Source organism: Triturus cristatus, chromosome 12 (genome assembly GCF_964204655.1).
Source record: "Triturus cristatus chromosome 12, aTriCri1.1, whole genome shotgun sequence".
In the NCBI taxonomy this organism is placed as follows: domain Eukaryota; kingdom Metazoa; phylum Chordata; class Amphibia; order Caudata; family Salamandridae; genus Triturus; species Triturus cristatus.
The window spans coordinates 124,855,119-124,913,526 of NC_140595.1; the positions used below are offsets into that span (position 1 = coordinate 124,855,119).

Below are 58,408 nucleotides of genomic sequence, written 5' to 3' on the forward strand. Positions count from 1 at the left end.
GGACTCTGCACACACCCCTCCTGTGTCTGGGCACTGCTGGGAGGACTCTGCACCCACCCCTCCTGTCTCTGGGCACTGCTGGGAGGACTCTGCACCCACCCCTCCTGTCTCTGGGCACTGCTGGGAGTGATAGGCACCCACCCCTCCTGTCTCTGGGCACTGCTGGGAGGACTCTGCACACACCCCTCCTGTCTCTGGGCACTGCTGGGAGGACTCTGCACCCACCCCTCCTGACTCTGGGCACTGCTGGGAGTGATAGGCACCCACTCCTCCTGTCTCTGGGCACTGCTGGGAGTGATAGGCACCCACCCCCCCTGTCTCTGGGCACTGCTGGGAGGACTCTGCACACACCCCTCCTGTCTCTGGGCACTGCTGGGAGTGATAGGCACCCACCCCTCCTGTCTCTGGGCACTGCTGGGAGGACTCTGCACACACCCCTCCTGTGTCTGGGCACTGCTGGGAGGACTCTGCACCCACCCCTCCTGTCTCTGGGCACTGCTGGGAGGACTCTGCACACACCCCTCCTGTCTCTGGGCACTGCTGGGAGGACTCTGCACACACCCCTCCTGCCTCTGGGCACTACTGGGAGGACTCTGCACACACCCCTCCTGTCTCTGGGCACTGCTGGGAGGACTCTGCACACACCCCTCCTGCCTCTGGGCACTGCTGGGAGGACTCTGCACACACCCCTCCTGTCTCTGGCCACTGCTGGGAGTGATAGGCACCCACCCCTCATATGTCTGGGCACAGCTGGGGGGACTCTGCACACACCCCTCCTGTCTCTGGGCACTGCTGGGAGGACTCTGCACACACCCCTCCTGTCTCTGGGCACTGCTGGGAGGACTCTGCACACACCCCTCCTGTCTCTGGGCACTGCTGGGAGGACTCTGCACCCACCCCTCCTGACTCTGGGCACTGCTGGGAGTGAAAGGCACCCACCCCTCCTGTCTCTGGGCACTGCTGGGAGTGATAGGCACCCACCCCTCCTGTCTCTGGGCACTGCTGGGAGTGATAGGCACCCACCCCTCCTGTCTCTGGGCACTGCTGGGAGGACTCTGCACACACCCCTCCTGTCTCTGGGCACTGCTGGGAGTGATAGGCACGCACCCCTCCTGTCTCTGGGCACTGCTGGGAGTGATAGGCACCCACCCCTCCTGTCTCTGGGCACTGCTGGGAGGACTCTGCACACACCCCTCCTGTGTCTGGGCACTGCTGGGAGTGATAGGCACCCACCCCTCCTATGTCTGGGCACTGCTGGGAGGACTCTGCACACACCCCTCCTATTTAACAATATGTACGCTTTGTCCATACACGTGTGTGGGTTCGCTCCATGGGGGTACGGGTCGTACTTACACTGTTGGGGTGGGGGTACGCTCCATACGTACGCGGGTGAGGGTACGGGTCGTACTTACACTGTTGGGGTGGGGGGTACGCTCAATGCATACGCGGGTGGGGGGACGTGTCGTACTTACACTGTTGGCATGGGGGTACGCTCCTTGCATACGCGGGTGGGGGTACGTGTCGTACTTACACTGTTGGGGTTGGGGGTACGCTCCATGCATACGGGGTGGGGGTACGGTCCGTACATATCCGTCCCCACGCTATGTGATGCTTGTGCGGCCCGTACCCAGGCCTTTGCCACGTGGGTACGAGCCGTCCCGCCATTGTTGGGGTGACGTAGGTGTGGGCGTGGTACGACTCGTACCCACGCTCTTAAGGCGTGGGTACGGGACGTACCTGTCTGGTTGTGTTGCCGGTTCGCGTCGTCAAGAACTTCTGTTGTGGCGGTCGCTGGCTTAGCTGGACACGCCCCCACCCCCTCGTAGTGACCAGGGCCTGAGGGTCAGGTACGTCCAGGGCATGTGTGCTGTGTGACTATGGTGGGGATTTTGCTGGAGAGTAGCGTTCCTGACTTCCTGTGCCGGCGCCTACTTAAGCGTCACCCTGAAGCGACCGCGCGCAGCGGGCGCGCCGACGGCGCGCTGAAGGCGCGCCAAAGGCAAGCCTGTCTGCGCCCGTCCGTGACCTGAAGCGGCCCAGGTCCCGTCCCCCTGGCCATTCCATCTCAGACCGGTGTGGGATGATAGCTTATACAAGGCAGGCGTTACTACATCTGCGCAAGGTATTGCCATCGGAATGCGCTCATACGCTGCACATGGAGCAATGGCCTCTGAAGTGTGAGGGGTGCGGCTATACTATGCGTAGAGATCAAGAGATGAGTAAGGAAGGTAACGAGCTTTCTTCCTTTCTACTGAACTGTCGATCATTGAAACGTCATAGTTTGAACATATATGACTTGCTTATAGATGACAACCCTGACTTGGTCTTCCTGACAGAAACATGGTTGGATGAGCAATCCCTCCCTGATATCATTGAGGCCCTTCCCGCCGGCTATAACATTCTCCAAATCAATAGAGGGAGTCAGAAGGGGGGGGGGGGGATAGCTATTGTACACAAAATAGAGCTTACATGTACTCTCGAACCGACTGTCATTAGTAACTGTGAAGCTGGGCTATTTTCCATCTCGATTGGCCCTAACTGCACCATTAAGGGCTACCTTATCTATCGCCCGCCTGGTGCGGCGACCGCGTTCATTGAGAGCCTCCTTGAGGCTCTAACGCAATCGGCTTTACGCCATAATAAATTCATGATTGTAGGAGACCTCAATATACATTTGGATGATGTCAATTGCAGAGAGGCTGTATCCCTGATTAAATCGTTGAGAGCTCTTATGTTTGTGTTGGCCGATAACAGTGCCACCCACCAAGCAGGGCATTTGTTGGACCCAATCTTTGTAAATTGGGAAGATATAAGCGCATCTACCCCGATTAAGATCCTGTGGTCAGATCATTATTTGATCCCTTTCAAACTTAGACGACCGACCAACAGAGGGTCTTTACAGAAACCCCTGGCTATTAGGCGCAGAGACTGGAGGAAATTTAGTCACGATGTATTCAGTCAAGCCCTAGGACAGGAATCCCCAAAGCTCAGCAACAACCTGATTGAGGCGTGCAGGATGTATGATGAATGGGTTGAGAGTGCATTGAATAAAGTTGCCCCCTGGACTCAGAAAGCCATGGCTCGGAGCACGAAATCCGCTCCGTGGTTTACTGTTGAGCTGCGACCCGCCAAAACCAAATGTAAGACTCTTGAGCGTAGATGGAGAGTGGATTACGCCCCTTCACTACGTGAAGTCTACAAGAGTGAATTAAAGTCTTATCATAGACAGATTAGGGAATCCAAAAGAGGCTACTATAATAAGAGGATTGACTGCTCAGAGAACACCTCTAAAGAGCTATTTATGATCTTGAAGGAACTCTCCGCCCCGCTAGCAAGTTCAGGGGAAGTCCCCCCCTCGACAGAGTCGTGCAATGAGATTGCAGACTTCTTTATAGGGAAGGTAGAAAAGATCTATGACTCTTTTCAGACTATTACAGAACCTACATATTCGCCTAACCATAACTGCGAAAAACAGGTTATGAACAAACTTGGGAAGTTTGTGGTCCCCCAAACAGAGGAGCTAATTAATATCCTATCGGACATCCACTCTGGCTCTCCCTTAGATGCGGTTCCAGCGAGGATTCTTCGCAGTCATCTCCCCCAGGTAGCGGAACACATAGGTAACTTGGCCTCTCGTTCCTTTCAAGAATGTCTAGTTCCGGACGACTGGAAATTGGCCCAAGTTGTCCCGATAAAAAAGAAAGCCCATATTAGCATATCACAACTAGACAATCTGAGACCTATCTCGCTCCTCCCCTACTGTGCGAAGGTAGTTGAGAAATTGGTTAACCGACAGCTGGTGAGCTTTGTGGAGGAAAATAAGCTCCTCCACTCGTCTCAGTCGGGATTTAGAGCCAAACATTCGACGGAGACCGCTCTCCTTCTTTCTACGGGACTGTTGCGGTGTCAGGCGGATGAGGGTCACACGGCCGCACTGGTCCTATTGGACTTAAGTGCGGCGTTTGACACTGTTAGACCTGTCAGCCCTTTGGGTGGTCCCTCCTCATCATTATTTATTTTGTCCCACTTTTGCCTCAAACCCTGTGTGAATTTTTCCTTTTTGGGAACCACCAGACTTTTTCGTGTTGCTACAGATTCAGGGAACCATTTTAGCTACCCCTGAAACTTCTGTCTGAGGGCCTGAAGCACAAAATGGTGGCCACCTGTGACATCACCAGCATCCACTGGAACCTACCAGCACCTTCCAGAACATTCCAGGAGATTCCAGAACCCTGTGACCGTTGGAGGCGGTTTAGAATGTTGGGAGGATAAGAGAGGCAGTTGGCAGTTGGAGCTGGCAGTTGGCACCTGACTGGTGAAGAGAGAGGAGCACAACAGTGAAGGAGGAAGGAGTGAAGCAGCAGGGGTGGAAACTTGTGCCTGGAGTGGGGTCCATAAACCCACCCTTGATACTTGTCCCTACTGATGGATCCCAGCCTATAGCCCTGTGTGGGAAGAAGACAGAAGAAACTTATCCTAAGGACCTGGACAGCAGGAACAGGCCTTAGAACCAAGAAAGCAGCAAGATCCTGACCTGGAAACTGGTTTCCCTGGAGTCCGGCGTCGAGTAGCCTGAGACCTGGAGCCCGAGGTGGAGAAGCGGCGCTGACTGAAGTAGCAGACGTCGTACCCGGAGCCGCCTGAGGTCGTGAGAGGGCGCCGACGGAGGTCGTGAGGAATACCAGAGGTCGAGGAGGGAGTGAACCGAGGTCGAGCGAGCGGCGTCATCGGAGGAGTGAAGTCCGCCCTCCGGAGTCGTCGGAGACCGAGGTAGAGGTGAACCGGAGGTCGGGAGTGAGGATCGCACTCCGGAGTCGCCCGGAGCCTGTGAGGAGGAGCACCGGAGGTCGGGGGTGAGGATCGCACCCCGGAGTCGCCGGAAGTCGACATCGAGGCCAGGCCGGCCGACGTCATCGGAGCCAAGAGCGCCATCGGACCGGAGCCGCCCGAAGTCGACATCGTGAAGAGACTGCCCGACGCCGTCGAATCGGAGGTCGAGATCGAACCGAGGCCACCGACATCGGACCGGAACCGCCTGCCGGCGTCGTCAAAGAACTGACATTGTGCCGAGGCCGCCGAGACCGAACCGGAACCGCCTCACGGCGTCGACACGACTCCAGCGGCGTCGGAACATCAGAAAAAGGGCAGTAAGTGGAGTAGAGGGCGCCTAAGGCCCTGTGGAGACCTGAGAGACTGCTCTAAGGGGCTAGGGAGGTGCTGAAACCCACCTGACTGTGCCTGGGGTGAACTGGGACTAACCTAGAGAGGTTGTGTGGAGAGAGAAAGCCAGGGCACTGGTATTCCCCCCTTTGATCTACCTCAGCTTAGGCCTCAGCCTTGTCCCAGCCAGAGAGTAGCCCCCCCCCTCAAGCCTTCCACAACCCTACAAGCTGTGCCTGGGCCAAATCAGCCCATAAGAAGTGAAGTGTCATCTGATTATATGAGGGTTGCTGTATACTTTTAATTATTTATTGGGGGTACTGTATTTATTGAGTTTTTACCTATTTATTGCTTCACTATATTTATAGGTCCACAGGACTTGATGGTGTACAATATTTATTGGTACAGTATTTATTGCCTCAAAGTATTTAATTGTCTGTATATATTGCACTTGTATTTATGCCCTGTTATTTATGATCACCCCTATTTATTTCATCAAACAGCCAATATTTATTTGACCTGCACTAATTGAAACTTGTATATTGTGATTGACCTATTTATTTTTCCAATCAGCAACTAAGAGAAAAAGATAAAGAAAGAATATCTTCATAATTTTTACGGTGTAGAGTCGTTTTTGGAACGGATGCACGCATGGTTATTGTATGGGTATATTGTATGCTTAGCACTGTGCCTGTTTCCTGACCACTCGAGCCAAGCTACCACAGTGTGTTCGGGGAGTCCACCACCACCCTGCGGAGTGGGAGTGGGCTGTTTCCAACATAAATTGGTGTTCAGTGGTGGGATAGAGCTGTGCCTACATATACTCAACAATAACTGTGGGTAGTCCATAGGCCTACACCGGGAGTTTTCTCAAAGCGGCCTTCCTAATTGTGGGTTTTTGTTTTTTCCAAATTTACTCTGGTGGTGGGAGGAGGTATTATTAAAGGTACCCCCCTGCATTGTTACTGCACAAAACCTGTCCTCTAACCTGAGTGGGCAAGATGGAGTTTGTACTAGAGAATCTAGAAACGTACACTGTGGCCCAACTCAGGGAGTTTTGCCAGCGGGAGGGGGTGTACTGTCCCCCAGGAGCAAAGAAGGGTGCACTCCAAACCAGCTTAAGGGCTTGGGGGGAGGCACGCCGAGAAAGCAAGGCTGAGGAGGAAGACAGGGATGGAGAGCCTGACCCCGAGGGGGCTGAGATGTACCAACCTGAGGTGGGGAACCTGTCAGCAGGGCCCAGGACACTTTCTAGGAAGGGCAGTACTGTCTCTAGCGGGGGCTTATCCAGCGTGGAGTTAGCAGATCGGAGAGAGAAAAGACAGCTCACATGGGATTTAGCAAAGCTGGAGAAGGAGAAGGAGGAACAGAGGTTGGCTCATGAGACGGAGAAAGAGAGGATGGCTCATGAGATAAGACTGAAAGAGATAGAGCTTCAGATCCTAAGAATTGGAGCACCAACTGTTCCTAATGGTGGCAGCAAAGACCAAGAAATCACCAGGGAATCCAAACCTTACCTGCCAAAGGACATAGTAGCTAGCTATGGGGCGGGTGACGACATCGCCAAGTGGCTAGCAGCCTATGAGGTCTCGTTGAGGGCCCATGGGGTTCCAGTGAAGTATTGGGGAGGAGGATTGTATAGGTACATGCCTCCAGCTGGTAGGGATGCTTTATTGGCCCTCGAAGAGGATGAGCAGACCCACTACCCCACCATGAAACTGGCGCTCATCAGAAAGTTTGGACTAACACCTGAAAAGTACAGACAGAAGTTCAGGGGTAGTCACAAGCTGGGCACACAGAATTGGGTGGACTTCCTGGACTATGCAAAGAAGGCACTGGAAGGTTGGATTCAGGGCAGTGAAGTAAGGAACTACGAGGAGCTGTTTGACCTAGTACTGAAGGAACACCTACTCGAGAAATGTTTCCCTGAACTGCGGCAACACCTGGTGGATAGCAAGCTGACCAGCCCCCGGAAGCTTGCTGAGGAGGCGGACATTTGGGCTAGTACCCGGGTGTCCACAAGGGGGACTGGAGGGGATACTCAAAAGGCCGGACAGGGCGCCCCCCAGAAGAAAGAGGGAGGGGAAAAGAAAAAGGAGTTCTCCAAAGGCCCCCAAAATAACTTCCAAGGGAAGGGAACAGGATTCACCTCTAAGGCTAACCCACCCAGAAACCCTAATCCTGGCCAGAGTCAGCAGCCAAGGGTTGTCCATTGCTACGAGTGCGGTGGCGTTGGACACTATAAAGGAGATCCGAAGTGTCAGAAACGATCACCCCCTCCCACTGGAGGAAAGCCCCCCGGAGTAGCTAGTGTAGTGCTCGGGGAGGAGATGCCCTTAACTAAGGGAAGGGAGTGGGCGGGTGTCACTTTAGTGTCCCTGGGAGAACGGGAGATGGTTCCTAAGATCCAGGTGCCCGCAAATACCGCAAAGTATGGGCAGTGGATCACCATCAACGGCCAAAGAGGGGAGGCTCTGAGAGACACAGGAGCCAGTATGACTATGGTGCGTAGCCAGCTGGTGTCTCCAGAGCAGGTAATTCCCGATGTACTCCACCCAGCCGCGATGGCTGACGGCAGAACAGGCCACTATCCCGTGGCCGAGGTTCCCTTTGAATGGGGGGGGGTTGCAGGTTCACTTCGAGTTGCCGTAAGCCCTGCCGTGCCAGTCGATTGTCTGCTGGGCAATGACATGGAGCACAACGCTTGGAAGGAGGTGGAATACCGGACTCACACCGAGATGCTGGGTACACCTGACTGGGCCTGTGTTAGCACAAGGTCCGTGACTACCCGAAGAGGGAGTTCATTCCGGCTGGAGCCTGGAACAAAGGCCCAGCCAGCTGCCAGTCAAGGGAAGAACCGAGGACAGGAGGAGCCTGCCTCGGCGTCTCCACCCCGTAGGACGGATAGGCCACCGGAGGTGGTGGACCAGGAGTCTGCAGAGGGGGACGTTACCAACCTGGAGGACTTACCCATCCCGGCCGAGTGGCACGTGGAGGGAGGCCCGTCCAGGGAGGAATTCTGCCAGGGCCAGAGGGAGTGCCCTACCCTTGAGGGGCTGAGGCGACAGGCCGAAGCCCAGGCAGCAGGGAACGTTGAAGGGAACTACAGTGTTTACTGGGAGGATGGCCTCCTCTACAGTGAACCCAAGGCCCCCCTACATGGATCGTCACGAGCCTTGGTAGTTCCTCAACGTTATCGAGCCTTCCTGCTGGAGTTGGCTCACGAGATACCATTGGCAGGACACCTGGGGCAAGACAAGACCTTCGCCCGTCTTGTCCCACACTTTTATTGGCCTCAGATGAAAGTGTCGTCCGATACCTACTGCCGGACATGTGTGTCTTGCCAAGCCAGTGGGAAAACAGGGGTGAAGCTGAAAGCTCCCCTGGAACCACTTCCTGTCGTTAGCACCCCCTTTGAAAGGGTGGGCATCGACATTGTGGGTCCATTAGATCCACCGACTACAGCTGGTCACAGGTTTATCCTGGTTCTAGTGGATCATGCCACACGGTACCCAGAGGCAATACCTCTGAGGACCATAACAGCACCTGTTGTGGCTAGGGCCCTGATGGGAATCTTTACCCGAGTGGGTTTTCCCAAGGAAGTTGTGTCCGACAGGGGGACCAACTTCATGTCAGCATATATGCGGGCAATGTGGAAGGAGTGTGGAGTGACATACCGGTTCACCACTCCTTACCACCCCCAGACAAATGGTCTGGTGGAAAGGTTTAACAAAACCTTAAAAGGCATGATCAGAAGTCTGCCTGAAAGCCTGCGGAGGAAATGGGACGTCCTCCTACCCTGTTTACTCTTTTCATACAGGGAAGTGCCACAGAAGGGAGTGGGCTTCAGCCCCTTCGAGCTTCTGTATGGGCACCCTGTACGTGGACCTCTTAACCTGGTGAGAGACGGATGGGAAAGAACTCCCAGAAAGCTCCCCCAGGATGTGGTGAGCTACATGCTGGCCTTCCGGAGCCAAATGGCTAAGTTGTGGAAGCAAGCTTCTGACAACTTGGAAGCCAGCCAAGCAGTGATGAAGGCGTGGTATGACCACAACGCTCACCCGGTGGAGTTGGAGCCTGGCCAGAAGGTGTGGGTGATCGAACCAGGAGAGCTTAGCGCCCTCCAGGATCGCTGGTCAGGACCCTTTGAGGTGTTGGAGAAGAAGGGTAAGGCTACCTACTTGGTGGACCTGAAGACCCCTCGTCAGCCCCTGCGGGTGCTGCATGCCAACCGCCTCAAACCCCACCACGAGAGGCCCGAAGTCATCTTGATGATGGTGACTGACGGAGGAGAGGACGTGGAAAGCGAGCCTCTCCCTGATCTGTTTGCGTCTCAAGAAAAGGATGGGTCGGTGGAGGGAGTGATTCTCTCCCCATCTCTAACTCCTGAACAGCAGGAGGACTGTCGCCAGGCCCTGGGGCAGTACTCTGCGTTGTTCTCCCTTGTCCCGGGTAGGACTCACCTGTGCGTCCATGACGTGGACACAGGAGACAGCCCACCTGTGAAGTCCAAGATCTACCGGATGTCAGACAAGGTGAAGGCCAGCATTCATAGTGAAGTCACTAAGATGCTGGAGCTAGGAGTGATTGAACCTTCTAGCAGCCCCTGGTCCAGTCCGGTGGTGTTAGTACCGAAAGCTGCACCACCGGGTGCCCAACCAGAACTGAGGTTCTGTGTGGACTACCGGGGACTGAATTCAGTGACAAAGACTGATGCACATCCGATCCCTAGGGCGGATGAATTAATTGACCGGCTGGGAGCTGCCCAATATCTAAGTACCTTTGACCTTACTTCAGGGTACTGGCAGATCTCTTTGACTGATGGAGCAAGGGAAAGGTCAGCCTTCTCCACGCCCAATGGCCACTACCAGTTCTGTGTGATGCCCTTTGGGCTCAAGAACGCACCTGCCACGTTTCAGCGCCTGGTAAACCAGATCCTCACCGGAATGGAGAGTTTCTCTGCTGCTTATCTGGATGACATAGCCGTCTTCAGTAACAGCTGGGAGGATCACTTGCGTCACCTGCAAGCTGTTCTCCAGGCCCTGAGACAAGCTGGATTGACGATCAAGGCCAGCAAGTGCCAGATCGGGCAGGGGTCGGTAGTGTACCTTGGACACTTGGTGGGTAGGGGAGCGGTGCAACCCCTCCAGGCGAAGATCGAGGCCATCATGGCCTGGGAACCCCCCAAGACACAGACTGAGGTCCGAGCATTTTTGGGCCTCACGGGATATTACCGCCGCTTCGTGAAGGGGTACGGTACCATCGTAGCCCCCCTCACGGAGCTCACGTCCAAGAAACAACCTCGACGGGTAGTCTGGACGGAGGCTTGTCAGCAAGCCTTTGAGAGATTGAAGAAAGCCATGTGTGAGGCCCCGGTCTTAAGGGCCCCAGACTTTTCCAGGAAGTTCATTGTCCAGACAGATGCATCAGAACATGGCATTGGGGCAGTGTTATCGCAACTCAACGAAGAGGGCCTGGATCAACCCGTGGTCTTCCTATCCAGGAGACTACTTCCCAGGGAACAGAAGTGGAGTGCAATAGAGCGTGAAGCCTTTGCAGTGGTATGGGCTCTGAAGAAGTTGCGGCCATACCTGTTTGGCTCGCACTTCCTGGTTCAGACCGACCACAGACCCCTTCGTTGGCTGATGCAAATGAAGGGGGAGAATCCCAAGTTGTTGAGGTGGTCTATTTCCCTACAGGGGATGGACTTTCAGGTGGAACATCGGCCTGGAGTGGACCACGCCAATGCAGACGGTCTCTCAAGGTATTTCCGCCTTAGTGATGAGAACTCCCAAGGGGTTGGGTAGCTCTCCCCACTTTCAGCTGGGGGGGACGCGTGTTAGACCTGTCAGCCCTTTGGGTGGTCCCTCCTCATCATTATTTATTTTGTCCCACTTTTGCCTCAAACCCTGTGTGAATTTTTCCTTTTTGGGAACCACCAGACTTTTTCGTGTTGCTACAGATTCAGGGAACCATTTTAGCTACCCCTGAAACTTCTGTCTGAGGGCCTGAAGCACAAAATGGTGGCCACCTGTGACATCACCAGCATCCACTGGAACCTACCAGCACCTTCCAGAACATTCCAGGAGATTCCAGAACCCTGTGACCGTTGGAGGCGGTTTAGAATGTTGGGAGGATAAGAGAGGCAGTTGGCAGTTGGAGCTGGCAGTTGGCACCTGACTGGTGAAGAGAGAGGAGCACAACAGTGAAGGAGGAAGGAGTGAAGCAGCAGGGGTGGAAACTTGTGCCTGGAGTGGGGTCCATAAACCCACCCTTGATACTTGTCCCTACTGATGGATCCCAGCCTATAGCCCTGTGTGGGAAGAAGACAGAAGAAACTTATCCTAAGGACCTGGACAGCAGGAACAGGCCTTAGAACCAAGAAAGCAGCAAGATCCTGACCTGGAAACTGGTTTCCCTGGAGTCCGGCGTCGAGTAGCCTGAGACCTGGAGCCCGAGGTGGAGAAGCGGCGCTGACTGAAGTAGCAGACGTCGTACCCGGAGCCGCCTGAGGTCGTGAGAGGGCGCCGACGGAGGTCGTGAGGAATACCAGAGGTCGAGGAGGGAGTGAACCGAGGTCGAGCGAGCGGCGTCATCGGAGGAGTGAAGTCCGCCCTCCGGAGTCGTCGGAGACCGAGGTAGAGGTGAACCGGAGGTCGGGAGTGAGGATCGCACTCCGGAGTCGCCCGGAGCCTGTGAGGAGGAGCACCGGAGGTCGGGGGTGAGGATCGCACCCCGGAGTCGCCGGAAGTCGACATCGAGGCCAGGCCGGCCGACGTCATCGGAGCCGAGAGCGCCATCGGACCGGAGCCGCCCGAAGTCGACATCGTGAAGAGACTGCCCGACGCCGTCGAATCGGAGGTCGAGATCGAACCGAGGCCACCGACATCGGACCGGAACCGCCTGCCGGCGTCGTCAAAGAACTGACATTGTGCCGAGGCCGCCGAGACCGAACCGGAACCGCCTCACGGCGTCGACACGACTCCAGCGGCGTCGGAACATCAGAAAAAGGGCAGTAAGTGGAGTAGAGGGCGCCTAAGGCCCTGTGGAGACCTGAGAGACTGCTCTAAGGGGCTAGGGAGGTGCTGAAACCCACCTGACTGTGCCTGGGGTGAACTGGGACTAACCTAGAGAGGTTGTGTGGAGAGAGAAAGCCAGGGCACTGGTATTCCCCCCTTTGATCTACCTCAGCTTAGGCCTCAGCCTTGTCCCAGCCAGAGAGTAGCCCCCCCCTCAAGCCTTCCACAACCCTACAAGCTGTGCCTGGGCCAAATCAGCCCATAAGAAGTGAAGTGTCATCTGATTATATGAGGGTTGCTGTATACTTTTAATTATTTATTGGGGGTACTGTATTTATTGAGTTTTTACCTATTTATTGCTTCACTATATTTATAGGTCCACAGGACTTGATGGTGTACAATATTTATTGGTACAGTATTTATTGCCTCAAAGTATTTAATTGTCTGTATATATTGCACTTGTATTTATGCCCTGTTATTTATGATCACCCCTATTTATTTCATCAAACAGCCAATATTTATTTGACCTGCACTAATTGAAACTTGTATATTGTGATTGACCTATTTATTTTTCCAATCAGCAACTAAGAGAAAAAGATAAAGAAAGAATATTTTCATAATTTTTACGGTGTAGAGTCGTTTTTGGAACGGATGCACGCATGGTTATTGTATGGGTATATTGTATGCTTAGCACTGTGCCTGTTTCCTGACCACTCGAGCCAAGCTACCACAGTGTGTTCGGGGAGTCCACCACCACCCTGCGGAGTTTCGTACTCTGTGTGTTCTGTTCACCGCTCTGTGAAAGCCAGCCTTGTGTCATTCTTGAGTAGAGTTTATTGCGAAGTGTTCACACTGCTTGCAAGCTTTTTTATGGGTGCTCCAGGAAGGAGACAGCCTTGATAAGATAAGGATCAGGAATCAAATGCTAGGTCTGTTTTTGTGAAATGCGCTGCTTTTCGGTTACAATAATATGATACAGCGTGGAATTTTTGTCGAAATCCTCCATTCCTTTTTCTTTTTAAACAAACATTTACGCGATAATCCCAACCAAAACTACTAGCCTATCATTTTTTGTGATATCTTCAAAGGCTTTTTTTTTCTTTAATATGGGATTGTGTGCTGCTTTCGTAAATTGTTTCCTTTTTTAATCTCGTTATTTTCTAAAGCATCTACAATATAATTCAAAATCCATGGGGACCTCAGGGAGTGTAAACAGGGCATATTAAATGTAACCAATACATCTGGGCTATTTGTTATAAGCAGACAACCAAGACCCATATGTTTCCACAAAAGGATTCCTCCTTTACTAGAATAAAAATATTATATTTCTGCCCACCCAGGAACTGTAAACAGGGCAGCTTTCTTTCAAGAAATTGTAGGAACGTTGAGTTTTTCTAAAGCTTTTTGCGTGATGTTTTTACCATTTTTAAAGGAAATGCTTTTTTACATGTACACTGCACTTCTGTAGATAAACAAACATTCAACGCCACATAATTCAACACTGCCACACAATTCCACACCACACAACATAATTACAACCCAAATAATGCCACAACACCACATAATTCAACTTCATCTAATTGCACGCTACTCAGTACCACATAAATACACCCCACAATCCACTCTATGCCACATAACAATCCAACTACACTCCACACCATGCCACATTATTCCAGTCAACATATTTTCACTCAACACCGCATTGTTCCATACACTATTCAACTCCACACAACTCCATTCCACACATTATTCAACTCCACAACACATATGAAATTTACACCACAGAATTCATCATACCACAAAATTCAACAGCACACCATATAATTAAACTTTACTACATAATCCACAACACAAAATACCATTCCACACAATCCACTCCACATAATTCCAAGTCAAAAACAAAAAATGACTGTCCACATAATACAACTGCACACCATGCCACATAATTCCACTACACAAATCCATGCCACACAATGCCACAATTCCAATCCAATCCAACCCACATAATTCCACTACAAACCACATACATCCATAACACATAGGTAAAATATTTACATTTACAAGCCAATACCTTTAACTGTTACTTTTTTTAACACATAGAACTTGAGCTTAGCTCCTACCTATTTGTTATTTTTCATCACCAAAAACGCAAACCCGACCCCACAATTCAACTCCTTACATTTCCAATCCACACCACATAATTCAATTTCAAACACATAATACAACTCAACACAATTACACAAAACGCCACATATATCCAATCCACACCATACAAACCCAATCCACAGCACAAAATTCTGTATCATGCCACAAAAATCCAACAGCACACCACATAATTAAACTCCACTACATGCCACTGAACACAAAATAACATTCCACATAATTACTCTCCATACCACAGAATCCCACTCGTGAGTCCAGTACACTCAAAACCACATAATTACTATCCACTCAATTCCACAATACACCATGCGACATAATTCCACTACACACCACTCAATTACACAACTAACGAACATCCAAGAAAAACTGCCGCACCCTCGGAAAAGCCTGGCGCCACGACCAGACTACAGAAAACATGACAGCCCTCAAGAACGCCACCCGCATACACCACCAGCTGATCTGCACCACCAAAAGAACAACATTCAGAGAACGACTGGACAACAACACCCACAACAGCAAGGAACTCTTCAACATCGTCAAAGAGCTCTCCAACCCCAGCACCGAAAACAACGACATCACACCCTCGCAAGACCTCTGCGACTCACTCGCCTCATTCTGCGATCGCAAGATCGCTGCCAAACACAACAGCTTCGGCGCACAGACCACGCACCCAACCACCGATTCAACGCCCCCCACCACCACCCTCTGCAACTAGACCCCGGTCAGCACCGAAGACACCACCCGCACGATGAACACCATCCACTCCGGATCCCCAACCGACCCCTGCCCCCACCACGTCTTCAACAAGGCCGACTCCATCATCACACCCCAACTCCGGGACATCATCAACATCTCCTTCACCACCGCCACCTTCCCGGAGAGCTGGAAGCATGCCGAGCTCAGCGCCCTCCTGAAGAAACCGACAGCGGACCCCACCGACATCAAGAACTTCCGCCCCATCTCGCTCCTCCCTTTTCCTGCCAAAGTCATCGCGAAGACCGTCAACAAACAGCTCGCCGCCTTCCTCGAGACTAATGGATCCCTCAACCCCTCACAGTCCGGTTTCCGAGCCAACCACAGCACCGAGACCGCCCTCATCGCAGCCACCGACGACATCAGATCCCTGCTCGACAACGGGGAAACTGCCGCCCTCATCCTCCTGGACCTCTCTGCAGCATTCGACACAGTTTGCCACCGCACACTAATACAGCGTCTCAGCAACACCGGAATCCAAGAGAAGGCACTGGAGTGGATCATCTCGTTCCTCGCCGGAAGACCCCAGAGAGTCCGCCTCCCCCGTTCCGTTGCCACCGAAGTCAGCAGCGGCGTACCTCAAGGATCCTCGCTCAGCCCCACCCTCTCCAACGTCTACATGGAGGAGTGTGGCTCAATGGTTAGAGTGGCAGACCCTGAAGCAGAGTTCTGGCCAGGGACCAGGGTTCGATTCCCGCCTCGGCGGGGCTCAGGCTCAATTTCCTCGGACCTGTCTATTCTCGCCTCGGTGCCTATTCTAATCATGGGTCCCACGCTGCAACTCTGGGCAATAGCTTGCTTAGCCTCCACACCGGCCCCAACAGCGCTAAGGATGCCTGGCTTCACCCTGGGGGTGCCCAGGAGTGGACACTTCACAGGGAAAGCCAGGAGGGGTTCCACAGCGGTATGAGTATCAGCGCCAGGAAACCGCAAAGGCGACACCGCAAGGTGGCCGTCTGGTGACAGTGCGCTCTATAAGTACCTTGACATTTACATTTACATGAGCCCCCTCGCAGCCGTCGCACGCCAACACAACCTTAACATCATTTCCTTCGCCGACAACACCCAGCTGATCCTCTCCCTCACCAACGACCCCGCCACCGCCAGAGCCAGCCTACACGAAGGAATGAAAGACGTCGCCGAGTGGATGAAGAACAGCCGCCTGAAACTGAACTCAGACAAGACGGAAGTCCTCATCCTGGGATCATCCCCCTCCGCCTGGGACGACTCCTGGTGGCCCCCTGCCCTGGGCACCACCACCAAGCCAACGGACCACGCACGAATCCTGGGCTTCATCCTGGACTCCTCCCTCTCGATGACCAAATAAGTCAACGCCGTCTCGTCATCTTGTTTCAACACCCTGTGCATGCTCCGAAAGATCTTTTGATGGATCCCCACCGAAACCAGGAAGACGGTCACCCAGGCACTCGTCACCAGCCGACTGGACTACGGGAACACCCTCTACACGGGAACCACAGCCAAACTACAGAAAAGACTCCAGGGCATACAGAACGCCTCCGCACGACTCGTCCTGGACATCCCCCGCCACAACCACATCTCCGCCCACCTGAGAGACCTGCACTGGCCCCCGTCAGCAAGAGGATCACATTCAGACTCCTCACCCACGCACACAAGACTTTCCACGACCTGGGCCCCAAGTACCTCAACAAACACCTCACTCTCTACACGCCCACCCGCCAGCTGCGATCAACCAGCCTCGCCCCCGTACCACGCATTCGTAGAGCCACCGCCGGAGGAAGATCCTTCTCCTACCTGGCGGCCAAGACATGGAACTCCCTCCCCATCCACCTACGGCTGACCCAGGACCATCTCTCCTTCAGAAAGCAACTCAAGACCTGGCTTTTCGAGCAGTAACGGACCCCTCCCCCCCAGCGCCTTTAGACCCTAGCGGGTGAGTAGCGCGCTATATAAATTGTTTGATTGATTGATTGACGAATCCAATACAACCCACATAATTCTACTACACCCCACATACATACACTCCATAACATATGGGAAAAGACATTCCCATTTACAATGTCACTAGCTCTAACCCACACTAATGCGAGACCGATTGCACTTTTTGTTAACAAATATCCCAGCAGTAGCATAAGTAAGGGTGCAGTAGCTTATGTTGCTAATAGAGGTCCCTTAACAACTGCACAGGGACACCTAGTAACAGCCAGTGGCACTGCACCCTTTTCTTGCTTCGTGTATGTTATTTGATTACCTATGCTACTGCTGGGATACTTGGGAAAAAAAAAACCATCATCATTTGCAACGACAATAACTCAATCTTTCAGTAATGCAAGACTTGATGCATTGCAAATGCTTGTTCATTTATCCAAACAGGAAACAGATGTAGACAAATCAGGTTTCATTCACCGCATACATTTTATTATTCCTCCAAACATATGCTGAATTATTATGGAACATCTCTCATGTGGGAGGAAAGAAATGAAGCATATCAATCCATGCACTGAAGGCATAAGCACTGTTAAAGTTTATCCGAAGGCTCAAGTCCGGCAACGTCTGCTTTTAGTTATTTAAGGCTTGCTCAAGCACACCACCGATTTGTCTCTGGCAGCATTCCAGCCCTTTGATGCTCTTTAAAGAACTTGTGAATTCAACAACTCATTGGGAATGGCAGTCAGTAGCACCACTCCATAAATAAGCATCTAGTCACTCATTAGTTTATGCTGCAAATTCATTTGGATGCAACACAAGCCTCCTCCACACCACAGTGAGGGCTGCAATCTTATTAGAAAATGAAATGTTTTATTGAGATGAAAAGCACACATAAAAAACAAGGAGACCACATTTCAAAATAGCATCTTGGGGTTCAAGAAGAATACAGCATGTTCTCTTTCACTTTAGTCACTAAGTTCCAAGTCCAAGGACTCACGTTCCCTGGTCTCTTACTAGATGTAGGTAAAAGAGGCACTGTTCTGGAGAGGTCTCCGTCTACTTTTACCATCCCAGCACTGGTGACTGATGCAACAACGCCCGGTGCACTTGCGCTCCTTGGAGGGTCTCCCGTCTGGACCGAATGTTCTTTTGGATGACAAAACTCAGTAGGCCTCATCTCTGGAGACAATGGTGCAGATCGTGGATATGTTGGAGAGGTCATTAAATTGTTGTGAAGGAGCACAATAAAGCCACAGTTGTTCAGATTTGGTGCCAACAGGTTGTGCCCAAAGGGAGTGTTCAAACCTCTCAGGTCTACTGGACTTGAAGGGGGATTGGGGGTAGGAGAGGTATGCATCCATGTTAAATTCATTTTTGGCCAATCAGCACGCAACGGAGTGCTCTCCCTTTGAGGATCTGTGGGTTCCTGTTCGATCTCGGTTGGGGCGATGACAGTTGGGATTTTTCTGTTACTCCTTTGACTTGGGCTCAGTCTATGGGGGCTTTTCAAAGAGCGAATAAAACGTTTTGTCCGCTGTGTGGATTTGACCTTAGTCTCATTGTCGTTGCTGTTCTCAACCTGGAGAGAAAGTAAGACAAACGATTAGAACAAGATCTGAAAACAGGTGTTTCCAAGTGTCCCTCTATCCATTTTACATGCACCCAAGCAGAGTTTGGTAAATTAAATCTGCCTGCACAGGGAATGTGGAATTACATAATGTGCAAAACAGACTGGAAGCCACATAATAAATAACCATTAACAACCTTTGTTTTATTATAAATAGATTATGTTAAGCAATTGCTGTCCATAGGCCCAGCAGTAAACACACCTCCATGTTTGTATTTTAGTTGCATGTAAAATTGTGACCATAGTCCTTTTTGGAAACCGGAATATTTTATCAAGGTGAGGTATAAGTATTTTATATTTAAAAATGTTCACGTAATTAATAATTTACAAATTAACAAACCAGTCCAGATTTCACTTGCCATGTGTCATCTACAACTTACCAAAAACGTCAGCATTAAACTTAAAACCATGATACCTAGCAGAAATGTCTGTTTAGTCACATGGGCGGAGCTCACAGAAAACAGCGCAAAGGGTTCATGTGACAAGTGTTCACTTTATATCAACCGTCCCAGTAACCCCTTAACATTTTTATGTTTGGGGTTTAACCTGCATAATCAGCCAAAAGGTTGACAAAGTAAAGTTCCAAGCCTTTTCCCGCTTTTTAGTGTTCGGTATTAAATCACTTGATTGTGCCTGGGGATCTCTAACTTGGAGGCAACAATTTCAGCAATCAGGTAACTGGTTTCAGAATTTCATCAGACTGTATTAGAACGAGGACATGACGGGATATACGCAGTATGAACAATGCGTTTTGTTTCCTCTCTTTTCTGGATTCTCGGAAGTGCTGGGCATGAAAATATGTAGCTATTATGAATGATAAATGTTAATTCTGAGGATAGATGCCATCCTCTGACTTATGAGGCTTTTGATGTAAACAAGAGGAGTCCTGTGAACATACATTTTTTTTTTATAAAGGCCTGAATGACTGCTCCTATGTTGGATATGCATAAGCGATGGAGCTGGTTTACTATGAAAAGACCTCTTTTCTAGAGTCACACTTTTAAATAACTGCCATCCCCATAAACAGACAAACCAATGGCTAAATCAAAAGCAGGCAGGCGACAGAAGAAATATCAAATGTGTTTACACGGGTGTCCAGAAATAATGAATGAAAGCACAAAAATTAAACAGGTTAATAAACCAAAACATAAAATGCCATCTTACGTTTCGCAGCTTGCACTCCGGCTCTTCTTCAACGTACTCCGGGCAGGAAGGGCTCTTCATTACCACATGAGGGAACCAGACCTTGAGCATCATCTCAACCTGCAGCAGGGTTCCCAAGTACCTTTCACTGCAAACACAAGAAGCACAACAGTCATTAACAAACGTATTTTTTTAAAGAAAAATACTTCTTACGTGTAATATACATTTAGTAAAATCCCATTCATTTCGTTCAAAGGCTCTCGGGGAAAAAGGTGGGCTGGGGCATGGTAAAAGCCACTTACACAGATAACAAAATATGCACTTTTATTTGCAACCATCACAGCAACACTACTTATACTAATTTATTTTAAATAGCAGTCGCTATTAACATGAACATTGTTTTCTCATCACAACAGTTCGCAAGTGAGAAGGCCATGGTATGATTATTTAAAAAGAACAGTTTCCCTGATTTCACAAGCATCATAAATGCCTTCTTGCCTTGGAAACAAACATAACCCACATTCCATCAATGAAACTGAACGTGTTGCTTGGCATTGAGACCGAGTGTCCGGGTCTTATGCTACGATTGTGTACCCGAGGGAAGGTCGTGGGTGAGAAACCAGGGTGATTAACCCTTGCATTGATGCCAAGGCCCGCACGGTCAAGGTGCTGGCGCCTGCCTGGTGGTTGCCGTGCAAGGTCTATAGAGTACTGGCAGAGGGGCAACACTCTTGGCTCTTTTCTTCACCTGCTATGGATTTCCACGAAAGGAGCAGGAGGGTCAGGGAACAGGAAACCAAGCATGAATTATCACTTAAATAAAGCAGGTTCATCCTTCACTGCTCTGAACGATGCTTCTGAGGGAGACAAGTATTTAGGGCTGGCTTTGATGAGAGGGCTACAACCACGTGGGATTGAACGTGTGTTCCTCAGATAACAGGAACAATCACTAAATTAAATCCAAAGAGTCAAAAAGATGTTTTCGTAGCACAGTTCCCCACTATCTCCCTGCTTCGTATTGAATCTGGTCTTTGACATGCCTTTTTTCTCATGGCTAGTTTAGGTGGTCAGGTTTTGGGGCAAATGGAAGCTATAGTAGGGATTTGGGGTCACAAGAAAGGTGAATTTGGTGGGACAGAAATTTGCAATGGTTTACTAGACTCTGGGCCAGATGCATGAATCAGATCACAGCTAAACCCTATTTTCCCTAGACATTGTGATGTACCTCAGCCAATTCTCTGAGATCTGTCTGATGCACTAATACAGTATAGCACACAGGGACCCTTCACAAGGACTTATGTTCTGTTTCTTTAATATTCATGGGGCATTACTCACTAGATGATCCTTGCAAATAGATGAAAATGGAGAGCTGGAATCCTGTAATGAAGAGAAGCTCTCCATCTTTCCCTTTGAGACAGGATTGCAACCTGCATCAGCCTGCAATACTATAGAAAAAAGGAGCATGCTGCATGAAAGGCACATGAGGTGGAGCATACCTCAGCCCATCGGACTAATCTGTGCTTCCTCCAACGGTGGAAGCTGGCCCCTTGCACAGAGCATCCACTTGGCAAATAGTTACAGACTTGCAAGGACAGGCAGTAGCCTTCCAAAGCGTTGCGGCCACAGGAACAGGCACAACTAGTTATATATTTCCTCGAGGAGCAAAGCAATGGAAGGGTGCCAGTTTACAGTCCATTCCCACACGGAATTTCAATTTGATACAGTAAAAAATGGCCAGCAGCTTGCAATTTGTGCAGCAAAGGCTTTTCAATAGGAAAAAGTACTTGGACATCCGGTCTTGTATTAGTGTTTTGGCCGCTTACTAGGTTTCATGGGGCTCTATTATTATTTGCTACAATAAAGATGGTCTTAAATGGGGTAGGTTCTCGGGTGGGAATTTTAGGCTCTTTTACATATCCCTTGAAAAATAAACGTGGGGGTTGGGAGGTAGGAGGTTCACTTCTGAATGATGGATCAAAGTGGCATAGATACCAAGGCCAACTTTTTGGAACGTCTCCTCTTCAATAACCTATTAAATTGTCCGATAAATTTACAAAACCAACACAACTTTCTTTCATCATCCATAAAGTAAATGGTTTTGAGGTATTCGCTTCCCTCCTTTTCTGTTATCACAATGTTTGAAATAAAATGTTTTGAAATATCTTGTTGGCTATGATGTCAATTTAGAGCTGAAAAGGTGAGGCGGGTGAACTAAAATCCCACAGTTTAAGCAGACTCAATACTGGTGCAATGACGATGCATATTAGCCAAGTCTGGTATATTAACACTTTGCTCCTCCTTTTGACAAACAGAATCCAATCCACAAAACCCTTAACACACCCAACTTAAACTTAAATACACAAACAGTATGATATAAGAGTGAATATTCATACCAGTAAAAGAATGTTGCGATAGATGTCCCCCCTCCACCCCCAATTATATCATGGGTGCTCCATATGTCAAAAATGTTCTCCGGTACACAAGAGTCATCATTTTTCATGAATGTCCCTGTAATATAGATGCCTTCTCTTATGCAAATCATTTGACCTCCAATATATCAGCACAAGCATTGTGCCATGGATGCTACATCTAACCAGAAATACCTTCATTTTGAATGGGAAACACTACAACCCATAATCAAGAAATACCTCTAGTACACCAAGGCCGGAAGTGCTCTCACAAGTACCACACACACACACAAAAAACCAACACACAAATACATACACTTGTGCCCTCTCACATACTCATATTTAAATTGAGGGGTAACACCCAATACACCCTTGAGGGCTTGGGCAAATGGAATATAATAGTAGAAGGCCAACAAGGGATTTTGTTTCAACAAAATTCAATACAATTGTGATGTACAAAGTAACTATTACATAAGTACTAGAGGGAAATTAATCCAAACGTAATTCAGTTGGATACAACAAATGATAAAAAATAATGTAAACACACACGGGGTATTTTTTAAGTGAAAGAATCACTGATTTTTATCTAGAAACAATTCATAAAAAGGAGTACACATGACAAATAAATGCATAATGTAACATGAAGGGAAAGAAAGTTCAATATTATCCACAAATCATGACATTACAAAAAATCCAATCCAATAACTATAACAGAGATATATCTCGTGTTGAGAGAACAATCAACTGTGCAGCTATACTGTGGAAATGGACGATATAGTCGACGTTTCGGTCTGTTGAGGCGTCAGTCAGTCAGACCATCTTCAGGACAGAGGAACAGTACAAAAAGACTCTCGTAGTTTGTTGTGGTATTATAAAGGAGTAATCACTTCCTCTTTAAGCATGGATTATGCTTCATCCGATTTTATTTGGATAGGCGTATACCAAGTGAGGCCTGTAGCAGGACAACCAGTGGACTTCAGAATGTTGCCTATTCTGGTATTCTATGATTCAGAGGGCCAAGTGGTCCTTCTTGTGAGCGATTTTTCACTCCAGGAAATGGTTTTAGTTTCACAGAGCCGAGGAAAAGTTAGAGTGCCATCGATCGATGGCACTCTAACTTTTCCTCGGCTCTGTGAAACTAAAACCATTTCCTGGAGTGAAAAATCGCTCACAAGAAGGACCACTTGGCCCTCTGAATCATAGAATACCAGAATAGGCAACATTCTGAAGTCCACTGGTTGTCCTGCTACAGGCCTCACTTGGTATACGCCTATCCAAATAAAATCGGATGAAGCATAATCCATGCTTAAAGAGGAAGTGATTACTCCTTTATAATACCACAACAAACTACGAGAGTCTTTTTGTACTGTTCCTCTGTCCTGAAGATGGTCTGACTGACTGACGCCTCAACAGACCGAAACGTCGACTATATCGTCCATTTCCACAGTATAGCTGCACAGTTGATTGTTCTCTCAACACGAGATATATCTCTGTTATAGTTATTGGATTGGATTTTTTGTAATGTCATGATTTGTGGATAATATTGAACTTTCTTTCCCTTCATGTTACATTATGCATTTATTTGTCATGTGTACTCCTTTTTATGAATTGTTTCTAGATAAAAATCAGTGATTCTTTCACTTAAAAAATACCCCGTGTGTGTTTACATTATTTTTTATCATTTGTTGTATCCAACTGAATTACGTTTGGATTAATTTCCCTCTAGTACTTATGTAATAGTTACTTTGTACATCACAATTGTATTGAATTTTGTTGAAACAAAATCCCTTGTTGGCCTTCTACTATTATACTCTCACATACTCGTCATGTGCAGAAAGGTCTTCGTCAAAGTACATACATGCTGCATACAAGCCTGACATGATTGTATGTAGATAGTGTGTGTGTCAGTCAGTCTTAGAACATAGAAAAATACTATTTTAAATGATAATTCTAACAGTGTGCACAAGATTGCCACATTATTTCACACATTATTTTCAGAGCTGTAATTTGACACGAGTCGCACTAATAAAACAGAGAACTGAACTTTGCCGCTCTCTGAAAGCTGCAGGACTGCGTGCAAAGATTGCAGATGCAAGGCCATGAGACCGTACGCAAATCATTAAAGTAAACAGAAATGCAAGATTTGCCTGCCTTCCATATGCATTTGCAACAGAGGCATTGCACATGTGTTGGAGCGAGGATAACAGGAAGCTTGTGGAGCTCCCTCGCCACAGTAAACTATTGGAGAAGGTATAACGGGCATAGACTAGAAGGAGCAGATACGAGGACTGATTGTTAAGGGGATATGCTGAAGTATGCAGGACTATTTCCACAAAGGTTATACTAATTACTGTGCAGATTCTTACCCCATCTCAGGCTTTTGCAGCACTCCAACAATCCTCTGAATTCGGTCCATGGCAACACTCTGCTGAAAACTACTCAACCCTGTAAATCAGAGAGAAGGAATCATTTAATTTTTTTTAACAAAACAAGCATATTTAATGAATTAAGTAATTTAACATATTTTCAATAACAGGGACTTGGATTCAAAGTAATTAAAGAGTTAAGAGCAAATAATCAGGTCTTTCAGTCTCTCAGGATCCCAGTCAAAAATGTATTTAAGTCATTTCCTTGTCACAATATTCTCTGTAGGACTGAAAAGTATTTTTGAAAGCTTCTTCATTGATGTTTTTTGTTAGGGGAACACTCCTCACAGCAGTAGTTACATGTATTTATTGGATGTGTGTGGGCCCCCTTGGACACTGATGTCCAGAAAATATATCAATGTAAGGGGGAAGTCTGGCAGTATGAAATTCGGAAAATCACCTCAGAAAAAAGCCTTCTCGGGTCACATGTTCTGAATATTTAGATTCCCTCAGACCCCATTTTGTACTCGTTTTTTACAATACTTAGATTATAGACTGACCTTAGGTTAGGGATGACATTTCAAAACTGCGTTAAGCTCACTAGAAGAGTAAAATACACTGCCCCTTTAAAGGCGTATATATAGCTCATGATGCATTGTACTGGCAGCTGCCTCAGTCATTTCCTATTTTCAGTTCGTTTGAGTGGGACCCTGGAACAATGTAGGTGTTTTCACACCGGCTCTTCTTCCTCAATATTTCGGTCAGAATCTGCAGTTATTGACTCTACTCGACGTCTTTTATTCGGTGTTAGGAAGCATTGGAAAGGCAAAACTCACATTTTGCATTTATTTGTTTTTTCTAAGAGATACTGCAAAAAATGCACTCTACACCGTCCTTATCTCTCTATTTTTCACATAAACTGGTCTGTGACAGAATAAGACTGGAGCTCTCTTCCACTCCCCATCTCTTCTAGGAAACGTGTCTGCCAACTAATGAAATCCTGGAGTTCGAGGCCAAAAAGGACAGATTCCCTCAACTCAGTGAAGTCTCCTGACGGGAGAATGAGCACTATACTTAAAACTCGAAAATAGCACACACAAAACCAAAATGAAAGTTTTCCCTATAGGAAATCAAAACCAGGGAAGCTCCCCTGGTAATGCTCCCTTACAGTAAGTAATACATCGGTTTTACATTTCACCCAGGCTTTGTTCCGTGGACATTCAATATGTGCGAACAAACTATGTAACCTCTGAAGAAACCACCATAACTTCATAAAGCGTTGTTTTTAAGGAATGCCAACTCCTCAAAATTACTACTCAGTTCTACAGGTTCTAAAGATGTACAGATACACCACAGAATAATTCTTAGACGTGGAATGATTGCTTTCAGCAGAAAGCCTTGCAGTGCTGTGATAATAAGCTGCCGCTTGCTTGCCCAACACCGCGAGGAAGTAGGGCGGGGCAGCTCATGATGCCCGAGGACCAAGGTGTGCAGCCAACAATAATGAAACCACACCTACACATTACATAACCTATTTACAAGAGGCTGCGGCTGCACCAGCTGAGACAGTTATTGCCTTCGAACAATTTTCAGCACAAAGGCCATGTTTAATTATCTCCGCTAAACCAATAGTTTAATAAAAGGAGAGGTGGGGCTTTTTGTCTAAACAGGCCCACACACAACACGTACACAACATCACGCTGGGTGAGTCTATTTTTTTTAAGTAGTTTTTTTTTAGCTGGAATGAACGGCACAGGCAAAGGTTTTTTATACTGGAAAAAAAACTGTCCATAGTTCTAGCTTTCAGCTACTGAACAGGGACATTGCTTCCCATCACTTCAAGGGGACCGGGGTCCTCAGAAAGCTCCTTTATAAACAGGGCCTGAAGTCCTCACTCGAAGACACAGGCGTCCCCAGTGGCTGCCATGCTTCTCCAGTCTACCCATTTCCCCGCTTCATGTAGCACCACAGACTTATTATTATTTTCCTACTCTGTTAAGATGGGGTTGATGAAAATAACATTCAGGAGATTGAAGTCAAGCTAACAAAAATGGGATAAAGCAACATTCTGCAGGTATGGAACATAATTTGTAGGTACAATACATCAATGGACTGCTCCCTTTCACAAGGTGGTAACATTCAGAGCTTAGTGAATGACATTCATAGATATAGCATGTCTATAAAAGGTTACCTCGCTCAAATCGGCCTCTCTTCAGTCCATTTAAAAGTTCTGTCAGCGGTTTGATAAAGCCCTTCAGTTCTTTGCACTGTGTAGAGAAAAAAAACCACAATGAACATTGAGGTTGCTGAAGATTACACCTTTCTTCTAAAAGTCAAACCAATGAATGGATTTCTGTATTTTCTACTTAAGCGTGTTTCGAATGATGCATCGTGCAGCCACGACATAGACAAACAAAGATTCAGAGGCATTCACACTCGATCCTGAGGTTACATTCGGACTATAACGTGTTCAGAGAATTATCTCACCTTTTCAGCAAAGATTCGGTCCCCGTCTGAAATGAGGGAGTCTGCACCTCTCCTATTCAATTCAGCTCTGCCCAGCCTGTCCTCGTCGTCTTGCTCTCTTGGTCTCTTGATGCCAGGTGCTTCTGAGGGGATAGAATGATCTGGTCTGTCTTTTTCCATCAATGGGAGAACAGATAGCTTTAGTTCGCCTTCAGCTCTCTTTTGCTCATAGTTCCTCTTGTGCACATTGGCATTTCTGTTAAAGGCCCAAGAGTGATTGGAAGACGTGGTTCTATTTTGTAACAGGAAAGGGTACCGAGCGCAAGGCCTTGAAGATTGTAGGAAGCCCACAGGATGCAGCCCAGTAGTCCTTAATGCCCTGTACTTGTGGTCCAGGCATTTCATATTGGATTTCATAAAGGCAGTCCGCTGCGATTCCGGTGAAAGCGAGAGTCTCTTCATGTCTGCATCTTCTCCTTGCCTGTCGTTTACGTCATGGGCATCCTTTTCGTCCTCATCACAACCATCAGACAAGAAAACGTCAAAGTCATCATAGTCATCTTCAACGCTGCTTGTGCTCTCCAAAGAATACACAGAATCGCAGGAGGACAGGTAGTCTGAGGACTCTGTATCTTCCATTGACAATACAGTCTGTATCAGAATTAAAGAGAGAAAAAAGTTGAGCATTTCATGCACTCATGATTACATTCTTAAGTTAGCTATTTCAATTACACTTTAACTGATATAACAGAGCTATTGTAGGGCAAGTCAATATTTAAAAACACACTTTCTTCTGTGAAACAGAAGTATCAACTTGTTCCCACCCTCCAGGAACTCCTGCCAAATCCATTAACAACAAACGACTTCATAAGACAACGTCATTACAAAGGAAGTGGAAATGAGACGGTCCTATTTATTTGTAAAATGTAATTTCCCTGTGAGCTGCCATAGTAGTACAGTATTCCTGTCCTCAACACCGAGGAGATATGGTCCGGGTGTTGTAAACTCCTTAATGTGTATCGGTGGCAGAGCTCCCCGGATCATGTTCTCTTCGTTCGGAGGCAAGACGATAACTCCGAGTTAGGTTTAACATGACCTAACAAAGGCGTTTACAGTTATGCAAGGCACATGATCCGGGGAGCTCTGCCACCGATACACATTAAGGAGTTTACAACACCCGGCTGGCCTATACTGTCCTTTTATATGCTTGACGAATTATGGATATAATTAATGGACTTATCTACATGAGTTAGCCTTGAAAAAGTCCTTCTGGACGAAACACGTGTCGGCTGTTTTGTGCACATATTTGGATTTTGAAAGAAGATATAATAAAGAAACATGCAAGCAAAATTTTGAAGCGACTAATGGACTCCAATTTTGATACGTTCATACAAATTGTGAAAACCAGCTTTTCTGGTTCATTACAACTTATGTGTGCCTCGGCAAATGTGTTAAAAGTTTGTGGATTCCAGAGGGCCTTTTTGTCTCTTTTGGGGTTTTGTTTATCCTCCAAGGGCAGTGGAGGAATTGTTGTTTGAGAGCACCTCAGATACTAATTCAATGTGAATCATTAAATTGAACATATGATATAGTGGATGTGCATATAATGCTCTGGCAAGTTTCTGCTTGGTTTTTTGTGTGAAAGCTTAAACAAGAATTAAATGGTCTTCTAGGTGGACAAGAAGCAACAATGTGACAGATGAAACTTGAAGGACAACCTGCTATTACTGAACCTCGAAATTAAAATGACCACATACAGAGTAACACTATCAAATCACAATCTCTGGGAAAGTAGAATGTGCCAACAGCATCTCCTCAGACACTTCTTCGCACACTGATCCACTTACTAAGACATCCTGCTCATTGTCCAATGAAAAGTACCTATTTATTAGTGAAACAAACAAGAAAAGGTTGCTTCATCTAAAGATATCTGCTATAAAACAGTAGAGATGGGAGCAAATTACATCTACAAATGTTACCTCACAGGGCATGGTGCACAAAACATGGCCTTTGTGCTAGCATAAAAACTGAAACAAGTATTGAGGAACTTCTCTTAGAGGTATTCGTCATATTCACTTCAACAAAACTTGCCTGACTTTTCAGACCTTTTAAGTATCTTGTACTAGGTGGCGACTTGCCGCTTCTTTAAGACTACATGCTTGAGGGGGTTATTTTACTTCATAAAATATCCAGCCCGGATACTGATACAAACCCCTCTTGCCACCCAAATTCGAACCCAGTTTGTATCCCATTCGCCAACTGCCTGCGCTGGAAATGTAAGTATTTGACGGGCACAGGCACTTTGAAACCAAGGCCTTTAGCATGTACTGCAGCAGTTGGGTACAGCAGGTCAGCCGGGGCTGTTGCCTTTCAGATATTGGAGACAATTGTGACAGCTACTGTTCCTTCAAGAAATGTACAGGTTTTATGGAATTTTCGAAGACGACTCGTGCAATGTATTGAGGCACGGTAACACAATAAAAAGTCATCGGAATCGGTACGAAGAGCATCGTGCGTTGGGAAGCACTCAGCCACTTAGTGTGTATCAGGAAGGCCGGATAATAGGCGGGGATTATTCCCGGCTCTGAATAGCGGAAGTGAGCATCCGCTTCTCCCCAGAACTTGTCAATTCGGTACAAAGCCATAGAAGAGAGGTCCATTCAGAAAATGACACTTTGCTGCAGCGTGAAAGAGCTCTGACGTCAGGCAGGTCCACTTGTACCACCAATCGATGGGGTGATGGGGCTGGGAGAAAGGAGCGCTGCGCCATCCCTGGCACTGGACTCCTTACGGTACCAGCCCGGTGACTGAGCACCGCGGGGCTGGGCAGAGTCTGCGCGGATGAGACTTGCAGATTCTCTCCCGTTCCTTCTACTATTCTCCCAGGCAGGAAAGGGCCGGTCGCATCATTTTCGAATCAGAGTGCAATATAAGGCTTCTGTGCCACTGATGCACCGTGAATGTGTCGAGATGAAAGAAACCATAATGCGACCTCAATGGTGCAGTTCAACTTGTGAGTACGTGCACATGTCGGGTACACGAAGAATGGGAGTGAACAGACGCATTAGTAGGGGGACGGGGTACGCAGTCTGCAGAGTGGATACAGTATGTGCAGGCAGCCTTCGAGGGAAGGGGAGTCCAGGCTGCATGCGGGCTTCATTCGGAATGGGCACACAGGTGCCAAAAACTTCAGAGGAAACTAGGCCTAGTGTCCAGTGTAACAAAGCGTAGAGGCGGTATGGGAAATTAAAATATACTATTGACCTTCAAATACCAATCCAGATTTGGGGGAAAATAAGGCGGCATCAAATACTACTAATTCCCTGGCAGAGTGGCCTCTCAACAACCCAGGAACATGCATGAAAGTGCACGTTAACAACACCAGAAAGAAAATGTACACGATATACATAACTTGTATTTGTAAAGCGTACGTTCACCCCCCAAGAGACACCTTGGCGCTGAATAACGCAATGGTACTAATTTTATCGACCTCTGAAAGGATGAAGGCTGAGTGAACCCGCCGGGAACTGAACCTGTGAGGATGGCCCCTCCCTGCAGTGGAGGCATTTGTCCACTAAGCCACCAGACCCGGATACACAGACATTGCATAACAAACAGGGCCACTGGAATGATGCTCCTTTGAAGCTTTTTTCGTATATTTATGGATTTGCCACATAATCCACTGCAGATTTTAACAGAAAAACTGTTCAAATGTTATCAAAAACGTGACAACATGGTTCACGCATACAGTGAGTGGGTGACCCTTTATCAAGATTAAGTTGAAATCCTACAGTTGTTTTTATTTCTGTATTTGGTTGTTAACCCTATATTAATTAGGTGGAAATATTTTCCCAGATATTATTAAAATGTGCAAACATTACTAAACAAAGTATTACTATAAAGAAATGAGCCATAGTATGCTGCATACTTTTTTTCGTGCCGCATGATTTAGTCAACCCTGCATCATTTAGTCAATATAATTCCAGTGGTCCTGACAACAAGGAACCGGTATCAATAATCGATTAGCGTGGAATCATGTACAAATGACACCAGAATGTACAAAGGGAATACGCTAACGTCTCTAATGCACTGTACACGCGGGGGTGATATTTTGTTGTGTCAGAAGAAACAGTCAGCGGCGGGTGGGGGTGCTGGGGGGGGGGGAAGAGAATACCTAAACTCCAGTCAGAGTTCCGACTGAAAAACATGGCTCGACAGCCAGCCCCTGAAACCCAGTTTTCCTATGCGAGGGCGCGCCATCCTGCAGTGCGGAAGGGGTGCATTCCGGGCTATAGAGAGGATACAGCGAGCACTGTTCCGGGTTTTTTCGGGGAGTATGGGGGGTGTAAACAGTATGTACCCGGAAACACAGATGCCCAGTGGAGGATATACCCCCGTTCGCCTGTATGGGCGGCGGGTTAGACTCGGCTGCCAGTCAGCACAGGGGTGTTTCAGCCAAGGTCTCTGTAGTAGGGGGGTTAGACCCAGAATCGACAATATGCAGAGGGACCTGTGGGTAACACGTAGCCGGTAGCGCGAATGGGGATCCTCCCAGGAGACTGCTATCCAGGGATGTACGTCTGCAAGACGGTGAGACATACCCAGCTGACATGTATGGGGACAGTCCCAGTCCTTGAAATCTACAGGGCTGTACCAAGCATCGGTAGTCTGCAAGAGGATGGGAAACACCCAGCTGACATGTATGGGGACAGTCCCAGTCCTTGAAATCTGCAGGACTGTACCGAGCGCCGACAGTCTGCAAGAGGGTGAGATACCCAGCTGGCAATGTATGGGGTTCCTCCATGCCCTTAAAGACTGTAGGGATTGTACTCAGCAGTATCTCCAGCGCTGGCAGTAATCACAAGGAAATGAACAGACCCAGATGGCAAGTGGGCGATCGCAGGCTCGCTGAGCACATCAGAAGCTCTGCACAGCGCCGAAGAATGCAGGGGCGGATTGGCAGGCTGTACAGGAAGAATGCAACCATAAGGTGTCTGTAAAGGAGATGTTCCCAGATAAAATAGTATGCTTTGATCTCACCACTGTAAGCCTGAAGAGGGTATGCCCATCACTGATAAGAGTGGTGGCAGAATTGTCAGACCCTGCTGATGGCATATTCGTGGCACGAACGGGAAGACCTAAAATACAAGTGATGTTCCTCAGTCGTGTCTATACAGACTACACCAAACCCTACCTGGCTGCATTTGCGAGAATTTACCAGGCACTTCCAGTGTAAATGATGCACCCTAGGACTGAGGTGCAATGAACCCCCAGCCCCCTACACACAAGGGTCAGCATTTCTCCTCACCTCCACGGAATTGGTCATGGCGACTCCTGAGCCCACTCCAGGGGCCGGGCGCCTGCAGTTGACTCTCGGGTGGTACCTCACGCTCCTTGTCCTTACAGGTGATCCGCGCACGCCCTCTGTGCCCTCGCGCCGATCCTCAAGTGCCTCGAATCCCTTTGTCTCCCTCTCGCTCCAGCGTCAATTATTCCAACCGCCGCCTCTCGCTCCAACTGTCACTGAACAGTCCTGGGCACCCTCCCCTAACCTCATTGAAAGCCGTCCACGCACTGCTACACGTGCCCATCGGCACGTGCCTTACCCTCTGTTGGGCTAAGCTCGCACGGCTATTGGCTGGAGCTGCGGGGTGGGGGCGTCACCACCTCGCCTCAGACGTCATTGGCTCTAACAAGCCTCCGTGGCCGCCCAATAGAGACTGCTCTGGGAGTAGATTGGCTGAAGGGATGGTCAATGAAACTCCGCCCAGACATGTGGATTTTGTAGCGCATTACAGAGCTCGTGTGGCAGGGGACGTGGGAAACCTCAGGTGCTAGGGCATTAGAGCTGAAGACGGGTGATAGACAGAGACGAAGGACAAACACGCAAAATTCAGCCTACTGCCAGATTGGCGTGCATAACTATAGCTTTGTATAATCTAGATGCACACCGAAAAGACTTTCAAACCCTATCAATCTTATCGTAATCACGGTGGCTTATTAAACTCCGCATACAGCCTCTTAAATTGACTGTAAATATTATTGCCCAAAGTGCTTTATTTTCTGTATTACTGTCTGTTATTTTGTAGCTCATTTCCTTTTAATATATATTTCTTAATAAGCTCGAAACTCGAGGTTCTCGCAGTATCACTATCAAAAGGTGTTTCATAAATTCTATGTCAGGACAGGAGGCTCCGATTATGCTTTCTCATTTCTTTATTAGAAATGCTCAGCAGCCAATTAGAAAACAGTAGATAAAAGAAAAACTACAGAACCCATGAACACCAGGGTATCACATGACCAACCATAGAGACCATAGTATAAAAGGTCATGTAGAAAGAAACACATCCTCTTTCTTTGCTGCTTCGCAGCCAGTTTAGTGCTTCTTTTCATATTACTTACTTGATGCTTTGTATTTTTCTAATGCTAATGTCTTGTTAGCGCTCGCGCTTGCTTAAAATTCCTCGCACTCTGCAGGCTGCCTGGCTGGTATCGGCTTTTGTTTCTTGGCTGTTTCGCCGCTTCTGTTTGCGCGTGTGGCAGAGGGCGTGTGCTTCATCCCCTGGTGTCCGGGCGCTTTGCGCCCGCGTCTACAATCATTCTAGTGGAGCGGGAGACCGGGGCTGGAGGACTCACGCGCTGTGCGCGACCTCCTCTTTATGTTTACCGAGGCGGCCGTTACCGCGCATGCGCGGCGGCCATTTTGAGGCTTTTCTTCCGTGTTTTCACGAAGATTTCCTTACTAAGGTTGTTTTCTACACAACGCACACCCACAGCCTCGTGTTTTTTCTGTCCCATTTACGCCTTTTGCTTATTAAATTGCATTGGACTGTACAACAAAGCATAGGCTCTGCCTAGAGTGTATATTTTACAGCAAGCCCTCCCTCCACATTTAATTATTAGCGGTGTGTGCAGGTCCTCCCTGTACTGTTGGCTTGCTGAGGGGTTGTTCACTACCCCTGCATTGTGCCTTTGGCATTATAGAATTTTGTCATCTTGTGGGCATTATTGTAACACTTTGTGTCACTATGAATGAATATTTTGATGAAGATGACTGCTATTATGAGGATGACGCCTCTGGCTTTTCGGAGCATGATTTGGTCGAGGCTTTAGACCAGGGTGTACAGCACTCAGTTAATAAGGCACTTGCTTGTGCCATCAATACCTTGAAACGTCATTTGACTCATTACGCCAAACAACAGGGCTGGTTGCCATCCACACGTTCGTCTTCTAAGTCCCCTGTTAATCCTCATAGGTCGGACTTTAAGAAATTGGCCAAAACTCTAGCCTCTGATAAGTCTTCCAATTTGACCTCGGGGGGCGCTTCGGCATCCACCAGCAATATTGCGGACACTGATGGTACTCATTCCTCATCTTCCACTGATCAGGATGTTCTTCCGCCACGAAAGAAGTCGCGTAAGGAGCATTATGTGGATGCTCCTACACATCCTCCCGTATTAACTTTCGAGCCTTCGGACATTTTTCATCCACATTCTTCTTCATGGCTTCCATCCCCTGCTGTGGCGGAGTAAGTTCAAGCTCATATTCGACAACCCTTTGAGAAGGATGTCAGGGCCCGCCTTCGGTCCGAATGTCCGCGTCCGGATCTCGCCGACCATTTAGCGGACACTCCGGAGATTGATCCCACAAGGGTCTCCTACCTCAAAAAATATGCCAAAGATCCCAAAAAGGGTCTTGACAGATCTTGGCGCTCCTGCCAGGACAAGTTGCTGGATTTGCTAGGGCCTCTCACAAAGATTTTAGATCTCGGGTTTCTGGCCAAAGAGTCTTCGGCCCTTGTTGACCCTGATGAACTTATCGAGTGGTCTAGGGCTATTTGCCAGTTGGGTAATGCCAACTGTGCAATTTCCAGTGAGCGTCGCCGTTCTATTCTCCTTAAATTGGATCCCAAACTGGCGGAGCTCTCCTCATCCGAGTCCGGCCCTTTAGCTCAGGGGCTGTTGTTCGGTTATCCTTTTTTGAAAGAACTGACGAAGTTTGTGGCAACTTTCAGCGGCCTTGATAAAGCTCAAGCTTCGCTGCGGCGGGCGTTTTGACCGGTTTTTGCCAGGGCCGGACGACATAGGGGACGCTCGTTCGGCCGTGGCTCTCAAAACTCCCAGAGGGGATTCCAGTCCCAAAGAGGCGGTGGTCAAGATTCAGGCTACAGCACCCGTTCCCAATTCTATCCCTCTCGCAAAGGGAGAGGAGAATATAGAAAGGGACGTTCCGGCGGAAACCAAGGTGGCTACCAGTATTCCAACACTTCAGGTGAGCTTGATTCCAGCTTCCGATGTGGTTCTGGGGGGCCGAATACGATTTTTTCTGCACAATTGGCGTTTAATCTCCAAAGATGCTTGGGTGCTGCAAACCGTTCAGGGTTACAAAATAGAGTTTTATCAGCCCCAACATCAAACCCTCCCTCCCACTCCTCTGTATTTCTCTCTTCAAGACCAAGAGTTTACTTCAGCAGAAATCAATTCTCTCCTGGAAAAAGGGGCAATCATTCAAACTGTTCGCCATCCCCAGGGGTTCATCAGCACGGTTTTTCTGGTGCAGAAGAAAGGGGGCGGTTCCCGCCTAGTTCTCAATCTGAAGGAATTCAACGGAGGTGTCGTTTACAGACACTTCAAGATGGAGGGAATTCATCTGTTGCGCGATCTTCTTCGCGAAGGGGATTGGATGGTTCGCCTAGATCTCAAGGATGCGTACTTGTCGATTCCCATCTTCGAGCCACATCGGCGGTTCCTGCAATTCCATTGGCAGGGGAGTTGGTACGAGTACAAAGTTCTCCCGTTCAGCCTCTCGTCAGCACCTTGGTGCTTCACGAAACTTCTGAGGCCCGTCGTTGAATGTTTGTGCGCTCGGGGTGTTCGTTATACCTAGACGACATTCTAATCATGGCAGAATGTCCCCTCAAAGTCTTGACACATCTGGAGTGGTCTATCGACCTCTTGCAATCTCTGGGTTTTCTGGTGAACCCTCAGAAATCAGTCTTCATTCAATCGCAGGTGATAGATTTTCTAGGCTTTCAGGTCAATTCTCTTTCATGTCAACTTCTCTTACCCAATCCAAAGATTCAGTACATCAAGAGGGAATTGAATTCGGTTATTTCCAGACAGACTGTGTCACTGAGATCGTTAGCATGAGTTGTCGGTCTGTTGGCGTCCTCCATTCAGGCGATTTTACCGGGTCCACTGCATTACAGGGCACTTCAACGTTTGAAGATCCGTCATCCCCAGAAAGGCCTTCGCTATTCCTATCTAATTCCTCTTTCAGAGGAAGCGAGGAGGGAGATGCAATGGTGGTTAGACCACATGGATGCTTGGAATGGGCGAGCCCTGTTCGGTTCATCTCCGGATCTCGTGATAGAGTCCGATACCAGCCTGTGGGGTTGGGGATCCGGGTGCGGTCCTGTCTCGACGGGGGGTCGTTGGTCCTCCCAGGAGTTGTCTCTCCATATAAATTGCCTGGAACTCCTGGCGGGTTCATTTGCGATCCAGTGTTTCTCTCCTCTTCAATCCAATTGTTGCATTCTTCTCCGCATGGACAATATTTCGGCGGTCCGGTATGTCAAAAAGTTTGGTGGATCGAAATCCAGGATATTGGCGGAGATTGCCAAAGATTTTTGGCACTTTTGTCTGCAACAGAGGATCATTGTTATTGCCGAATATCTTCCCGTTCGCCACAATCAGATTGCGGACTGGAATTCACGCCACCTTCGGGACTTCAGCGATTGGCGGCTTCATCCTCACATTTTCCGTTCTCTCCTTCGGATCTGGAGTCAGTGTCACTTAGACCTGTTCGCCTCTCGCCTGAACACTCAACTTCCTCTGTTTTTCAGCTGGAGGCCGGATCCGAAGGCCCTGGCCACGGATGCGTTTCTACAAACTTGGCCGTCGGTTCTGTGCTATGCCTTTCCCCCGTTCATGATGATTCCCAGGGTCTTGGCTTGCACGAAACGTTATCAGGCAGACTTAATTCTGATTGCTCCTCTGTGGAGGGCTCAGGCGTGGTTCCCGGTTCTCCTGGAGATGTGTTGTGCAGTGCCGCTCCTTCTTCCCCAGAAGTGGAATCTCTTGCTGGATCCTCTCGGCAATCCGCATCCCCTGATTCTATCAGGCAATCTCCTTCTGCTAGCGTGGCGAATCTCGGGGATCGCTGGTCGATCCCAGGCCTTTCACATGACGCTTCCAAATCTATCAGTGAAGCCTGGTCTCCCAATACTCATAAACAATACAGAGGGTGATGGAAGCGATGGTGTGACTGGTGTGTTCAACGGGAGGCTGATCCCTCTTCAGCGGATGTCTCCTTGATCATTAATTTTCAAGCCTCTCTTGCTTCCTCCGGTTTGGCTTATCGCACTGTCAACAACTTTCGTTCTGCCATTTCGGCGGCTCATATTCATATTGATGGTAAACCTGCGGGTGAGCATCCTTTGATTGCCAAATTGCTTAAGGGTATTCGTCTGGCGAAACCCCCATGTCCTAAGTACGTGTCTTTATGGGATGTATCCATTGTTTTGAAGTTTTTGGAAGCCTGGCCTTCCAATTCTTTGCTTTCCCGTAAGCAACTGTCAGCCAAACTGACCATGTTGTTATGCCTTGTTTCTTGCAAACGGGTGTCTGATGTTCGTGCTTTGGACTTGGCAGGTCACAGTTTTACACCTGAGGGCGTCACATTTCGTCTTTCCAAATGTACCAAAACAAATACTTCCTCGATTACCTATCCTTCCTTTCCTAATCATCCCAACCTTTACGTTGTTCAATGTGTCAAGGATTATGAGGTATGTACTGCTCCTTTACGTTCAGATATGCATGGTCAACCGTTGATTGCTTTGCAGAAGCCTTTTCGCCCTGTTACCCCAGCTACTTTGGCTCGCTGGGTTAGATGGCTCATGTCTGAAGCTGGCATTGATGTTTCCATTTTTGGTGCCCGTTCGGCACGTGGGGCTATGGCTTCTAAGGCATTCTCGATGGGTGTTACTTTATTTGACATCATGAAGGCTGCAGATTGGTCTTCTGATTCAGTGTTCAAAACCTTTTATTACAAACCAATTGATCATATTGCTTCTGTGGTGGTGGATCAGCTTAGAACAAGCATAATCGGAGCCTCCTGTTCTGACATAGAATTCAAAATTTGCGAACATACGTGACAAGAATTTTCAATTCTATTAAGGACAAGGAGGCGAGGATTATCCCACCCGTGGTTATTGTTTTTCAGCACATGTTATGCATTTATACTGTTGTTTTCTGCATATGAATTATGTTTAATGCAATTCATTATTTTTCTCTACCCCCCCTATTTATGACTTAATTCTATATACTGGATGTGTATTACGGCTGTATGTCTCTTTTCAGGTTCTGACCCGAAGTAGCGGTGTTGCTGTTCCTTCTGGCTTATCCTGTTTTCCATGCTCTTCTGTTTCCGATGATCTACTGCTGCCGAGTCCTGTGTTCTTCGAAGTGGACTTCTGCTGCTGGTCTTTCTATCCCTGATGTTCAACGTTTTCTTGGACTTCCTGTTTTAACTTGAACTGTTTTCCTCACCAAAGAAAGAGGATGTGTTACTTTCTACATGACCTTTTATACTATGGTCTCTATGGTTGGTCACGTGATACCCTGGTGTTCATGGGTTCTGTAGTTTTTCTTTGATCTACTGTGTTCTAATTGGCTGCTGAGCATTTCTAATAAAGAAATGAGAAAGCATAATCCTCGCCTCCTTTCTCCTTAATAGAATTGAAAATTCTTGTCACGTATGTTCGCAAATTTTGAATTGTCCTATACCCGTTTAACATGGCCACTTTACCATCCTTAGAGAGTAATCCCTAAAGAGTACTGCTAGGCATAGAAGACGGACTACTGCTGTGCACTACCCTGACATTGTGAGCTCATCATTTCGCTCTAAAAAGAATTTGTTTATTGAGTTCAACATTGTCATTATTTTTTACTGAATTAAAGTATCCACGCCCATTTTCTTCATCCCAGTTCTTATTTCGAGGTGGGGTCTCGATCATCATAATAAGGACTGTGACAGCATAGCTGCCAAGTTTTCAGCTTGCACATTTTTTGTTTTGTTTTATATAGCGCTAATTCGACCCGAAGGTATCAGAGCGCTTTACATGAGCACATGCTGAATTACAGACGAACACATTCATTTACATTTGCATGTTTTTAGTGTAGTTGTGTGCATAAATGGCAACATTTTGGGAGAGGAAAGCGGGAGCTTAAAATAAAAAAATCTAGGGAGAATGTATTTCTCTAGCTCCTTGATGACAGTTCAATGGCTCTGTCTCAGGCAAACAAGGCAGTCACAGTAGGCAGGAGAGTAGTGACAGCTGCAGAGCCTGGCATTCTCGAGATGGGGTTGGGTGCATCACAGTGCTCAAAGATATTTGCTATTCTTGAGTGTGAGTGCTGCTGCCTTATCCCAGCCATGGATGGTTCAACTCCCCTTTGTGCACATACACAGCTTTAGCCATACAAGCCAATAGACCCGATTCAGGGGAGACGAGAGACTGCAGATTTTTGAAGCAAAAGGTGCTTTATTTTGGCTGTCTCCCGCCTGAAATTGCCTCTGCTCCAATAGAAGTCAATAGGAGGAATACATTCTCCTGATTATGTTTTTAAAATATCCCCCTTACGTCTTCCAAAATGTTAGCATGTATGCTTTAGCCTAGCCGCTCAGTATAGATCACGCACATTGGAGTGTACTAATAAAATAACAAAGTAGCAGTTGCATCCATCGTTCGAGTCCATCCATGGCAATCTCACCTTTAGTTGACCCCTGGTTGTGGATCTTCACTGCAGGTTGTCAGGCTCCAATACCAGTGAGCTGAGTGCCTTCATGTTGGCCTTGAAATAACAAGCATAAACCTGGAAGAGTATCCAAGAAATAGAAGTTTATTTGTCAGAGAACTCACAGCCTTTCTCTTGGCGGTAGCCTCATAGAATAAATGGGTAAGGGTGAGAAAAGGACCGAGCAGACATTATATCTGACCGACCGCTAACTTGCTCGTGTTTGGCCCACGCCTGCAAGCCTGAGACACCTGTGACTGATGTCCGGGGAATCAAGTTTCGTTCAGGAACGCTTTCGGCCTGACCCTCCTCCATTTTGTAACTCTTCCTCTCCTTTTCGCCACGTCCCCAGCAACAAAATGGTGACAATAACTTAAGTGATAATATAGCAATTGACATAGATCTCATGCCAAACAGTAAAGAAAGACTGCCACAATCACTCACACAACTCTTTTTTCCCCTCCAATAGGACAACCATCTTGTTATGATTCAATTGTTCTAGTAATCCCAAAATTTGCACCTCGCACCCCTGACACAGTAGCTGTTCGGAATTCCCCTTTCTTGCCTCTCACACTGGATAACCACCACCGCCAAAATAATGAAAGAAGGTCTTCCCCACCTTAAACTTTTTGAGGAATTCTTCCCTATCATCTTGAAAACTGCTTCCAAGTCTGATCCCTCCACCACTTCAGCATTTCCCAATGCTAGAAACGTCTCTAACTCACCTCCTTCATCTGGCAAGAATGATTTTGCCACCCTCCACACCAGTTTGCAATATTATGCCACACCCAGAATCCGTACTGCAGAGTTACACAACCAAGCTACGTTGATTTTACCTTTACATCCCATCCACCTCAAACACAGTCTCCCCTATTGACTGATCCTTCATTAACACCTCATAACTTACCATTTTCACCCCATCTCTTCCATCCCTCCCCTCCTAATGTTGATTTCTCTCCTACACCCATTCCACCCTCCCAACTGCCGTTTCTCCCACTATATCAGCAGCCTAACACCATTATCATCTCCCCCTTGAACCCCTGCCCACTGCTTCAAGACCCTACCTTCCGTCCCCATCACACACTAGAAGCCAGATTGGACGAGATTACCAGAAGTCTGCATGATCTCGAAGTTGAACTAAACAGACTCAGTCACTGCTCAACAAAGATGAATAACTTTCTCCTGTCCAACAGGAACATCAGATTGAATACTGTCCCTAATGACCAACCCTACTATCACCCTACCTTATTTCCAACTCAACTTAACTCACCTCCCCTCCTTCTTGACCCTTCCCTCCACTCTGCCTAGGCACTGGAAGTTGAGAGCTAGACCCTATCTCAATGTGTCCACTCAACTGATTAGACAAGATGCCCAACTATTGGACAACAATATCCAATCCCTCCTCTTATCATATAACTCTCCTCACCTTGACAACCTTTCTAACCAGGGAAAAATCCATTCCATCCCGGCAAACCCTCATAGAGCTCCCAGGATCAACTCTAGAGTGGTCAACAAACACAACCTCATGTGAGTTACCTTCACACAGACTGACCCTACAGACCTCAAATCTCACTTAAAATGCTTGTTAATCAACTGCAGATCAACTTCAAGAAATGCTGGTGATATTGAAGATCTGATCCTCAGACATGATCTTGACCTTATTCTTACCGAAACTTGGCTAAATGACTCCTCTGCTCCTATCCTGTACATACTAATCCCTCCCAACTATGACATTGACAGATTGGACAGACTCTATAGACCAGGTGGTAGCATCGCTTGCATTCACAGCCTCAACCTGTCAGTAGAACACACTCTTACCCCCTGCTCTATCCACTTGCGAATATCTTTGCCTCGATTTCTCTTGCAACAACAAACCACTTTGCAAACCGCACACAAGCTATCACCCGCCAGGTGACAATCAGGTTTGCATAGAACAGATCATGGAAACCGTTGTAACTAATAATGGTCATCAGTGCATGCAAATATTTCTAGCAGACTTGAACCTCCACTGGAATGTCCTAAATGATCCTACAGTGAACAGCTTCAAAACCTTCCTTGCTGACCTTAATCTGACTAATTTCTTTCACATGCCCACACATAACAAAGGATCAACCGTAGATCTTATTGCAAAGCCCAACTCAATTCAATTAGAATCTATCCTACTCTGTGATTGGACCGACCACCACCTCCTCCCATTCCTCATCACGCAAGTGGTGACAACCAACAAAGATCAACCAATGAAACCTAGACTCTGAAAGAGGAACATAAACAACATCAACCTCAATGAACTGACCTCTATCTGCCGCAACATCCTGCCTCCTCCTAGCGAGACGGCAGATGTACATGATCTTACAAATACAGCATTTGCTCCATGGAGAGTGCCCAGGCATGATCACTCCACTTCAGCTAAAAAGAGTATCTTCAAAAGACTCCAAACCTTGGTATAATGGTTGTCTTAACACAGAAAGGCGCAGCTTGCAGTTAGCTGAATGTCAGTGGAGTTCAGCTCCGTCCTTTGAATACCTCAACCAGATGGATCAAGCTAGTAACCGCCCCCCAAATTTTTGAGCTCATAAAAGGACAATCGAGCAGCACACCTATACCGTCCCTCGCTAGATTTAGTCCACTACCAAACTGTGAGGAATTTGCCACCTTCTTTCTTCAAAAGATGGAAAACATGAAAAAGGACGTGCAGATCTCCCTGGAACAGGCATCTCTCCATCTCAATCCACTCCTTTTGCCTCCTTGAATATATATCCCTCTGGGCCCTTTCTAAAAAATAATGCATCCTGGAACTCCTTCAAAATGTTTAAAGAAAGTAACATCCTCAAGATTCTCCCTTCACTGAAACCATGAAACCACTTCAACGACCATCTACCTCCCAATTTCTTCAAGGAAATCGCACCCCGATACTCACACTATGGACCAAGATTACTAATGCCTCCCTCCTTCTAGGCACTATCCCAGATTGCCCTAAATCTGGCCAGGTTTCCTCTATTCTAAAGAAACCTAAAGCAGATCAAACTGATCTAAACAACTTCCAACCGATCTCAAATATTCCTACCCTGGCAAAGCTCCTTGAAAAATGTGTTCACACCCTACTTTGCAACCATATTGAACAATTCCAACTATTAGACATATTCCAATCCAGCTTTAGTCCAAGGCACAGCACTGAATCGGCTATGACACTCATAGTGGACAATGTACTAAAAATGCTGGATCAGAACCAATCATGTTTCCTAATCCTCCTGGACCTATCTTCGGCATTTGATTCGGTCAAGCATGACAACCTATTAGACCGATTGGAACACCGCATGGGGCTATAGGGAACAGTCCATAACTGGCTCACCTCCTACCTCCATATCAGGACTCAAAGAATTAAGGTTAATCACTCTCTATTCCAGACCACTCAGGTCACTTTAGTTGTGTCCCTCATGGCTCCTCACTCTCCCCAACTCTTTTCCACCTGTTCATGGAGCCGCTTACAGAAATTCTGAGTTCATCCAACATCCACTTCCATATGTACACTGACGATACCCAACGATCCTTAAAAGTCTCCTCTCCTGAAGACATCAATACCCTCAGCACAACTCTACAGTTAACGCAGAATTGGCTAGCATCTAATCACCGCATACTAAACACTCAAAAAACTGAATTCAGCTAAAAATGGCATGCATGACTTATAAAGCCTCCACTTTAAAACCCCAAGATAACTTGCTCAAAAGCTCATACTTTCTGGTGGCTCCAGATCCTCCAAACCACAGAGATTCCGCAAGAAGAAAACTTACAACCGATCCTTCTCAGGGATGACCCTGAGAATTTGGAACTCCTTGCCTGCTGAACTCAGAATGAATCCATCCTCTATTTCCTTCATGAAAGAAGTCAAAGTACTCCTTATAAACAAATTCCATCCCTAGATTGCTAGATTCAACCACACTCGACATCTTTCACCGATGACCTTTTAGTTCTCACTTATTCAGCTCTGACTCTTTCTTACTGTTTACTGTAATATTGTTTACTGACATTGCCTTATAGTACTTACTAAACGCTGCTTTTGGCTTTGTTGTTATTCCCCCTCTAAAGCATTCCCTCCATTCCCTGGTTGACACCTATACATTGATATTGATTGTATTACTATCACTGAGCGGATCTCTGTAAACCTGTAAATCTATAAAGCGCGCTGATACCCGCCAATAAATAATACAAATAATTGCAAGTCACATTAATGAAACCATCTCACACGCCAATACAGAGGTATATTTCATAACCACAGCATTCTTCAATAAACAAATATTACTCTACACCAGAGGTCTTCAAACGTTTGGATACCGAGACCCCCTTGACACACGTTTTTAGGCATAAGGACCCCCCTCTGACAAAAATTTCTAGAAACTGGTACTCCTCATCATCGACAACTATCGACAACCATAAATGACCCCAATTCCCACAGCAAATAATTTTTACGATGGGGAAATAATATTAAACAGTGTTTAGCAAACCAAAGGTCAGTGAGCATGGGGGTGTAGTCAAAGGTGTAGCTAAAAACAAAGGGCCTCATTTATGAGGAATTGGCGTAGGGCGTAGTCTTCTTGCTGCGCTGCCCTACACCAATGTGAAAGGGCAGGAATGCACCGTATTAATAAAATACGGTGCATTTCTGTCCTTTTCACTTGCGTTGGTTCACAAATTGCTGCCTAGCACCAGTGTAGGCAGGATTGTTTTTGTACGGGACGAGGCACCTTTCTTCACAAAAACAATCCTGAGAGATGTTTTCCTCTTTCTATGTGAGCTGCAGAATGTAGCACACATGGAAAGAGGAAAAAAGTAGGAGAAATGAACACATGTCTCCTCATTATGCCTTTACTGGGGAGGCGTCCGTTTTTGGAGCTGTCCCAGGTTTAAGTGATTTTGTAAATATGGGACAGCATCAAAATCCATGGGTGTTGTGTGGGAACCCCACGCAAAGCCCATGGAACACCTCCTTTACGCAGAGCAAGGCAACTCAGTGACTTACGCTGCTTTGTCTTACTTCATAACTATGAGGTCATGAAAAGCAAGGCAGGGTGACTTTGCACCGCCTCACAAGTATGGTTGAGATGGTTGCACCACCGGAGGGTCAAAAAAGTGATGCTCTGGCAATGCAAGCCTCTCATAAATAAGCCCCAAAATATTCTGTACGTTTTTTAGGTCTTTGACCATTAGGTATCGAAATAAAAAATAATGGGCAGCGTAAATGAAAAATAATTAAAAATGTTGTTACTCAGTGGGAAATGCACTGTAGTACATTATGAAACATCTATTTGTTAATGCACTACAGAGGCCTGTGTGTAACCAGAGAGCCACAGAATTAAATCTTGATTGGTGCAGTCGAGAATAGTGATGTGCATTTTTAGGGCAAGAGGTCACAGCGGGTGACAGAAAGCACTGTGAATATGTGGGTGATTATTTTATACTTGCATTACAAACAGTGTAAGATAGAATGCTGCAAAACGTGCAAATAGTTTTACGATAAAATGGTGTTTCAAAATGTAGATTTTAGTGATAACAGGGCATATGTAATGCAACTTCTTTTTTACATAACTGTCCCTTCAACACCTCTTTAGTGGTACTAAGGGCTGTGTAAATGCAGTTAAAATTAAAAGCAAGCACTTCCAGCCCAGTTGTTAACTCTTTGCACTTCCACTCAAAAAACCAAATCTTTGTCACCACAAAGCTTGGAATGATTTGCTAAGTTAAAGCCAGAACCAATCCCAAGCACCCTTTACACTTGCAAATTAACTGATTGGCACATTTGCATTTCATTCAGGCAAACAGATGATAACGATCTAAATTAGCCGTCCCCAGACGTCTGTCTTTTTCCAAAAAGAAACAAAATGTTTTGGATTGCAGGGACAAGGAAGCTGGGGAATGAGCGACCCCCTTTCCAGGACTCCACGGCCTCCCTGGGGTTTACGCCCCACAGATTGAAGACCTCTTCTCTACACCTATATAACACCATCTCCCCTTTCTCAACAAATAAAACAAAACAAACAGAAATAATACAAAGTCTGACAGTCCAACTATATGAAATAATGCAATTTCCCCAAAATAACATTACATTAAATAGTCTCAGAATCTGACAGGGATTGAACGAATTCTAGTACTTCTATTAGCATTCCCACATCACCACTACCATCCGTCGGCATCACCACACTTCCATCCTGCATCAATTCTTCACTCAGTTCTCGTGTATCTCGAACACCATCATTCAAAACACCCAAATGAAACCACTCACTCTGACCCTTATCACCATCACGTTCACCACTGTCCTTAAGAGAATTTCTAATAATATTTGCTTGTTCCTTACTTCAGAGTAACAATAGCATTTGTGTTCCACCAACCTTTTATTCCAAAAGCACAGCCTCACTCTCTCTACTTTGGTAGGTTTGGAAAATCTGTAGTCACCTTTCACAGCCTTCATGGGCTTTTTAACTAATACCAAATCATCTGGCACAACCTCCTTTTCCTTAACAAGCTTCACTTTATCAAAATTCCTTTTAACCATGTTCTGTTTACTTCTGACACATTCACGCACTTCTTTCAGATCCTAATCACAACCACCAGATCCAAGCTTTTCGGTCAACCAAACTGGATTGAGGCTAGAAATAGGCTTCCTTCTTCTCAACAGCACATAAGGAGTCCCTCCTGTGGCCTAATGTGGCATGATATTATAACACCACACATTTTGCTATAAATATTTCCACACATTCAGTTTGTTTACTACTCTGTCTGCATGCCCTCTTCCAATAAGTGGTTCATCCTCTCAACAAGTCCATTGGAAGGAGGGCTACAAACAGGAACCCTGACATGTTTTACAGCATGTTTCTTGAAAAATACGGACTTGTTCTGACACAAAGTGTAATCCATTGTCTGTGACAATTACACTGGGCGGTCCCTTTACCTGAAACAACTGCCCTAAAAACTCAACAACAGCCAAAGAATCATTAGTCGTAACAAACACAAAATACAACCACTTAGAAAAGTAGTCCACTGTGGTAATCAAATGCTTGTTCTCATTTCATAAAATATTTAATGGTCCAGTAAAATCTGTGTATATTTTTTCCCATGATCCATTCAACCAGTCCACAGGACACAAAGGAACTGTACCAACCCTCTAATGTTTATCAGAACATAAACACTCAACACATTTATCCACATAAGCTCTGACTTGGCCATTGATATAAGGCCTCCAGTAATGTTGCTTGATCCACTTGGCAGTGATACTAATTCCTAGATGTCCCTAGTTGGCCAAACTAATTATTTTATCAAGCAAACCATGGAGACACCGCGCTGTTGGTCCATCCTAAAAATAATCTGTTCTTAAACTACGTTTTTAAACTTTCACTTCTGTAATTATTTAGTTTCACCGCATTTTAGACTAATGTCAATTTGAATTTAAATTTGATTGCTTGTGACCTGGTTCCTTCTAGCTCTCTCGCCGTGCAGCCACCAAGCAATAGCCCGTATTGGTATTGGGCAGGGAAACCTCAGCCAATGAGCTTGGGAGGGGGGCAGAGCCTACTACACGCCGTAGTCTTCAAATTGATGCCCGCAGCGTGGACTCGCTTGGAGACACCGTGCTGTTTATCTGCCCTAAACAAAATCTGTTCTTAAATAACGTTTTTAAACTTTCACTTCTTTATTTATTTAGTTGCGCCGCATTTTAGACTAATGTGAATTTGAATGTGAATTTGATTGCTTGTTACCTGGTTCCTTCTAGCTCTCTCGCCGTGCAGCCACCAAGCAATAGCCTGTTTTGGTACTGGGCAGGAGAACCTCAGCCAATTAGCTTGGGAGGGGCGCAGAGCCTACTACACGCTGTAGGCTTCAAATTGAAGCCCGCAGCGCGGGCACGCCGCTGGCATGCTGAAGGCCCGCCTAAGGTAAGCCCGTCTGCATCTGGCCACGTCCGGGCAACGCCAGGGGCCTGCCACTATGGGCAAAAAATCACCTACACGTTGACAGAATTAAAAGACATGGCCCCGCAAGACAGGCAACTGCACGACCTGCCTCTCCAACACAAATTGGATGAACTAGACCTTTTTTATCCAGGTCAGGCGCCAAGCTTCTGTAAGAGCAGGGGCGCTTGTCAGGCTTTGAGCCAAATTACCCTGTACATCCCTGGGGGAAATCAAAACCCTACGAAGGAATTGAATATAGAGTATCTAAACACTCGCTCAGTAGTCAAACACCAACTTTAACTATTCAACCTTTTACATACTGATTCGCCCTGATATGCTGTTTTTGGCAGAAACATGGCTGACAGAGGAATTCACTCCAGACATTCTGGCCACATTCCCAGAAAATTATTATCTCAGACAATCTAATAGGTCCTCAGGAAACATTGGTGGGTGAAGGGGGGGAGTGGCAGTTGTTATAAAAAAAAGGACTGTCTTTCACCCCCATCTCCCCACTAGAGATAACACTAGTTTACAGCCTAATAGTCAAACTGGACTCTCTCTATAGTACAATGGTATGCGTACTCTTGTATACACCACCCACAGCGATACCAGATTTTCCTAAAGCATTTGCAAATAGCATTGGGTCATTGGCCGTGGACTATGCTAAAGTCCTGGTCATAGGAGACATGAACTATTGGGCTACTGAGGTGGAAGGGGGAAAGGTTGCTTAGGAACTGACTGAGTCCCTCCTAAGTCTAAACCTTACGCAACACATCCAAGCACCCACGCACATCAAAGGTCATATACTCGACCAAGTGTGGTCCGTTAACCTTACCCTTCAGAATTTAGCAATCCACCCTTGTGTATGGTCAGATCACTACACAATTAGCTTCACTCTGAGTGATATTATTCTGTCCAAAACCTTCCCCCAACAAAAAGGCCCATCCAGCAACTGGAATCACATAAACATGGAATCCTTATGTAACACTCTGAACCGTGAGCTGCCCATAAGTCTGGACAAAATAGACATCTTTGAGAGAGAGATTGCAAACTGGCAATTGAACGCCATTAACATTCATGCCCCTTTACAGGCCAAAACCTCTCATATTAAGCGGCATGAAGCAGCTAAATGGTTTACGGCCGATCTAAAATCTGCTAAACTTAGTGTACATCAGGCCAAAAGGAAATGGCGTAACACCTACTCGACATAATCTAGAGAACAATACAATGTGTGCCTAAGGACATACAAAAAAAACATCCTGGAGGCAAAACCATAATCTTTTTAATAACAAAGTACTAAGCACAAACAACAAGACAAAAGATATCTTTAATACTGTAAGGGAGTTATCTAACCCTGATCAAGTGCCCCCCCCCCCCTTTATCATTGCTACACAGAAATTATGCAATGATTTAAACTCTGTTTATAGACAAAATTAAGACAATTCAAGAATCTATAGATTCCAGCCACAAGGATGTGGAAGCATTGTTAGGTGACACCAACCTCAAATTGAATGCCGCTTTTCCCTGCCTAAATAAAGAACATCTCTTTGAACTCCTGAATAAAGTAAAATCAGGTTCCCCTAAGGAGATATGCCCCCCATATTCAAAAATCAATTTCTATGGCATTACCAGGGACTATCCTTGCCCTTCTGAATCTATCCTTGACCCAAGGAACTGTGCCGTCAGTCTTTTAAGAAGCTGTGGTTATTCCTCTGCAAAAAAAGCAAGGGATTGACCCTCCGAAGCTGAACAACTACAGGCCTATAACTCTTCTTCCCTTCCTGGCTAAACTATTGGAGACACATGTAGCCAAATTCTTTAGCTTCTTTATCGGGAGTACTAATTATTTGGACTCCCATCAGGCAGGTTTTCGTCCATTTCATTCAAGCGAATCTGTCATACTATATGTCATGGACGATCTGAAAGGAGAGGTGGACGAGGACTGCACTCAGGCCTTGATTATCTTGGACCTGTCTGCAGCCTTCAATACCGTTAACCATGATATACTTATGGAACGTATCGCTACAGCAGGTCTCCGAGGTGCTGTCCTGAGTTGGTTTAAATCCTTCTTAGAGGACCAGAAGCAATCAGTGTTGCTTTCACCCCACAAACCCGGCACTGTTAATATGAGCTGTCGAATACCGCAGGGTTCCTCTCTATCCCCGCCTCTCTTTAATGTCTACATCCGCCCCCTCATATTTAGGCTTTGTCAGATGGGGTCAAGATCTACAACTATGCTGACGACATGCAGCTGATCTTTTCCATCGATGACTCAATAAACTCCAAGGAGTTTCTTAGGCACACCCTGCTATTCATCAGAATTTGAATGAACAATAATCACTTAAAACTGAACTCCGAAAAAAATGAAATCATCATACCCAAAAACAAACTCCTGCATTAGACTCCTGCACAGTGGCCCCTGGAGCTAGACCCTGCACCTACTTCAAAGAATATGATTAAGAGCCTGGGCATACAGATTGACTCGCATCTTTCTATGATGACCCAGATCGGCTCGGTTACCTCTGCATGTTTTTTCCAACTTCGGAAATTGCGAAAAATCTGAAGGTTTTTTAGCAGAGAGGCCAGCATCCAAATCATTATTGCTTTGGTTTTATCAAAAATTGACTATGCTAACGCAATTTACTTAGGCCTCCCGCAAAATCAGAAACACTGTTTACAGATGATACAAAATCAAGCCGCCAAAATTATCTACCAATAAGACAGACGCTGTCACATCAGGCTACTGCTGAAGGAGCTCCACTGGCTTCCTGTGGAGCAGCGGTCTATGTTCAAAACAGGATGCATTCTGTTTAAAGCTATACATGGCATAGGTCCAAAGTACACATCCTCAAGAATTCACAAATACTCCGCTCAGCGCACCCAAAGATCCATGCACATGAATCTGTTGGTAGTCTCCAGATTCAGACGCAAAAGGACAGGAGGGTCACGCTTTTCAGTACAGGGACCCCAATTCTGGAACTCTCTGCCTATATCTCTGAGATTAGAAACAGACCATCTGCGATTTAGGAAAAAGCTGAAGACCTGGCTTTTTATCCAAGCTCCCATTTAGACATGGACTTCTTAACCAGTGACACCAGAATTGAAAGACAGCACCAAGAGACCTGTAGGTGAACGTGTGCTTTTGAAATTCACAATAACATAACAACATAACAAACCAAGTGGAGGGACAACACATCCTGACTTACAACAAAACCATTCCCACAAATAATTCAGCCCCTGCTTGTTCAAAAATCTTCAAATACAAACTCCAGTCACAAGGCTAACCTGATACAAAATAGTCCTTAACATTCCACTAACAGTCATATCTTGAGGAACAATCCCACCTCTCTCCTGGAATGATCCCAAAAAGTTGAGTCACATCCACAACTGACACGGCACACTCATACAGTATTCGGATTTTTTTTTTTTAATCAAGATGCAGAAATATCAAGTTTTTAATATTGTGATCCACAAATGTCGCGATGCAGGAATATCGTTGAGAGGAATATCAATTTTCTATGGTAAGTAATATTGATGTCAAAAATATGTATGTTGTTAATATTGTTTGCAAAACTATCTATGTTGTTAATATCGATGTTAAAAATATCTATGTTAATATCATTTACTAAATATTGGTTTTAGAAATATCATTTTTTTAATAGTTTTTTATGTATTTTAGTATATGTTTTAATTGTATATGTTATAAATTGTTTTTATATTTATTGTTAATATAGTTTGTATATTTTTAGTAGTTTTTTAATATAATTGTTTATTGTAATTTTTTTTGTCATAGCAGTTTATGGGTTTTGTAGGGTAATACATTATTTAATTGATAATTAATTATGTAAATTGTATATTTAACTTATTTTTTAAGCTACGTTTTAAATGCAGGTTGTGGGGTTGGTAGGGGTATAGGGTGGACAGTAAATTGATTACAATTGCTTAATAATTACGTTTTTAATCACTGATAAGTATTTCATTGAACGTTAATTATGTAAATTGTGTAATTTATTTTTTGACCCCATCACTGCTAGGTCCCCCCACCCCCGCTAAGCATATTGTTGGGCTATTTGGGGTAGTTCACGCTTAGGCACTCATAACTTTTGTACGCATAAGGTAGCCATGCCAAATTTGCATCCTTTGTTTCCAACATCCTGGGGATTCTAAAGGTACCCAGCATTTGTGGATTCCCCTGGAGGGTAATGAATAATTAGCCAAAATACAACCAGATTTTGGAGTTTTTGGGAAAAATGGAAAAAAAAGTGCTGCAGAAGAAAGCATCATTTTTTTCCCTGCAAATGGTATCAATGAATGGTTTACAGTACTAAAATCACCATCTTCCCAGCTTTCAGGAGCAGGCAGACCTTTGTCAGATAACCACATTTTTCAACACAGTGTTGGCATTTTAATGAGACATAGCCTATTTTTCCTATGTTGTTGTGCTTTCAACCTCCTTCCAGTTAGTGGTAGAAATGGGTATGAAACCAATGGTGGATCTGGGAAAGCTATACATTTGTGAAAAGTAGATACAATTCTGAATTCAGCAAGGTTTAGTTGTGTAAATCCTTCAATATTTTCCTATAGAAAGTAACAGTTGAATGAATTTTTTTTTAATTGAGTTGAAAAAACCAGCCAATGTTTTCACTTGTAACTTCTTCTAACTATGGCATATTTTCAAAAGCAATATACTGTTACGTCTACTGGATCCTTTTGTTGTGGGGATATATAGGGCTTGTAGGTTCACCAAGAACCCAATGTACCCAGGGCCAATAACTGAGCTGCACCTTGCAATGGTTTTTCATGGTGTACCAGGTATGCAGCAATTCATTTGGTAAAATATAAAGAGTGAAACTTAGGTATCAAGAAAAATTATGTATTTCCAAAATGGAAAAAAGATATGGAGTTTAGAAGCAGTGGTTATTTGCATATCTCTGAATTTATGGGTACCCATACTAGCATGTGAAATAGAGGGGATTTTTCAAAATGGCTTCTTTTTTACACACTGTCTTACATTTGGAAGATACAAATGCAGAGAAAGACAATTGGGAAAAAACATGTATGCTACTATTCTGTGTTCCCCTAAGTCTCTTGATAACAATGGTACCTCACTTGTGTGGGTAGTCCTAGTGCCTGCGACAGGTAAAGGCCCAAAACGCAACATGGACGCATCACATGTTCCACTGAAAACTGACCCTTTTCTTGCAACGTGCCAAGCTGTGGATTTAGGGCTTTAGCTCAGCTGGGATCTAGGCAAACCTGTACTTGTCTTTAAAATAGACACCCAAGGAAATCCAGGATGGGGTGACTCGTGTGGCACTCACCAGGACTCCTTGCAAACCTCAAAATTTGTCTAAAAACACATTTTCTTCTCATGTCTGTGATGAAAAGTTCTGGAATCTGAGGGGAGCCACAAACTACCTTCAATCCAGCATTTCCCAAAGACTCCCGATAAAAATAGTACCTCACTTGTGTGGGTAGGCCTAGTTGCCCGCAACAAGAAACGGCCCAAAACGTAACATGGACGTATCATATTTTTCCACTGAAAACTGACCCATTTCTTGCAACGTGCCTAGCTGTGGATTTGGGGTTTAGCTCAGTCGGGACCTAGGCACACCTGTACATTTATTTTAAACTAGACACCCACGGAAATCCAGGATGGGCTGACTTGCATGGCTCTCTCCATGTTTTTGTACCCAGAATCCCTTGCAAACCTCACAATTTGTCTAGAAAAGCACATTTTCCTCACATTTCTGTGATGGAAAGTTCTGGAATCCACAGGGAGCCACCCAGCAGGTACCACACTTGTGTGGTAGGACTCGTGTCGGCGAAAGGAAACATATCACATTTTTCCATAGAAAATGGACCCTTTTTTTGCAATGTGCCTAGCTGTGGATTTTGGACCTTAGCTAATCCGGCATCTAGGGAAACAGGCAGTTCTGGGTAAGAAAACATTGGGGGATTCACTCAAGCGACACTTCCCTAGACTACCGTGGGTGTCTATTTTTCAGAAAGGTCTATGTTTGCTAGGTTTCTCTGGATGGCTGCCAAGCCCAGAACCTAAAACTTAGGTGACCCCCTTGCAAAGCAATGTAGTTTGGTGATTGATAATTTTGATGCCACCACAATATGTTTTGGGCCCTTCCCTGTCGCGGGCACTTGGCTCACAGAGACAAGTGAGGTAGCATTTTTATCGGGAGACCTAGGGGAACACTGGGGGGTAGGACATTCGTGGTTTCTTTCTGATTCTGGAAGAATATGGCAAAATAATGCAAGGAAAATGAATGATGTTAGTCACATTTTGAGGTTTGCCGGGCATTAAGGATAAGAAAACTTGTTGGGGTCCATGAGAGGCCCACCAGCTTGTACTCCCCTGGGTGTCTAGTTTTCAAAAATATCTAGAGTTGGTAGAATTTCCCTAGAGACAATGTACACCTTGGCAGAGAAAGACAGAAAAGCTCAATATTACTGCGCAACCATCTGTTCCTCCAGTACACACACATACTGGTTGGATTTGGCACGAGGGTGAGTGAAATGTAAATTTTTTATATTTTATGAACAAGAGAGATCACAAAAATTAAATACACCTTTAATATTTGACAAGTCAAAAAAACTGAACTGATGACTCACAGCTCATGAACTGTAGTGCCGTGACAAAGCACCAACCGCTTTACAGGCCATTCACATACCTTTCATACGTGACACACACAAGACCATTCACACCACCTGCCGTGGACCCAGCACATTACAACACTCATAAGACAATGTAGAGACAATATACACCCTGGCAGAGAAAGATCGAAAAGACAAATATTACTTCACATTCGTCTATTCCTCAAGTATACCCACATACCGGTTGTATTTGGCACGAGGGTGAATGAAGGTTCAGAACGTAAAATTGTTTTAACAAGAGATTGCACAAAAATAAAATGCACTGTTAATAACTGACATGTCAAAAAACGGAACCAATGACATGCATACACACAGAGGATCAACCAATATCACCAAAACACAAATATGGACTGAAAAATGTAAATATCTACACAGTGCATGCCAATGTTCTCTAGAAAATGTAATATGTATTCATTAAAATCACAGTATAGAAAAATTAATTATTAAAATCAACAATTCTTAAACATTATTCAAAAAGAGCATTAAAAAAATACATCAAATTTAGAATTCACGTAATCACTAAAGGATGAAATATATCATCATTAATAAATCCTCATTCAACAGAAAACAAAGCGGAAGAGTATATTAGACAATGTTATCATGTCATTGAAAAAACACCAGTTGTAACAAATAATTTGTTTAGTCTGAATATTTTTCATGTTTAGTTCTTGTATATTGACAAATGTCCAAAGATCTAGTGTATCAAATCAGTGAAGCATCGACACGTTTTGATTGGTACTAGGATTTCACAGCCACCTTCTTCAGGAAAAACGCTATCTCCTGGCCACAATTTATTCTCTTTATTCCTCAAGAGCAGAAACTCCTAGGCAGACTCAAAGGAATTCGAATATTCAGGGGATGAAGGTAAGTACTGATGTATATATGCCCCTTCGTATGGCCCCACATATACCTGCTATACACGGGGCGAAACCTCCATGTTGAGGCGAAACCATCAGCAAAGTGCTTCCCCCACCTAATATTATTGCCATTTTATGGAAATCACAAATACTATTCCAGAATGCTAATAGCAGAAATAGGAGTCTAAGGACTACAAACTACACTAAGCTACAGTCTACCAATATCGTCATCTAGAGATATGAAGTTCAAGACAGGCTTTCTACCAACTTCCTTCTGAAGTCATCTACCTGTGGTGCAACCAGACGAGTGCCAACTGGCCCCATAAACCAAGAGAAAACAAATAAATGTCAAGTATTACCACAACCAGGAGGTGTAAGGAAGTCACTACCTACACGGACTTGTTTTTATATAAGGGTCCTACATGAGACATGACACATTTTTCCGACTCAACATTATATTGAGTTAGACTCAAGGAATTGCATCAACCAATGCTTGAAATGCCTCCAGTCATGCTTTGCGAACTGTAACATGTTCACATGAAATTGCAATCCAAAGCATAATCTAAGACCCCAAGTGCTCCGTCCCAAAGAGTTATTAAAACAAAAGATTCAACATCCTACAAAATTGCGTATCCATCTTGGTCATATCATGTGTAGGTTTCTTTAGAGTTGTGGTTCTTAACCTGTGGTCTGCGGACACTGGGAAAACATCCAGTGCCCAGTCCGGCCCTGGCTGTGCAGATATGATTTTAAAAAAGTTTTTTTTTTTAAAGTCAGTATTTGTGACAACTTCCCATCAGCCTACCAAAGCATGAGCATAATTGTAGTAAATGTTCCTGAGGTAACCTGGAATGTATAGGCTTGTTCTAATAGTTCCATGTTTTTCAAATGTAATTATAATGTACAGTTTTTCACTCTATGTTCATATATTGAATGTGAGGATAGCTCCGCTCCCATTGCTTCAAGTAGTAACTCTTCATCTATTTCTTGAGCCCCACAACCCTTCCCCGCAGAATGGGTCTAGTTGTGCCCATGGTGTGTGGGCATGTATCTGTGTAGTTAAGAAGTGCCCTAAATCGACAATTAGTCTATGAAATGAGAAGACCAGTTTCCCACAAAATTCTCCTAAAAAAAAATTGGCATGTGCCTTTTGTCTCATCCAAATTCCTATGCACCAAATACTGGAATTTTCCGTAAAAATATTTGTATTCTGGTACTCAGATTTAATTGTGCATAAGACTTAAACTCCGAGACTTCTTCAGTTTTCTTGAATGGAAAAATACAACTTGAACATGGCCTTTTTAGGTCTCGGCTGCGAAAGGCTGCGCTTGCGCAGTCTCGCTCCGAGATTTAATGAGTTGGAGTGACTTTGAGAAGAGGGGCTTGCACCCGCCCCTCTTCTCTCCTGTTCTCCATTGGCTGGCCTCTTAAATGCTGGCCAGCCACTGGAGAAGAGGTCCAGTCACTCCGTTGAAGCCCCGTCCTTTTCGGATCGGGGGGCGTGTTTTTTGCGAGAAGTCTCAGGGAGGAGACAACAGCAAAACACGCCCCCAAATCCGAAAATGAGGCTCCCCTTCTCCGAGGCATTTTTGCTGTGCCTCGGAGAAAGGCGGTGGTGTCCCGGCGTTGCTCCCTCACCTGATCTCCTACTGTACGGCAGGAGCTCTGTGCTTGGCCGCTGAGGTGACTTGATGATTTTTCTTTCTTCAGACACTCGAAACCCTGACGGGGGCTTTGTTCCAGCGCCCCCCGGTGGTAGCTGCAGTGAAGAGACAGTTGAGAGTGAGGACGATCTATGAGAGCAGACTGCTCGAATACGACCCTGAGAGGAGACTGGGTGAGTGCACGGGGGGCACTTTGTGTGGTCGGCCTCGGAACCTGCAGAGCCACATGATGTGAGCTAGATTTCATCAGCACGCTGTGCGAGGATGACTTGTATCTATCACCCATGGCTGATGGCACTGCAGCGTGGCGGGACTGTGTGGCGTCTGCGAACCAATGCATCCTTTAGCACTGCGCATGTTCTGCGTGCAGGTCGATTTGGAACTCCGCTCCCCTCTACCCTCCCCAATTTAATTATAAAACAAGTAAACAACGCAGGGAATAGAATAGGGATGCAGAGCTTCGAATCAATGCTAATCCGCTTCCGGCGGTCCTAGAAGACTACATTTCCCAGAAGCCTCTTCTCCGGGTGCGTGACGTCTATCGTCCGCTCCGGCGCAGAGGTCTCGCGAGAGCGTCGGGCGTCGGGTCCGGGCCGCTTGTTGTTGGAGCCAAGATGGTGGCGCCGCAGCCCCCCCAGGCCGAGGCGGCCGAGCCTTGGTACGTGGCGCTCCTGGGCCTGGCCGAGCACTTCCGCACCTCCAGCCCGCCGAAGGTGAAGTTGCGCGTGCACTGCCTGCAGGCCGTGCTGGGGAGCAAGCCGGGACCGCGCCAGGAAGCTCGTACACACCTGCAGTTGGGCTCCGTGCTGCACCATCACACCAAGAACAGAGACCTGGCCAGGGGGCACCTGGAGAAGGCGGTAAGAGGAGGGGGAGGGCTGGGAGTGTCGGGAGAGGGCCACATTTCTAGGAGTATCAAATAGAGTGCCAAGAACTTGGAGGATTTGAGGGGGGAGTAATGCATACCCAGGAGGGGAGGTACATAAACAGGAGTACCTGGGAGAGGACCACAGACTGATGAGAGGAAGCAATGCACACCCAGGAGAGGAGGTACATAAACAGGAGTACCAGGGAGAGGGCCACAGACTGGTGAGAGATCAGAGGAAGTAATGCACACCCAGGAGAGGAGATGCATAAACAAACAGGAGTACCAGGGAGAGGGCCACAGACTGGTCAGAGTTGAGGGGGGGAGTAATGCACACCCAGGTGAGGAGATGCTTAAACAGGAGTACCAGGGAGAGGGCCACTGACTGGTGAGAGTTGAGGGGGGAGTAATGCACACCCAGGAGAGGAGATGTATAAACAGGAGTACCAGGGAGAGGGCCACTGACTGGTGTGAGTGATACATACACTTGAGAGGAGGTACAAAAACAGGAGTAGTACCGGGGAGAGGGCCACAGACTAGTAAGAGATGAGGTGTAGTCTGAGGTGCTGACCCATTACACATACAAGTGAGGGCTTGTCCCGA

The 58,408-nt window shown here is 46.3% G+C and overlaps 1 protein-coding gene and 1 non-coding gene across 2 annotated transcripts; one reads left to right on the plus strand and one right to left on the minus strand.

Moving 5' to 3' along the window:
* Positions 1-17,851: 17,851 nt before the first annotated feature.
* Positions 17,852-32,589, minus strand: CIART (circadian associated repressor of transcription). Its single transcript, XM_085637492.1, has 6 exons — positions 32,322-32,589; positions 27,035-27,664; positions 26,739-26,814; positions 24,548-24,626; positions 19,795-19,921; positions 17,852-18,582 (listed from the first exon to the last, which is right to left on the minus strand). The coding sequence occupies exons 1-6, from the start codon at positions 32,337-32,339 to the stop codon at positions 17,938-17,940; spliced, it is 1,575 nt and encodes a 524-aa protein (XP_085493618.1). The 5' UTR covers positions 32,340-32,589; the 3' UTR covers positions 17,852-17,937.
* A 24,572-nt stretch (positions 32,590-57,161) lies between these two features.
* LOC146772852 (small nucleolar RNA SNORD83) lies at positions 57,162-57,237 on the plus strand. Its single transcript, XR_014974834.1, has one exon. It is a non-coding gene; the product is annotated as a small nucleolar RNA SNORD83 (small nucleolar RNA).
* Positions 57,238-58,408: the final 1,171 nt, after the last annotated feature.

Coding starts and splice junctions, on each gene's coding strand:
- CIART (XM_085637492.1), bottom strand. Junction 19,922..24,547: donor CTGCAAAAGCCTGAGATGGG/GTAAGAATCTGC, acceptor TTGTGTTTGCAG/TGAAAGGTACTTGGGAACCC. Junction 18,583..19,794: donor CGGAGTGCAAGCTGCGAAAC/GTAAGATGGCAT, acceptor CTTTCTCTCCAG/GTTGAGAACAGCAACGACAA.